The 72089-nt window shown below is 43.1% G+C and overlaps 2 protein-coding genes across 2 annotated transcripts in view; one reads left to right on the top strand and one right to left on the bottom strand.

Annotated features, from left to right (window-relative positions):
• Nucleotides 1–27721: 27721 nt before the first annotated feature.
• LOC130109080 (protein PHTF2-like) lies at nucleotides 27722–45894 on the top strand. The gene is made up of 15 exons (XM_056275807.1): nucleotides 27722–27838; nucleotides 28337–28502; nucleotides 34393–34621; nucleotides 36745–36891; nucleotides 37242–37398; nucleotides 37572–37642; nucleotides 39764–39892; nucleotides 40056–40141; nucleotides 40363–40555; nucleotides 40770–40901; nucleotides 41416–41502; nucleotides 41765–41920; nucleotides 42031–42126; nucleotides 42492–42617; nucleotides 43470–45894. Exons 2-15 carry the CDS (start codon nucleotides 28417–28419, stop codon nucleotides 43488–43490), a joined length of 1716 nt encoding a protein of 571 aa, XP_056131782.1. The 5' UTR covers nucleotides 27722–27838; nucleotides 28337–28416; the 3' UTR covers nucleotides 43491–45894.
• A 10992-nt stretch (nucleotides 45895–56886) lies between these two features.
• The window catches only part of adipor2 (adiponectin receptor 2), a 50318-nt gene continuing 35115 nt past the window's right edge, over nucleotides 56887–72089 (bottom strand). Inside the window, exons 3-8 of the mRNA XM_056275855.1 lie at nucleotides 67150–67329; nucleotides 64269–64440; nucleotides 63227–63413; nucleotides 60671–60858; nucleotides 59622–59815; nucleotides 56887–59459 (exon numbers count right to left, since the gene is read on the bottom strand). Coding sequence (XP_056131830.1) covers nucleotides 59331–59459; nucleotides 59622–59815; nucleotides 60671–60858; nucleotides 63227–63413; nucleotides 64269–64440; nucleotides 67150–67329 — 1050 coding nt within the window. The 3' untranslated portion in view covers nucleotides 56887–59330. The remainder of the gene's footprint in view (nucleotides 59460–59621; nucleotides 59816–60670; nucleotides 60859–63226; nucleotides 63414–64268; nucleotides 64441–67149; nucleotides 67330–72089) is intronic.

Raw genomic sequence — 72089 nt, 5'->3', positions numbered from 1 at the left:
GCGTGCGTGCGTGCGTGCGTGCGTGCGTGCGTGCGGGCGTGCACGCACGGGCGGGCGCCTTTGAGATGGGCCTGCCGGGGCACTCGCTCCAGTTACGACAACCAGTGAGTCATTTTTGGAAAATAACATTTTAAGCAGTTGCTCACACCTACCCACTTACTGCCTTCAGGGGTCTGTTGCCTTTTTAAAAGTCTTAGCTAGCCAAGTTAAATCCTTTTTTTTTTTTTTTTAACTGATCTGAATGGAAATGAGGCCATACATCCATTGCTAGAGATTACTTTTTTCTGCTATACTTGATGAGAGAGAGATTTTTTTTATTTTAAAACAAGTCTTTAACAAAAAACAGACTTGACATCTTTTTAACAATATAAACAAAATCACACTTTCATAATAACCTGTAAAAAAATAAACTTAATTTTCCATCAGAGAACCAATTCACATATCAATTGAGAGAGAGAGAGAGAGAGAGAGAGAGAGAGAGAGAGAGAGAGAGAGAGAGAGAGAGAGAGAGAGAGAGAGAGAAGAGAGCGAAGAGAGCGAGAGAGGAGAGTGAGAGAGCAAGAGAGAGAGAGAGAATCATTTATCACAGATTTACAAAGCAGATTGAATGTTTAGTGAGAACAAAGAGGCAAACAACTCGGGACCGATGACACTTTGGATGGAAAGACCCACGTAGGTAGGTCAATCTATCGAGTTAGGCTGTCTTGACACATGCCCGGTTAAAAATGACGGGAGAGGGGCATGTCTCCAGCGCTCTCTGTGCCCCCGCGTTAAGTAAACATACTGAGTCCTGCCAGGTAAACGAACAGTGCCGTCAGTTGTGTTTATTGCTGTCAACATGTTCAAATCCCACCAAAGCCCCGTATGTCCCCGCTGTGGACAAGGGAACTGATTTTTTTTTTTTTTGTGTGTGTGTTTGAAAGTAAAGTCATTGTAAGTCCTTGCATCTTTCTGATCAGGTTTTAACACTCATGTAGTACACTGGGAGAGAGTCCTTTTTTAATCTTTTTTTTATTTATTCGTTATGAAGTGGTCTTGGATTTGAAGCTGCAATCCTTTTGGTTACTGTTTTCTGGCCCTCTGGCGTCCTGCTGCCTCTGCTGTTTGTTTTTGTCCAGTGGTCTGTATGAGTCATGGTATATTTCTGGCTGGGCTATGTCTGGAAAGAGGCTGCAAAAAGATGCGGTATCATGTTTGTGTGGAAGCAGCCTTTTTTCTCACTGCCCTGCTATGGAAAAGCTAAAGTAATACTAAAGATGCAGATACTGGCATGTAGAAAACCAGCTTGATATTATTAAGTTATGCTAAAACTTTTCAGTATAAGTCATTTAAATAATAGTGTAGAGGCCCATGTATCAAAACCACACACACACTAAAGGCCTTTACAAGCTAAGTTTGAATTCTTCATGTGCATTTTTTCTGTTCAACAATTTTCAAAAGTCTCTGAGAGCCTATTGATTGATGCGGGGGGAAAAAACACAGAAAATTGAAGCTGTTCTGGAAACATTCATGATGGACAACTTTTTCAAGGAGCTTGGGACGTGGAGACAGATGGCTGCTTGAGAAGTAAACTCCAGCACCATTGCCTTTTTTTTTTTTTTGCCTTAATCTGTTAACATCCGGGATATTTTTTTCTTTAACCTCAAGTTACCAGACTTGATACGGGCGAGATATGTTTGTGTATGTATTATTAATTTCTCTCTTGCATTGTGTTATTTATAGTTCACCCTGTGTATTTATACAGATATCTCTGTGTTCTTCATATAGGCTATATGCGTACCAGCATGTCCGACCCGTTAGCCAAGGGCTAGTGAGTCCATGCACGTTACACTACCCCCCTCCTTCGGGAAGTGTGTCCCAACGCTACAGCATATCTGCTCCCTCACGCCTCTGGGCGCACGCACTTCCGATGGCTTCACGGTCTCACCATCCCACTTCATATGTGTTATCTCCTTTTTCAGCTATCTTATTTGTTTGACCCGATTTTTCCCAAACCCCTACTTTCTCATCATAATTTAATGCAGCTGTAGGTCTTTCGAATCTGATCTGGTGACTTACAATGATCCGATGTTTACTAGTTAGCAGAAAAATTATGATTCGATGTTTACTAGTTAGCAGATGTTGGTATTGATATCACCTTGGCTGGTGATGGTGCTGACTCTTTTAGGAAGCTAGATTTGAGTTGGTTGTCCAATGGTGGACTCATCAGGAATGTTGAGGAGTAATTATCTCTCCACTTTGCTTCAGTTTATGTTGTGAGTGTGGGTGTGTGCATGTGTGTGTGCTATTTTAGGAATCCAGGCCACCATATCCTGCGTGTTGATGTGGCCACGTTCCATATTTCTCCATTAGCTAACATATGACTGATCTCAACTTCATTTCTATCAATGCTGCGGTTCTTAATATCCCATTTAAAAGGACCACTGTTCCAGAATTTTTTTTTCATAAGAGAAATGTTGATTTTGCCATGGTCCAGGAATCACATCTACTCCGTTAGGATGGCGGTCATTTTGCAAATAAGTTTTATCACCCTACTGCTTTTTCTTCTGTCTTGATGAAAACCAAGTGTGTGCTGATAGTTTGCAAGTTTAAGCAGAAATTTGATTTCATTGGTTCATGCGTTAATACAGCTGGGCGGATGGCCATTGCTAAGACTAATTTAGATGGGAAAATATTGCATTTATTTCTGCTTATGCTCCTAACAATTTTTATGCTGGTTTCTATGACCTCATAACCAAGACTCTTCTGGATCTCTCAGGTTTTTGTCAGGTTCTAGGCACAAATTTTAATGCAGTAAGAGATAGTAACATTGATAGAATGTGCAAGCCAGAGAACAGAGACCAAAGTCTTGCTTCTGATGCATTACATCAGTGGGCAGCCTACACAGTATGAATGATATCTGGTATTTAATGAACCCTTCTTTATTTTTTTGGCCTTTTTCCCCTCTTTTTCTCCCCAATTGTACTCAGCCAATTACCCTTTTTTCCAAGCCGTCCCGGTCGCTGCTCCACCCCCTCTGCCAAGCCGGGGAGGGCTACAGACTACCACATGCCTCCTTCAGTACATGTGGAGTTGCCAGCCGCTTCGATTCACCTGACAGTGAGGAGTTTCGTCAGGGGCACGTAGCGCATGGGAGGATCACGCTATTCCCCCAGTCCCCCCTCCCCCCAAACAGACACCCTGACCGTCCAGAGGAGGCGCTAGTGCAAGAACTAGGACACATACCCACATCCGACTTCCAACCCGCAGACACAGCCAATTGTGTCTGTAGGGACGCCCAACCAAGCCGGCGGTAACACAGGGATTCCAACTGGCAATCCCCGTGTTGGTAGGCAACGGAATAGACCGCTACGCTACCCAGACGCCCCTCGTTAATGAACCCTTCTAAAAAAGATTAGTCTTTTTTCTCAGCCATAGCTCTTTTGTTATTCTTTTTTCTCAGCCAGACATAGATCCTTTAAAAAAAAAAGATTTACTCTTTGCTTCCAAAGATATATTCCAAAATGTTCAAAACGTCTTTTATATACCAGTTGCATGGTCTCATCACAACCACATTTACTGCTCTATCACCATACGGTCTGCCCCTACTAAAGGTTCCAGATGGTTTTTTAATTCCTTGTTGCTTTTCGATGAAACATACAAGGCTCAGTTTGAGATTAATTTCCATGAGTTTCTAGAGTTCAGTAGGGGATTGGATTCTGATCCAAGGATTCTGTGGGGTGCAGTGAAGGGCTTTATTAGAAGCAACACCAGTCTGTATGCATCAGCCCAAAATAAAGAACGCACAGCTAAATGGGAAGTGCTATAACTAAAGCATGCTCCTCTCGACGCTGCTGTACAATGCAGTTATAGCAACTCCGTTTCTCTCCAAAAAGAGCTTGTTAAAAAAGAAATTAATTTTCTTCTCAGGTGCTGTTCAGTATTTCTCATGCACAGAACCAGGTAGACTTATTATTTCCACTCTGCAAGGCTTAGCCATTTGCTGGCTGAGTCTCCCGACCAGCAAACATTTCTCTAATATATTTAGTGTCAAATCTAAAGATGATACTGTTCTAACCGATCCTAAGAATGTGAACTTAACCTTCACCTCTTTTTACGAGGAATTGTATAGTTAAGAGATTAGCTTTGATAAACCTGTATGTAAAAAGTTTTTTGAATAATATTGATATGAAGCATCTATCTGAGAGTGACTCTAAAAACCTGAATGCACCTGTCACACTATATGAAATTGCGGTGGCTGCAAAGGAAATGCGCAAGGGCAAATCGCAGGGTCCAGACAGAATTCCGACCAAGTTTTACCTTGCCTTTTGGCCCTTCGCTCATAGATAGGATACGGTTTTCAATTAATGTGGGCTCATTCTCAAGAGACGTTAAAACTGCTTTAATATCCTAGCTTCTTATAAAAGGAACAGACCCAACAGAGAGTGCTAGTTACAGGCCCCTTTCACTCCTAAGATTTATGCCAAAGTGTTGGCCAAGCGACTTCAGGGTCACATGATGAAGCTAGTGATCAGAAGAGCTTTATAAAATCCAGGCTGGCCTCTAAGGCTTCTTTCTGCATGTCATAGATGGTGCCCAAAACCTGATTTGTACAGCTGTAGTCCTTTCATTTGATGCAATGTATGCCTTTGACTGCCTAGAATTGCCTTTTTTTTATTGACAGTGCTTGAGGCAGTCAGCTTTGGTGCCCCTTTTATCGATATGATCGGGGTTTTATATAATAATCCAATAGCTATGGTGCTTAGGGGCAAAAATTGCCCCCCTCCCTTTGCTGTCTCAAGAACATTGAGGCAGGGCTGCCCCTTAAGTCCTTTGCTGTTTGTGCTTTCACTTGACCCATTGGCACAGACTATTCGCCAATCACCCTTATTGTCTCTTATCTCTGTTAATGGAATGCATCATCATGTCTCATTATATGCAGATGATAGGTAATTGTATGTTGACAATGCCATACAATGCATGCCACAAATACTGTTTATTTTTGATTAATGTGGTAAATTATTTGGGTTTAAAATAAATTGGCAAAACTCAGCATTGTTACCGCTGAACCAGGCAATGACTGGTGCACCTATCCTCCCATCTATTCCAGTTGTCAAAAAGTTTACATATCTGGGGGTAGAAATTGTCCCTTCGATTCAAACAAAAGCTAAACATAATTTTGGTAACTCACTCAATATAATTATTTCTGATTTAAATGAATGGTCCTCGTTGCCTAATTCACTTCACAACCGAGTATAAATAATCAAGATAAACAGTCTACCATGAGTTAATTTCTTTAGCTCAATGCTACCTCTTCCCCCACCAACCCAGTACTGGAGTAAGCTACAGACCGCTGTGACAAAATGTTTATGTGGAGGTAAGCGACCACGCATCAAGCTATCTACAATGCAGCGGGAGAGACAGGCTGGTGGTCTTGTCTTTTTCAAATTTTAAATTCTATTATTGGGCCTTTACCTATCCTGGCTTGACCTGGAGGCATTGGTGTCATGGCGTGCTCTGGCAGAGTCTCCAAGATCTTCTGTATTCTAATGTGCCCATTACTCGTTGTCGTCATTGTCAGTTCGGCCCCATTGTCTTGCAAATGCTCTCTGTATGAAGGGTAGCAGAAAAATTGTGTGGCTGCCTATCTGCATAGAACCCACGCTCTCCAATATTTAATAATACTAGACTGTTGATAGGTGGCCATCCTATTCAGCTCTCTCATTGGAGAGAAAAAGGTGTGCATATACTGGGGGATATCTATGGAGAGGAGGGTTTGCATTCCTTTCAGGATCAGTTTGATTTACCACGTTCCACTTTTTTCTTTTCTTTAGAGTTAAGATTTGCTCTAAAGGCTAGCGGCATTCCATGGCAAAGTCCTCTCGCACCGCACCTACTTCAAAAAAATTTGTACAGTACTAGAGGCACAAAAGGCCTGGTTTCCAAACGCCACTGGTTTATCTCCCAGCGATCTTACAGACCCCTGGTGGAAGATGCTTTATGGAGGACCGATATCCCAGACCTGGACCCAGCTTTTGATTAGAACAAAGTTCTGGTCCAACATAGTGCTAGCCTCCAGAAATCCTGATCACCAGCAAATACACTACAATTTTAAACATAGTGTATAGGACACCCAGGAAACGTTTAATGAAAATAATCGCTGAACCTATTTGCACTCAACTCTATAAAGGCGGCTGGTACTTACGTTTTGGGAATGTTCTCCAGTGGTCAGATTCTGGGAAATGGTTGCCTCTAACCTCTCTGATATGATTGAGATTAGAGTGCCCCCTTCACCTGTTATACTGATTCTAAATTATCTGTCCCAGCTGAGCTTGACACTGATCAAAAAGTGAGCGCTATTAGCTGGGCTTACAACAGCAAAAAAATCGATTGCTACATGCTGGAAGCCACCCCACTCCCTCATCTTTTGAGTATGGTTTCTAATGTACCTAGATGGTAGCGTATACTTAGAGCTACCGACAGCCTGTGTACATGGGGCAAAAGAATCAATGATAGCATTGTGGAATTCAGTCTCTGTGACCCTTAAAAGCCTTTATTTGTCATGAGCAGTGGCCTGGATTGGGGTGGGGGCCTTGTTCATCCCTTAAGTGGGATGTTTTTGTTTTTGTGTGTTCTTTTTTAATTTGGATACCCACTGTGTGTTTTGTTGTTATTCAATTTGAGAATGACTTTTTCCTATTGTTGCATGTCATTAAATAGATGTCAATAAAAAAAAAATCTCACAAAAAGGACGACTTTTTCTGAGTTGGTGTGTAAACTTAATGGACAAAATGTGAGGTTATTTATTATTTAACATCCAAATCATAAAAAAAAATTCACACTTGGTGTGCAAAGGCCTTTAGTGTGTAACATAGTTTGTTCTTTATGTGTGTGAGGCTTTTAGATGTTCATTATTTGCATGATAACTCTTAACATATGATGTTTTGTGTCAGTTACAGAGGTTATATTATATGGAACAAGAAAGTGATGGTGTACATGTTGGTAAATCAATGATATGCTTTAGAAAACTGCAGAAATGTCTCTATAAACTGGCCGTCACTTTACACACCCCATTGACCTATTGATACCCAGTGTCTTTTCACTGAGATTGTTAAATCTTGGCCAGAATGGGCTATAATTGAATTGACCTGTCCTGAGTGGTGAGAGATAAGACAGATCTATACTCAATGGGGTCAGTGCAATCTTTTAACTTCAAATGTTATCCAAGGTGATTTAAAATAAATTTCACTTCCCCGTTCATCAGCATTACAATTGACTAGTAGTAAAGAGTGCAAGGGTCAGATTGCCCTGACAATGCTACTGTTATGCCGTGATGATAATGTAAAAGAATTGCCGGCAAATGGAGAGGCAAAACAACAAAAAGGTCTATTATAGAAAATAAGGCAGTTGTCCAAGAAGTAATTAAACCAGGCTAACATTATGTAATTTGTCAGATGCCCTAGAGTAATTTTCTGCAACAGAGGTCATGAAAAAGTGGACCTTTATGATTTTGTAGTTTATCAAGCAGTTTTTCTGTGAGTGATGTCTACAAGTGCTAGAAACTGCTGGGCAACGGAGTCAAATTCCTGATGTGCATGCACACTTGGCCAATAAAGTTGATTTTGAAGACTTAGGCCAACATGACTGATGGGCCTCCCTTTGTGATGTGACCATTGCACATGTGTATATTGTGATGTCGATTCTGAAACGATATATCGTTCAGCCCTATGCTGTGTTATTTTTTCAGATACAGTGGAAAGAAACAGGAGAGGGGTTGATGGGCGAAAGCATTTGGACCGATGACTCTTTGAGTGCATGGTGTGCATTTTGGCCCCTCAGGGCACCAGAATACCTTGGTTCAATTACTGGTTTTGCTCTTACAAAATATTGAATCAATCCTTTATTAATTGGCTTGTTTAGCTCGGCGGGTACAAAATGGCATTGACAGTGTTATTGTAGGGATGGGGATTTAATTCCCTGTTTAGCCTAGTGGGTCAAGTATGGGTTAGAGTATTCTTACTGGGGCAGTTCATAACATGAATCTATACATTCACCTTTCTGTTCTCTCTCTAAGGAACATTGTCTACTGACCGTCTTTTCTAATTAGTTCAGAGACTTATGTGAGTCTCGGGTGGCAGGTCGCTGGTGTGACAGTTTTCCATCGGTCATACACACCTGTGTGAAGTCTCGGTTGCTGTCGTCACTCCTGTTAATCAGCCTGTCACAACCAGCTGCTTGTTCACACAGTTAATCCAGTTATTCACTTCAGTATTCTTGATTTATTGTATATTTTGTTTATTCACTCGGTCTTTTTGGTCTTTTTTAGTCTTTTCATTCACTCTCAGAAATGTTTTGTTTCCTCTGTTGCCTACCAACACGGGGATCGCCAGTTCGAATCCCTGTGTTACCTCTGGCTTGGTCGGGCATCCCTACAGACACAATTGGCCGTGTCTGCAGGTGGGAAGCCGGATGTGGGTATGTGTCCTAGTTGCTGCACTAGCGCCTCCTCTGGTCGGTCAGGGCTCCTGTTGGGGGGGGCGGGACTGGGGGGAATAGCATGATCCTCCCACATGCTACGTCCCCCAGGTGAAACTGCTCACTGTCAGGTGAAAAGAAGTAGCTGGCGACTCCACATGTATCGGGAGGAGAAATGTGGTAGTGTTCAGCCCTCCCTGTATCGGCAGAGGGGGTGGAGCAGCGACTGGGATGGCTCGGAAGAGTTGGGTAATTGGCTGGATACAATTTGGGAGAAAATGAGATTTTAACCATGTGATGCCACCTCTGGCTAAATAACTAGCAGCATGAAAATAAAGATGTTTTGGAAACGGACAGTGTTGTGTTTCCCAATGGTCAGTAGCTGGTTGGCTCTGTGATAAACTGATGAGGTTTTCATTAGGTACCCCGCTACTGCACACAGCTGACTTTCATTTTCCCAACTACCAGTCATTTTCTTAAACAAAGCTAACTTGAGCTAACTTGAAATGCCACGTTGGGGCCAGGGTTTAGTAGTCACCCGATTGTAGTTTTTGTCAGCGCTGCCAAGAGCTTTACACTCTCATAAGAAACTCAACCTGTTTGTGAAGTTGCAGGTGCAATGTGTCACTGCAATGCATCACTGTATTTTGAGAATACGCTTCCTGTAGTTAACATTGCTATATCCTTGTTTATGAAAATGAAAAGTAGCAGGTTTGCACGCCGTCCTAGTACAACACAGCATCCAAGAATGAATAAATAACAGTCTATTCACTTGGGCAGGGGTAATTTTTAAGTGAGAGAACTGCCTTAACACCATCATCATACAGGAAACTGATAAAATCATCCGTATTTTGGATATATTGACGGATGAATTTCAAATAACAGAATTTTTCCGCTATGTTTTTTTTTTTTGGTGTTTGTTATTTGAACACGTCCATTCATTCACTTATTTGCTCATTGACTAATGAAATATTTCCATCCTCGCCACACACCTTGGCAAACTTAGAATAGACGCATTTTGTGCACACTAGCAATGCCTCGGTCTGTTTTCTTAGTGACTGCCTGGCACGGTAAGTCAGTGTCAACACAAACCACACCTACACACAGGAGCTGGAAGGTATTCCCACAAATGGACGAGGGATTTTCCACCACAACCAGTGTAGTAGTACTCGGCAGTACAGCAATGCTTTGTGAAAACTTTTTGTTTTTTGTCTGATGGATAGAAATGGCTACATGAGACGTTTTTCCTTTGAACGAAAGGTGATTTTTCAGGGGAATATGTACGGCTTTCCAACTAATTTTCTCCTTTTTGTTTGCATAGTTGCCCATTTAGTCATATGTGCAAAGTATTTGACCTATCTCACTCTACATGAGGTACTTTCCTGGGTAATATAGAAGCATGTTGGCAAAGTGTTTCCCTAAAATACTTTATGGAACCAGTTTCAGTGGTGACTAAGTAGTTTCGTCACCTTACCATCTTCCTCATGCTCGCTTATTCTCTCCCTGCCCATCTATCTGCTTCTCTCATTACAGTTACTCTGTCTGTTTGTCTCTCACTCACACTTACACGTGTTTGATCCTTGACCCAAATCTGGGGACACACAAACGCATACAAACACACACACACACACACATGCACCTACACACACCGGAGTGAGGTGTTAAGATGTATTAAGAGCAGCAGCAGGGACTTCACTAAGAGGATGATGACATAACGGCAGTAGTTAGGACAAACACTCCAGCACTATGTCTGTCTGTCTGTCTGTCTGTCTGTCTGTCTGTCTGTCTGTCTGTCTGTCTCTGTCGTGTGTGTTTGGGGTATGAGGGAATTATGGAGAGAAATAAGAGAGGCTGAAGGAGTAAAGAGAGAAAGGTGTAGGCATGTGCCTGTAGAGAGAGATATCAAGAATGAAGACCAAAATTGTAATTGCTGTGTGTGTGTGTGTGTGTGTGTGTGTGTGTGTGTGTGTGTGTGTGTGTGTGTGTGTGTGTGTGTGTGTGTGTGTGTGTGTGTGTGTGTGTGTGTGTGTGTGTGTGTGTGTGTGTGTGTGTGTGTGTGTGTGTGTGTGTGTGTGTGTGTGTGTGTGTGTGAGAGGGGGGTGAAGGGGGCGAAGGGACAAGGAATAAGGAATTAATGTAGATGAAGTGATGGAGGTGAAAAGAGCAATGACAGGAAACTGAGGCAGCAAGTGGTAGACAAGAAATACAGTGTGGGTGTAACTCCCTTGACTCATTGCAAGAACACGTCTATTGTGTGTGTGTGCGCGCACACGCATGCATGCATGCGTGCACGTCTGAGAAATAGAGTGTGTGTGTCTTGGAGCTTGGCATGGGCCTTCCAGTCTCTCATCTCTGGTATCATAATGAACATCTGCATGGCATGGGTGGGTCTGTCATCTCTGCAAGTGTGTTTGAATCTGCACATATAAGAGAGAGGCAGAGAGAAGGACTGACAAATTGTGCCGCAACTTCGCACACTACTTGTGCGTGCCTGCGTGTCAAATGCCCACCTGTTATTTTTTTCTGTATGTGGACATTGTAAGTTCTAAGAGGATACATTAAATGATAAATGTGTATTTCAATAGCACACACACACACAGATGGACAGACACATGCATCGCTTTTTTGAACCTCTCTTTTTCTGCATACGTCTTGCCCCCCTCCCAATACCATCCCATGCGGCGGCAGTTGTTACATAACTCTGTTGCTGCGACGACGTAATTCCACTCCTCTCCACGCATCATCCCTCTATCTGTCGCCATGGTGACCCTGGCACTGCAGCACCTGCTCACTCGGTCTCGTAGTCGCCCTGCACAACTCGCTCTCATCACCTCATTCATCGATCAGCTCGTTCGCCAATTCAGTCGTCCTGTCGGTGAAATTAAGGATCTGTTTTGTCTGTTCATCGAGAACAGCTTAGACCCAGTAAATATTCTTGCATACATAGGGATTCAGCCCCGGTAGTCACATGCAATATGTATTTGATTTGTTGATTAATCGATTGATCGGCTAAATTGAAACAGGACTATATCAATAAAGGACTAGTTTGTCAAAGAAATTGGAGAAAAAGAGGAACAGTTAGGCTGGTGGCCATTCTCTTTCATCAGTCTTCCTCTCTTTTACTGAGAGAGGAGAGGGAGAGGGAGGTAGAATGCCACTCATACTCTTACATCACTGTCTAAGAGGATTAAGAGTGATGATAATTTCACCCAGCTGGATTTTGTTTACTGCACCACTCAGCAACACGACAAGGTGTGTTTGTGTTAAGGTGTGTTTTTACTGTCCCGCCCCAGTTCACTTTGCTCTCAATACTCACCTTGTTCTAAATCCTGGTTCTCCTCTTCTCCACGTTTGTCAGGTCATGTTTGCCCTCTCTCTCAACCGTTATATGTGGTCTGAGGTCTGTGTATTTAGTGCGTGAGAGAGAGAGAGAGAGAGTGGGTGTGTGGGTGCCTGTGCCTGTGAGGGCATTTGGTCAAGAAAATTGATCATCAGCTCAACTGTAAGTCAGCTAGAAGGTTAAGATTAATCGGCCAATCAGGTAACTAGTCAATCAAACAGTCAGGAAGCTTGTCAGACACAGCCTGTCACACTGACAGTCATTCAGTCATCAGTGTGTCTATTGAGGCCAACAGCTCATGAGGTTTTAATGCTGGGCGGGTGGATATCTCTAACGGGCCAAGGCGAAGCTCCACTGTCGGGGAAGAAACGATGGAGAAAGAGATTAAGTAAGGCGGTCTCTCATTAGTGTGCGTTGTAGAAGGTCAGAGCTATAGTGTTGAGGAGCAAGCTCTTCAGTAAAACTAGCTGTGCTCCGGTTATGTGACGCTATCCTGCATGCACCTCCTTGGACTGCTGACTGATGACCATACACACCTGCACACAATCACACACATGCATGCACACACACACACTGACATAAGACTGAAGTAGACTCAATCACATATACAGGTTGATGTCAGGTTAATACACTATCATAACATTTCCATTATTTTATTTTCCTCTATCTCATCTCACACTTTGTCTTGTTATTTTTTGGTTCATTTTGCTTTCTCTTTCCATCATCTTTCTCTTTCCTTCTTTCTTTCTAAGCCCACTTCCCTCTTTCTCCACCCCCCCTCACTCCTGCTGTCTCTCTTTTTCTCTCTCCCTCCTTATTCATGTTTAATGAAGGTACATGAAAGATGCAGAGTTTCCACTGGCGAAAGATCATCGAGTGGGGTGACCCAGACTCAGCAGGGCACACACACACATGCATATATACACTGACATACACATATATACATACATGCACACACACCTCACAGAGATTCATAGGTAAAGTGATGACATGGTTATTTCATACCTGTGTATGTGTATGTCACAGTTCCCAACGCATCCTAGAAAACCTGGAAACGCTGGAAATTAAGAGGCTATTTTTCCAGTCACAGAAAACGGGGGGAAAATGATGAAATGTCCTGTAAATATTACTGAGATCATAGAAATTTGTGGTTATAAAATCATTTTTTTCCACTTGGTGAGAAATGTGATGTTACAGATGGAGGTATTAGACTCAATGAACAAATGAAAATTGTTCGAGGAATGGTTTGCACGTGTGTTTCAGTCTGTTTATCCATCTGTAAAAAGAGGGGAGGCATGTGTGCGTGTGGGTGTCTTTTCATGGTGAGTGTACATGCAGGTGCACACATTAACTGGCCTTTGTACGTATCAACCATTATTGCCGTGATAAAAGACTAATACTGCAGCAAGGAGCACTTGCATCACACCAGGCCTGCTCACCGTGGTGCTTTCATCTGTTGTGTTGCTTCTTTGCTTCGGTTCTGAGAAATAAAGCCTCGGTATCGTTTGCAGATGGGAGTTTGGTTGAAGGTATGCCAGGAAGACAGACTGGCAACCAAGGCACCATGAAGTGGCTGTGGTACATTATCGCTGTAATTGTGTGTGCTTGTGAGCAGTATGTGTCTTTTTCGATCTTTCTGTCAATCTGTGGTGTTTAGAATTAAGACTTTTCTTTTTTTTTTCTTTGTGCTTTCTCTCTCCCTCTGTTTCTCATGCTGCAGTTTGTGTTCTCTTTCTTCCTGTTTCTTTGTTGATCTTAGCTAATGGACACAGTGGTGAAACACGGAAGAAGAGCGATTAGAAACCCCCCCCCCCCACAGATGCTTAAAACGGCTCGCCTCAGAACAAACAACAAAACAGAAGGAGACAAAGCTGAGACAGAGGCACAGTGGATAATATAATCCACATGAACACACATGAACCATGCCGTGCTCATACATAATAGAGACACACTCTCTCTAGAGTGCACACATCACACATGCGCACACACACACTGCAAGGCTATCAGCCCTAGCAATCTTTTAGGCTGGTTGGCTCTGTCTAACTACTGGTGTCGAGGACAATTTACCAGAGCAAATATGTGTATGTGTGTGTGTGTGTGTGTGTGTGCGCGCATGCGCATATGGACAGTCATGCTCGTGTGTGTGACACTGATCAATGTTGGCTATGGTGCATTGTGCATTGTCGGATGCTTGTCTTTAGCTGGGCCATACTTGAACCTGCAGATGAGGACCACTTCCACAGATTCTCCTTAGCCGAGCTCTTTGCTCCGAAAGAGAAAGATGCTGAGTAATGGATGGATAGAGATGATTAGAGAAGGACCATGAAAGACATACTGTAAGCGAGTGGTTATGACGAGTCATTCTTTAAGTGTTGCTTCCTCACTGAGCTGTTACCATCTATCAGGTTCATCTTTTTTCCTTTTTTGCATCCTGAATGCCTCCTTTTGTCTGTTCCAGATTGGCGCCTATGACCAGCAGATATGGGAGAAGTCAGTAGAGCAACGAGAAATCAAGGTATTGTTTCATTTTGTAAATGCCGCTGCCTCTGTTTGTCTCCATTGGCATTTCATTGTTTTTCCATTCCTCAATTTCCTGTTTCGTTGGGGGGTGGGGGGGTCTTTTTGTGCTCCTGTTCCTTCCTTGATCTGTTGTGTCCTTCACTAAAGTCCATCTTTTCCTGGACTTAATCTCGTTTGTTCATCATTATTTTGTTGCTTCTTCTTCTTCTCTCTCTCTCTCTCTCTCTCTCTCTCTCTCTCTCTCTCTCTCTCTCTCTCTCTCTCTCTCTCTCTCTCTCTCTCTCCCTCCCTTTCTCTCTCTCTCTCTCATACACCATGTTACCAGTGTTTTCTTTAAACCCTTTTCCTTTCTGCCCCTGCGGCTGGGTGTCACCTGTCCACCTCTCCTCTCCTCCTCTCAATCCCTCTCTCCTTCCCCCCTCTCTTCTCCTTTCAACAGTTTATGAGACTGGTGAGTATACGGCAGAGGGAGGTCCCTCCCCTCCCATATCCCACAGTGCACCTCTGCTCACCCATGCTGTAGGCTAGACTCTTGTGATTTGATGATTTGGTTAAGTTGGGTTGCTATGCCATGTCCTGGTTGTTGTTTTTTTATAACCTTCCTGTGTACACACCACTAGCTACCACATCACTGTGATACGGACCGGTGATGCTGGAGCCATAAACCAGACAAATGACAAAGCTGGTACATGACTGACTGCAGCCAGTTATTTTGTGTTGAAAAAACCAGTAAACAAAGGTCATCAAAGGTTGACCATTGTCTGATTTTGGTGAACTAAATGTACCTCGAGCAATGTCTGAGGTTGCTGGTGGTGTGAACTTCTGATTAGAGTAGCATGAGTCACGTGATCAGGGGGGATAACAAAATGCTAAATAGTGGTGCAGAGTGGCTGTGGATGTAAACTTTGTCTACTCCCCCAACAAGTTCAGCGAGTATGCATTAAATCATAGGTCCCATCCTGCATGTGATAGAAAAATGATGACACATTTGCAGACACATTGACATACTGATTTATTAAAACCTTTCATTTAACCAGCCAAGATAGCCAGAAGGAGACTTGTGTGTATACAGAAAAAGCCCTCGGGAACTATTTGTAGGACTGGGAGGGTTACACATATTTACCCCCACACCCAAGAGCTGCTCAGCACATCAGCTTTCACTTGCCGACTGCAGAGCAGCTCTACTGGAGGAGTTATGGGTTAACTGCCTTGCTCAGGAGCACCTTGATAGTGCGATGGAGTTGTAGTATGCAGCTATTTGACATTGTGTTGTTCCACTTTTTTAGTTAGTACCGTACCACCTCTGCCGTGCGTCTGTGTAACTGATGTAATATTACATAGGCTTTGGCTATCTCAGAGTTTGAGTCAGAGATAGATGTGAGTTTTGAGTATGTGTGCGTGCATACATGCATGTATGTTTTTATGTGTGTGTGTGTGTGTGTGCGTGCGTGCGTGCGTGTGTGCTTGCATGCGTGTATGTGTGTGGGTAAATGGAGCTTCCTCACCTGTCTGTTTAGACTTAGAATGTGGCCCCTGACCTCGTTCCACAAAATAGGACCCCCCCCCCCCCCCCCCGTGGCATTACTGAGATTAGGTTGGATCTCTGGTTCCAAGATTAGGGGTCTTAATGATCCCTACAGGTCCCTCAGATGGTTTGAGGCAATCCCAAACAAAATATAGAATACTTTAATTTGAGTATTATTTCGTTTATAGGACGTTCGTACGGTCATAAAAAAAGGTTTAAGAACTTAATGATACAGATAGTGTATGTAGTATACTGGGTTTCTGCCTTTACAGTTCTGGTTGTGTTTCTGTTTTCCCTCGCCTTCCTCCAAATACATTCCCTCCCCCCATCTTTACCACCCCTCCCTCCCTCTCCTCTCGCTCATCCTACTTCCCTCTCTCCTGTGTCCTTTTTCCTTCTGCCCCGTAAACAGAGGTTGGAGCTACTCTCTTTAATGAGCTCAAGTTCAACACTCTCTCTCTGTCACACACAATCATACATGAACGCATGTAGGAACATGCACATACGCAAATGCACATGCTGCTGTGACCTTGACTCCCCAGCTGTCATGTTAATGGTTTCCCGGGGTTTCTCCAAACAGCAGATAGGCTTTATTTCGCCTAGCGTGGCATGGCTGCAATATGCGCTCCCTTCTCACCCCTACTAAGTGTTAATTGTGCTGTTTACAGGCTTATAAAATGCTAACCTAACCAGTTGTTGGCGTAAAGATTAAGGGTCTTGTTAAGGGGCTCGTCCGAGGCATACAAGATATGCAATTTTTTTTTACCAATGACAGGTACTAGGTACTTTTTCAAATGCTAGGCTTGTAGCAAAAGTGCAAAAAGATTGACATCTTAGTTTAAGTGACATTTCAACAGGGCAGCCATCCAAACAGCAGACCAAGCCTTAATAGAGCTTGTCTAAACAAAACAAGCAGATATAGTCTTGCCTTGAAATTGTGTTTGTTCATCTCGTGAAAATAAACCTTGCTAGTTTCATTCCAAAATGAGGAAGTCATTCTCAAAACTAACTGTTCATACAAACCACACGCAGCAAGTTTGTGTACACCAGCTTGTCAGTGGGTTTGCTCAGCTCACAACTCCATAGAACACAATACGAGCCCATTCGACGCCACCTGCTGGTGATAACAGAGAACTACAGCACATTGCTGCTCATTTCATTCCTTTTTAGTGACATTAATTTTTTTCATATTTGAAATTCCAAACGTATAGCAGACACACCTCTGAACAATTTATAAATCATACAAAGGGGGAACAAGAATAGGCAGATAAAGACCAAATGCACATACTCCCAACATGTTGCACAGTAAATAGTTAAGTATTTCAATTTGACTCAATTTATTTATTTCAATTTGATTAACTGTAACCCTTCAAATTGTTATTCGAAGGCTTGAACGGAGATTCACTCTGCATACTTTACAGGTCATGCCTCGAGGAAATGTTGGCCTGTAGGTATTTTTAAAGATAAGAGATTGTATATAGGCGCAGAGATAAAACAGTTGCGATAGGTTAGGCCAATTTGTGTGAAGCACTGTTTTAGTGAGGCGTTGTTGGACCAGGTTTGTAAAGGAGCTTACTGCTGTGATAAATCCACTGCACTGCCAAGAGGTGGTTATTGATCTGTTCCTTCAGTCTTATTTGGAGACACACGCAACACAGACACACAAATGTAGACAGGCATAAATTCTCTCGCTGTCTGAGTCAGCGAGAGACCCGCACTCACTCTCACTCTCACTCTCACTCTCAGACTCTCTCTCTCTCTCTCTCTCTCTCTCTCTCTCTCTCTCTCTCTCTCTCTCTCTCTCTCTCTCTCTCTCTCTCTCTCACACACATATACACATACATAACCCTTGTTCTGGATTGATTCATTGTACATAATGACCCATGCACATGCACACACACACACACACACACATACATGGATGCACACACAGTATCTCACTCTCTCTGTCCTCTTCTTTCTCCCTGTTACTTCCCTTTTCCTGGCTTTTGCACACCTAGATATACTCGTGCACACACACACACACACTGACACTGTATTGGCTCCTTCAGTTTACCATTAAAAGATAAAGGCTTCAATAACGCTTCTACATCGCACCGTTGACTGCTAAACTCTACTCCACTGCGGCCAAAATGCAAATATTAGCATGAGACAAACAGATTCAAATTGACAGATAAGCTTGTATATGACCTCACTCTGGTTATACTTAAATTATATTTCCACAATACACACAACCTTTCAAAACCTCACCAACAAAACGCCTTGGATCTCTGTATTGAGCATGCTTAAAGGAATATCTTGGGGGGGGGCTTCTCTGTTTTATGCTTTTTTCAGTATTTTGTCAACTGATGCGTTCATGATGGCTATATTCTAGCTTATACTTTTCATCAAAAAGCAAAAAATAGACAGAGCAGTGCAATTCGCAGGACAGAATACACCTGTTTGAATGGTAATCTGAATTCACAGAGGATTGGGGAATAGTTGCAATCACAGCATTGTAAAATGGTGACAAAGGTACTCTTAGCCCCCCCCCCCTCCCCTGCTTCTCAGGGATGGTCGTTTCACTCTTCACATAGAATACAATGCTGTGATTGCAACTATTTCCCAATCCTCTGAATAGTACACATGGCCATTGTCACGCTAGTTAATGGTCACGGTAATTTGCATATGAAACTGATCGTTGGTTTCGGTTGTTATGCCACTGTATTGTTTATAAGGGTGGGGATACCTGCAGTCAGTTGAGACTGAAGAGGTCACTTAGATGAATGATGAAATGTATCTGTCAATAACATTGTGTCCAGGTGAACTGATTCACCTTTATGTGATTTTGCCTGGATTACTGAGCATGCATAAAGACACTTTGCTGGTGTGTTTGTTTCAGCATCCTGTATGTATCTGAAAAGCAAGAAGCTTGTGGTGAGAGCAGATTTATCCACAATTTGCTAACATGAAACCACAATTAAGCCAGGCTATCTGTCATCTGACCTTAGCTCTGGGTTTAGTAAAGACTACAACATTGAAACCTAGACATTGTTGTCCTTAAGCACAGAAAACACACAGACCTGTGGGCATTTTGAGTATTCACGCACGCACGCACGCACGCACACACACGCACACACACACACACACACACACACAAACAGTCATTTAGAAATCAGCTCTAATTCATCTAGGGCTTCTTATCGGCCCTTATTAGCATAGCTGGTACTTCTACTGCAAAAACACATGGGCAACACCCATTTGAAATACATGCGGACAAAAACACACGGAGAGCGATAACTGCATTAGTAGATGCACACTGACTTTCACACACATCTATATATACATGCTGTGCCACTTTCATAATTCCTAGTTAATCGTTAAACGTCAAGTTCAACTCTTTATCAAAGTCAATATGGCCTTCATGTGTTTCTCTTGGCATTCTTCCTTCAACTAGTACCGCCACACACATACCCATATAATCCTTACACACACACGTACATGTACATATACAGATATAAAGTTTACTTGTCAAAGCAGGAAGTGACATAGTGTCATGGAAAGATAGGGTGCCACGGGAGTTGGTGTTCCCACGGTCATACATGTGCTGCACTTATAGAACTAGACTAAACAGAAGGGACACTGTTTGGTCATTTAAGTTCAATAAAAGATCAGCTCTGAGTGATACTGTCAGAAAACTTAATTTTCTTTATTTGAAAGCTGTGTTCATTTGCAAGCTCTCTCCTGTTTTGGAAATCTATCTCACACCGATGGGACTTTTACGTGTTGTGCTGTTTTATGTAGTGTATTTGTGATTCTGTGGTTGTTTTGTGTCTACCTGCCCAGGGACAAATTAGCTGCTAGCTAACTCTGGTGCAATTGCTTTTTTAATTGTGCGCTGTCCCTACAAAAATAAACAATAACATAAAAGTCAATAATAATAAATACTTTTTTCCCCTCTAAGGATATTTGCTTAACACACTGGTATGCACAGGAGCCATGGGTTTGAGTCCAGGGAGGGGACCAGACCCAACAAGACGTTGTAGAATTTTCTAAGACAAATTAGTTTTACTAACTTGACGACACAACCCGGTACACTAGTGCTCCTATTGCACCAATTGAGCCCACTCGATAACGCGTGGGAAATACGATAACATGGTGGACAACTGAAAAACACAATATCACAGTATCACTGGAGATATGCTTTCACCCCTTTTAGCTGTAAGGGTATAGCGTTGGATGGCTAGTCTCGGCTGCTTAAAAAAAAAAAAAGCAAAAAAAAAACAGGGCTTTTAAAGTGACTGTAGACAACTTTCCACCCCACCTCCCCCTAGCGTTTCAGAGTACTTTCCATTTATTATCAGCCTGGCTACTGTTAAAAGCAAGAAACAAGAAGAACAAGAATCCCAATTTGAACTAGAAACCCCGATCTCAGTGCTATGATAAAGGCAGAGTAAAACATCTGGTAGTATTAATAAGTAGGCAGGTTGTGCTACTTACTGATCCAGTAGAAAGAAGCCAACTGAATGTCTGTTTGGAACCCTCTCAAGTCCCGGGTGTTGCATCTGTAGGGCAGTAGCCTGGGTGGGCCACCGGAGGTCAATATTTCGCTGTCTATTCCCCTGATAGTTCCCTTACGGGCCAGGCCTTACCTTACAGGCAGCCAGTGGCCTGTCAAGGGTGTCCCCTGCCTGCCGCCCGATGACTGCTGGGATAGGCTTCAGCATCCCCGCGACCCTGAGAGCAGGATAAACGGTTTGGATAATGGATGGATGGATGTCCCTTACAGGACACTGTATACTGATGTGTTCCGTGTGGGATGCCATTTTTCCTTTTTTGTTTAATTGACTACCTCGTAAGGTAAGCATGGTGGCCCACAGCATCCCTAAAATATTTAGAGTAAAAATACCCATCCAGTCCATCTGTTCAGCTGGTTTGTTAATTTAGATGTTGAACTACATTTGGTGTGATTTTGAGAAGTGGGCACTTGTGATTTCTATGTAAATATTGGCAGTAGTGTTTGCTAGCTTCCTGTGATGGCTTGGTGGCCTGTCCAGGGTGTCTCCCCGCCTGCCGCCCAATGACTGCTGGAATAGGCTCCAGCATCCCTGCGACCCTGAGAACAGGATAAGCGGTTCAGCTATTGGATGGATGGATGTTTGCTAGCTTTCAATGTACCTGTGTAGCGCCCACAGTGGAAATGGTGCAGAGTTAGCTTTTCAGTTGTCTGTTATGTATCTTATGTCATTTAATTTATTTTCACCCTAGATCATATGTTATGAATGTCTTATTTGATTTAAACGTGCAGTGATTTGTTGTTTTCAGTATTGGATTATTATTTTGCACCATGTACTTTTGCAGTGGAACATGTTTTCTAAACTCTTAGTTTGTTTGACTACCTCGAAAGGTTATGGACCAGCAACTGTTGTGAGCAAATAAAAGTGTCACCCGGTCTCAACCACAGTTCAGAACCCCCATATCCGGTGCTTTCTTCTCTCCGCACAATACCCCACTACACACAAAGAAACACGCAGAGTCCCAGGGTGTGCAGAGGCTCCAGCACCGGTGGGTTCTTTTTCCCCCTGTCGAGATACAACACCGGGACACTTGATTAACCTCAATTCAACCAAATCTTATGCTGCGTTCCAAAAGTCGGAGGTCGGAATTTCCCAGTTGAAATTTCCGATGTCCGAACCCCAAGGGTTCCAGGTGCACGACACCAAACGTAAACAAAAAACATGGCTGACTGTGACAAACTGGTGTTTTTGTGGCAGGTGTATAGACAATTGATCGCACATTCTTCCCTGACCCAATGACAGAAATATACACTACCGTTCAAAAGTTTGGGATCACCCAAACAATTTTGTGTTTTCCATGAAAAGTCACACTTATTCACCACCATATGTTGTGAAATGAATAGAAAATAGAGTCAAGACATTGACAAGGTTAGAAATAATGATTTGTATTTGAAATAAGATTTTTTTTACATCAAACTTTGCTTTCGTCAAAGAATCCTCCATTTGCAGCAATTACAGCATTGCAGACCTTTGGCATTCTAGCTGTTAATTTGTTGAGGTAATCTGGAGAAATTGCACCCCACGCTTCCAGAAGCAGCTCCCACAAGTTGGATTGGTTGGATGGGCACTTCTTGCGTACCATACGGTCAAGCTGCTCCCACAACAGCTCAATGGGGTTCAGATCTGGTGACTGCGCTGGCCACTCCATTACCGATAGAATACCAGCTGCCTGCTTCTGCTCTAAATAGTTCTTGCACAATTTGGAGGTGTGTTTAGGGTCATTGTCCTGTTGTAGGATGAAATTGGCTCCAATCAAGCGCTGTCCACTGGGTATGGCATGGCGTTGCAAAATGGAGTGATAGCCTTCCTTATTCAGAATCCCTTTTACCCTGTACAAATCTCCCACCTTACCAGCACCAAAGCAACCCCAGACCATCACATTACCTCCACCATGCTTAACAGATGGCGTCAGGCATTCTTCCAGCATCTTTTCATTTGTTCTGCGTCTCACAAACGTTCTTCTTTGTGATCCAAACACCTCAAACTTGGATTCATCCGTCCACAACACTTTTTTCCAGTCTTCCTCTGTCCAATGTCTGTGTTCTTTTGCCCATCTTAATCTTTTTCTTTTATTGGTCAGTCTCAGATATGGCTTTTTCTTTGCCACTCTGCCCTGAAGCCCAGAATCCCGCAGCCGCCTCTTCACTGTAGATGTTGACACTGGTGTTTTGCGGGTACTATTTAATGAAGATGCCAGTTGGGGACCTGTGAGGCGTCTGTTTCTCAAACTAGAGACTCTAATGTACTTATCTTCTTGCTCAGTTGTGCAACGCGGCCTCCCACTTCTTTTTCTACTCTGGTTAGAGCCTGTTTGTGCTGTCCTCTGAAGGGAGTAGTACACACCGGTGTAGGAAATCTTCAATTTCTTAGCAATTTCTCGCATGGAATAGCCTTCATTTCTAAGAACAAGAATAGACTGTCGAGTTTCAGATGAAAGTTCTCTTTTTCTGGCCATTTTGAGCGTTTAATTGACCCCACAAATGTGATGCTCCAGAAACTCAGTCTGCTCAAAGGAAGGTCAGTTTTGTAGCTTCTGTAACGAGCTAAACTGTTTTCAGATGTGTGAACATGATTGCACAAGGGTTTTCTAATCATCAATTAGCCTTCTGAGCCAATGAGCAAACACATTGTACCATTAGAACACTGGAGTGATAGTTGCTTGAAATGGGCCTCTATACACCTATGTAGATATTGCACCAAAAACCAGACATTTGCAGCTAGAATAGTCATTTACCACATTAGCAATGTATAGAGTGTATTTCTTTAAAGTTAAGACTAGTTTAAAGTTATCTTCATTGAAAAGTACAGTGCTTTTCCTTCAAAAATATGGACATTTCAATGTGATCCCAAACTTTTGAACGGTAGTGTACGTTACTCGTTAACTTTGTTTCCGCTTAGCTATATGGGTAGATAATCTGCAAAAGTCAGTAAATGTTATATTTCCTAATGTTTACACTTTGCTTCTTTTTAAAAAAAATATTTTTAGTTTTTCCAAATAACTTCTGTGCAGAGAAGATAACTTTCAGACTATTTACCAGCTACCTAATAACATTGGCGACATATTTTGACATCAATTTACACGCAGAGCAGGTTTTACTATATGATAGTATGTATCATTTTAATTAAATGCAGGCAAATATACTTTACAATGCCTTTTAGTTGATGGTTTACACTGTTCGCCTCCATGGGTGAGGCCATTGTTGTGCGACATCAGACAACTGCTTCTCCGCGAAGGCGGGGTAGATGAATTTGCCCCAAGTCTTCGGTGGCATTCCATTCTACTTATTCTAGTAGGAGGTTGGCAAATCTCGACTTCCAAGTTGTCTGGAATGCAACATTAACCTAACTTCAACCCAACCCTAAACTTAACGCTTACCTTAACCTAATCGTAACTGATAGATAACCTGTTCCCATTTATTATTTTTTTCCCCATTTTTATTTTTATTGTTTTGTGAAATACTGAAAAATTTTTTTAATAGCTCAGTCTGAGTTGTACTATTTGCTAATTTTTTATTGTGTTTGTATAATAAAGGTATTAAAATAAATTAACATCAACTCAACCTAATCTTAACCTAACGTTTACCTTAACCTAATCATAACTGATAGCTAACCTGTTTCCATGCGAAGACTTTCATCTGGCTAGCGGGAAACAGATCTTGACGGGGAAACAATTCTATACAACACCGGAGCTCACTCCGTCAAGTGAATGCCCACCTGTGGTTCACTCTTGTTTTACCCCTTTCTGTCACTTTCCCTCTTTGCCTTCTTTGCCTCCTCTGTCAACAGGGCTCCCTTTCTCTTTCCCCTGTTACTTCGGTTGTCCCACAGTCCACCATTTCCGCTACCGGGGAAAACAAAAGTGCTATCCTCTTTCTATTTTTGTGGCGCAATGGTTGACGCATTTCCTTTCTACCGTAAATCGAGCATTCATTCTCCTGTGAGATCGTACCCGGTGGCAGACAGAATTGCATAGTGAAAGTGAGGCTTATAGGGAACCGATCTAAACGCCGATGGTGTCATTATTCTATAGCCATTGCACTGCATTCAACATTTACTTCATAATGATAATAGCAAAAAAAGTTGTCTACTTCTGCTTTAAGGAATCAAGTAAAAGGATGTTTATCTTCTCAATAACACCCACGTCACCTGTAGTTATCCAATAAGGGTTTTAACTCATTTTAAAGGCTTTGCATTTCTTTTAATTGTCCGCGAATCCAGAATTGCAAAAAAGGTTGCAAGTTGATAGATCAAAGAATAAAGCAAATCTTATACTTTTATTTTTTTATTGTGCTCCTTTGGTGTGAGTTTTTTTTCTAAGCGCAGATATTAACTCATTCAAAAGTGCTTGTGGCTTCTCTGGGATTGAGTGCACTAAGTGCTGCCTGGCTCAGTTTGTAGAAATATGCATTCTAGATTGGACATCTATGCAGAGATTGGTCGCCTAGATTCATTTGAATATAATGAAATGTATGAATGGAGCTACTAGCTGTGTGTGTTGTAGCCTGAATGCACGGTGTGCTTTCCCGACCACTGTGTGTGTGTGTGTGTGTGTGTGTGTGTGTGTGTGTGTGAGTGAGAGTGTATTTGGGCATAACATGCACGAGGAGCCCTCTGCTATGCAGTTAGCCTAGATGTGTGTAAACCAGTATCTATCTATCTATCTATCTATCTATCTATCTATCTATCTATCTATCTATCTATCTATCTATCTATCTATATCTCTCTCTTTTGGTCTGTTTTTCTCTTTCTTTCTTGTTCTCTTGTGTCTAACATGCTCTCTCCCTTTGCAGGGTTTGAGAAACAAGCCAAAGAAGACAGGCCATGTCAAACCAGACCTCATTGATGTGGACCTGGTTAGAGGTGAGTGTGTGTGTGTGTGTGTGCGCACAGGCATGTACATGCATGTGTTTTTGTTCAGAACCTGTCTGTGACCACTTTCTCCATTTTACTCCACCTCTCCTCACTGAGCAAACACAACATCGTTTTGTGTAACACCACACAAGCACACTAATGGCAGTATGAAAAGGCAATTTACAGTCATGAAAGATGATGCTGATCTCTTAAACTCATGCTGAGTTAGAAGGAACTAGCCCAAAGTGGATTGCAGGTACTGTGGCTATTAATCAGCTAGCAACAGCCTAAGGAGAAATGTCTAGCTCCAGGAAGTGTAGCGGTGGCCAGAGTGCGTACTGACAAACTGTTGTGTTCTTGCCCTTAATATGCAACAACACACATCATATAGATGTGCGCGTGCCCACCTATCTTTACAGAAAGATTGTCAACAGTATTGTCAACAGTTTCTTCATTCAGACGGAAAATTAATCTTAGCACACAATTATTAAGTGTGTTAATTTTAAGCATTTAGCTTGTTCCTTCTATTATCATACCAGCCTGGACTCTCACAAGTAGCCAATTTCATAGGTATTTTGTGGCACAGAGAATACAATTTTAAATGAAAACAGATGACAACAGTAAAGCCCTAATCGTAATTTTCGACCTAATGAGAGGTTGCCTGTGGAAATAAAGTATTACTGAGAAGGTGGTGTGTGATTTGATGCTCCGGTAACATTTTTTTTTTTAGATGTAAAGAGCAAGAACAGAACATGAGCCAGGGTGGCTGGTATCCTTAATGATGTTTTGGGCTTCCCTTTTGCAGCGAGTGGTGTAAATATTATGAAGTTGCGGTAGTTCCATGCCACTGATTTTGCTGCTGTCTTTATGGTCCTTTGAAGCAGTCTGTAGTCCGGAGCTGTCAGGTTGCCAAACCTCACTCTGATACAGCCTGTCAAAACACTATCGATTTTTGTTATCCTGTTTTTTTTTTTAACATGGCGATGCTGGTCGCGTGGCTTGGGTCCTGGGCTGTTCCAGTGGCGTCTGGACACTGCTTAGTATCCTGCGCGTCATATTCTTCATAAATTTTAGAATTCTGTTATCCTCTTTCAGTGTTGTATTGTGTAAATTGTGTAAACACAACATCCGTTGCGCGTTGTCCGTCTTGGGAGAGAGATTCCTCCTCTGTTGCTCTCCCTGAGGTTTCGTCCTATTTTTTCTCCATTAGTGTTTTTTTTTTTTTTTTTTAAGGGAGTTGTTCCTTAACCAATGTGAGGGTCTAAGGACAGGATGTTGTGTTGCTATAAAGTACCTTGAGGCAAATTTGTACTTGTGATATTGGGCTATACAAATAAAATTGACTTGACTATCGATGGTACTGCATAAAAATTCCCCATAACTCTTGAGAAAATACAGTCTCTGCTGTGTCTTCTCCAGGATGCAATTGGTGTTGAGAGACCATGTGATGTATAAACCAAAACATGATGTGTAAATATTTGTAAACATGTCTGATGTGTAAACCGAGAAATCTAAAACTGTCCACAATTTCAACAGGTGGAAACAGGATTGGGATTTCCTCTGATCTCTCTAAAGTCAACAATGATTTCTTTTGTCTTATTGACATTTAGAGAGAAATTCGTATCATGGCACCATATGGTTAAATCGTCTAATCTTATGTCCAGTAAAGTATGGCGATCATTGGTAATTGTGGAAGATGTGTTTTGTGCAACAAAAGCGACGTATAACATGAAAACAAACGACAAAGCGAGAGTAGTTTGTAGCAAGTTGCTATAGTCTTGCGTCATCTTCGGTCTCTCTAGGCTTTCAATTATTCATCCTATCAGTCAAATCTATCCCGGGTGTTATTTTATACCACAGAGTGATAGCGGGATCGAAGACAGTGAGGGATTGAGGAAGGAAAGCAAGTGAGACAGAAGAAACTGATGACAACATAGATACGGATAGAAATGGATAGGCAGAGAGAGAAATAACATTTGAGAAAGATTTGACAATGGATAAGAGCAGGTTTCAGGACACACATACAGCAGTGACTGAATAAGCCATGCTTTTCACCTCACTACAAAAGCATTTGGCTAATTAGTTGTCCTTATTATGCTAAGTGGGTTTGCCCACGTGCATGTGTGCATGCTCGTGTGTGTGTGCGCGCACATTAGGTATCGTGTATTTCCTGCAACATGTGCACATATCCTTTTTCTCTCGTTTGTTTTGCTTTTGCTCTAGCACTGTGCACACACCACATATTTAAGTTCCTTGGATTGTGGTTGTTTGTCCCTGAAATACATCCCTGTCTGAAGTGCTCCTCTTACCCTCTACTTGTTTGCCTGCTCAACCTGAAATTCTATCGAAAGAAATGGATCCCATGTATTCAGTCAGAGACTTAACTCTTTGTGCATGTGTGTGTGGGGGGCTTCTCTTTCTGTTGTCTCGCAGGCTCGGCGTTTGCCAAGGCCAAACCAGAGAGTCCCTGGACATCACTAACCAGGAAAGGAATTGTCAGAGTGGTATTTTTCCCATTCTTCTATCGATGGTGGATTCAGGTCACCTCCAGAGCTATATTCCTGTTACTGCTGGCTCTCTACCTGCTACAAGGTATGTGAGTGAGTGACCACCCAGAATATTCAGTTGCTGTGAAAAAACAAACAAAAGCACATACACACACATACCAAGTGACTCATTCACTTTGGGACAGAATGTTCGTTTTTAAGTAGTGCAACAGTTATAGTCCTGGAAATGCCTTAAGAACTGTGCAAACACACACACACACAATGTTGAGGCTTGTGCACTCCACCCTATACACAGACTTGTTTTCTCACACATAACGTCATGTTGAATTTTTTCAAGGCTGAAAAAAACCCCACACATTTGTTCATTCTACTCAGATTACTCTCTTTTTTTTACTGTCTCTCCCCCGCCACCCATCTCACCACCGTCTCACACTACTCCTCCCTTCTGCCTCGGTTCTCCACAGTGTCACATATATAATCACCGTAGGTTTAAACAACAAATATATGCAAGGAAACAATGGAATTTCTTTCTCTCTCTCTCTCTCTCTCTCTCTCTCTCTCTCTCTCTCTCTCTCTCTCTCAGTGGCGGCAGCAGTCCTGTACGTGTCCATCTCTCAGCCTCATGGGATACCGGCCACCGAGGTGTTTGGAGCCATCTGGCTCATGCTGCTCCTGGGAACCGTCCACTGTCAGATTGTCTCCACCCGAACACCCAAACCAGCCTCCAGCACTGGGGGGAAGAGACGGAGGTAATGACGGATGAATGGGGGGGGGGGGGGACACTGAACTGAAAGAAAGAAGAGAGGAGGGAGGAAAAAGTGAGGAAGGTAGTTTAGGACGGAAGAGAGGGGCATTTGTCTTTTAGATGCTGGAAAAGTGAGAGAGTGAGTGAAGAAAGGAGGCGGAGATGGGGTTTGAAAACCAGGAAGAGAAGAACAAAGACGAGAGGAAGTAAAAAAAAAAAGGCAAGAGAGGAAAACGGCATGATGTCAAGGATGAGGGCAGAAGTTGTGTAGAGAAAGGAAGGACTTTTTTATCGTGTGATTTGATATTTTCTTTTTCTTCTTCTTCGACCACATTAAAACTGCTCTGCAGAAGTGTGTTTAATGTGGGAAGATAATTCCAGAATCCTTTGCTGTGTGTCTCCCAGTCACATAGTTATCAGGTGATAAACCCCTACCTCCAAAAATGCTAATTTTATTGTCATGTCCTGGCACCAAGGTACCGTAAACTTACATTTTATGATAAAACATTCAAATGTTTTTAGGGATCCTTTAAAGATATGTTATAACCCAGTTTTTGTTGTACATCAAGATAAATGTTTTATCACCATAGAACCCATTAAAACCTATTGTTTTATCTGAAAATTACACGAGATTTAGGAAATAGACCTTAAATGTTGACTTCTTGGAGATCGGGGCTTTCATTTGATGCAAAACTCCATGAATAAGATTCTTTGTGCTGTGGATTTCTGTAAATCTGCCCCCGGTTAACTAGTTTTTTCTAACAAGTCATCTTGACTTGAAGCGATATTTGGTGTCCCTCACCCCCTTATCATATGAGGAGTGAACCCCCTCAGGTCCTGTGTGAGGTAGCTCTTAGACTGCTGAGGTTTGCAGGCTTGTGATTTCCTCTGTAGATTAGATGCCTGTTGATTATTAACCCTGTCAGCGTGTGGCTGCTACATCTACTGTGTTGCTGGTTTGGAGTATTGAAATGACAATTTTCAGACCCTTGCGAAGAAAATTGGACCATGCCAAAATTTTGGAATGGGATTCACAGTGTTTCCCGGGGGGTTGGGGGTGCTGGATTCTTTTCGTCATCATTGAATCAAACTTTCCCTTGGTTCCTTTTTCACATGTAGGACAGAAAAATCCTGATAAGAGCGGAGTTATTTTCCACCATGGTGACTCCATTCCTCCCGATGTGTCTTTCTTGCTTCCCCCGTATCTGTCTGTCGGTCACGGTCTCTCCCCTTGCAACCTTAAACAATGCTTTAAAATGTCTTTAAAAAAAAAAGAAAAGAAGAAAGAAATCTCCCATGATGTAAAGTATAGAATAAGTCAACAAGCCTACGTCTAGTTGTAGATGTCATCCTTAGGGAAGGTTTGTGTGTTTCCAAAATTAACCTGGCACTTTTCCTGCTTAATCTCTCTGAATTATTTCTATAAAATGTAACAATATCTCCAAACAGTGGTTGGTTACAAGGCAAACTGCTGATACTGTGGGTAAACCTGCCAGCCACAAATTAAATGTAATAGAATCTAACACCCTGGTGTTATGAGAAACAAAATGTCAGCATGTCCCTGGATCCCAGCAGGGGAAGACTGTAGTTTTCAGCTGGGACTTGAATGTACTGGCACAATCAGGTTTTAAATTTTTGGTGCTGGTGATATTTGAGAAAACTATCTTAATGAACAATTGTGTTTTGCATCCTTATTTTTTACATTTGAAACTCGGGAGAGACACGCTTTAGACAAATCAAACTTACTTAACCCCTTAGTCTACCTGTCTCCCCTTTCTTTTTCATGTCCAAGGAAATAAACAGGAATAATTTAGAAGGCCATCTCTAGGTTGTGACTCCACAGTCGTTGACATTTTCCTAAAACGTCCGACATTGTTGAATTACATGGCGTGAGATGGTTGTGAGGGAATTTCATGGGCAGCCGTGTCGCCTAATGTCACTTCCAACAGAAAATCCCAATTTAAAACCGGGGCTCATGTTTTTCTGTTGTTTGGCTTCTGTTTGTATTTCGCTCAGTTTTGCTGTCTCGTGTTCCTCATAGAAGTTTTGACTTGTTTGTAGATATCTTAGTTGAGTTCAAAAATGTAGCTGTCCATGAACTTTTCTCAAAAAATCTCTCACGATTGGCAACTTAAACTTTTAAACAACGGGGGAACTTTGGGAAAATGTATTCCCATACGTGTAATAACAACCCTACAGTTCATTTAGGTGGAGTTTCCCAGTCGGTGTCTTTGACTCCGTGTCCACTGGGTCCTGTTGTTTTAACCAACAGGACTAAACGGATGCCTTAAGGCCACGGTAGTCCATCTATTATTCTCAAATGTCACTACTGAACATCTGTTTGAAGAAAACTGCAGCTAAGCTACGAGTTGAGATCTTTTTAATGGAGACGATCTGGCCTTTGAATACCAAAAACAAGCTAAACTCTCATGTAGCATCTTAACTCAATTGAGTAAGATGGGCAAAAAAAGTTGCAGCATTGTCAAGGATAGTTTCCAGCGGACATGCCACCTTATTCCACACACAGTTTCTAAATCCTCCTTAAGTTTCTGAGTGTCTGCTCTAAGTCTCTCTCTTCACCCTCTATTCTTTCCCAACTGAAGGAAGTTGAGGAAGGCATCTCAGATGGAGGTGCATAGGGAAGGCGACGGGTCTAGCACTACCGATAAGGAGGGGGCGCCACACTCCCACTCAGCCAGCAGCTCATACAACCTGGGCACTCTCTTCCAAGATTTCTGGCATGATTTCTGTAAAGCTGGGTGTGTATTTGCATTTCCCCCTATTCCAGAAATAGGTGATTTACAGTACCAGGGTTGGGGTTTAATTCAGCTTTCAAAACAAGACAGCATTGGCACAATGCTGGTAAATGGCAGTTGTCTGGATGAACAAACAACGTACAATTGATATGATTCCCATCAAAATGGAAAATCTTGGCCTGCAACGTAATGATTAGCCTGAAAAATTAAAGGATTACCAATTTGACCTTTGTTTTGAGTGAAAGTTGAACTAAATCCCAATGCTGACGCAAATCTAATCCAAGCATTGTAGGCTGCAACATCCCATCCTGCTCCATGACCCAACTAACTCATTCTGTGGAAGGTAAATTTGGGTAAAAAAATAAAATATATAATCATAGTTAAATTAATCTTACAGTGTTGAACATAATGGCTTTTTCCACACAGGGTTCATATGGTTCCTACAATATATCTTATCTTTTGCTTGAGTATGGCGCAGCAGTGGGATTTTGCAGCTGATGTTTTGATGAAAAAAACGTAACCGTACAATATATCTTATCTTTTGCCTGAGTATGGCGGAGCAGTGAGATTTTGCAGCTGATGTTTTGATGAAAAAAACTTAACCAACCATAACCGGCTTTCAAAAGGCATGGGGCATAGTTTATTTTTTGCATGATAAAAAACAACATCAACCGTTAAGTCACACTGTTTTTGGTGTCAAGGAAATTGTATGATTATGACCCACAGGTATTTGATATTACTCTGTAGTGTAAATTCATTAAAATCTAGTTGGCCATCTCACTGAGTGAACTTGGAGTTGATCTCAACAATATTCCCTGTCCTCCGTCCTCCTGCTAGCTTACAGCTATTGATAATTTCAGTGCATAAATTATATGGGATTGATTGACTGACATATACACTATATGTACAAAAGTATTGGGACACACCTCTTAATCACTGAATTCAGGTGTTTCATTCACACCCATTGCCACAGGTATATAAAATCAAGCAGCTAGCCATGCAGTCTGCATTTACAAACATTTGTGAAACAATGGGTCGTTCTGAAGAGCTCAGTGAATTCAAGCGTGGTACTGTCATAGCATGGCACATTTGCAATAAGTCAGTTCGTGAAATTTCTTCCCTGCTAGATATTCCACGGTCAACTGTAAGTGGTATTATTGAAAAGTGGAAGCGTTTAGGAACAACAGCAACTCAGCCACGAAGTAGCAAACCATGTAAAGTCACTCAGCGGGGTCAACGAGTGCTGAGGTGCATAGTGCGTAAAAGTCGCCAGCGCTCTGTTGACTCAATAACTGCAGAGTTCCAAACTTCCTCTGGCATTAACATAAGCACAAAAACTGTGCACCAGGAGCTTCATGGAATGGGTTTTCATGGCAGAGCATCTGCATGCAAGCCTTATATCACCAAGCACAATGCCAAGCGTCGGATGGAGTGGTGTAAAGCACGCTGCCACTGGACTCTGGAGCAGTGGAAATGTGTTCTGTGGAGTGACGAATCATGCTTCTCTGTCTGGCAGTCTAATGGATGAGTCTGAGTTTGGCAGATGCCAGGAGAACGTTACCTGCCTAACTGCATTGTGCCAACTGTAAAGTTTGGTGGAGGAGGGATAATGGTATGGGGTTGTTTTTCAGGGGTTGGGTTAGGCCCCTTAGTTCCGTTGAAGGGAAATCTTAATGCTTCAGCATACCAAGACATTTTGGACAATTCTATGCTTCCATCTTTGTGGGAACAGTTTGGGGAGGGCCCTTTTCTGTTCCAGCATGACTGTTCCCCAGCGCACAAAGGAAGGTCCATTAAGACATGGTTGGGCGAGTTTGGTGTGGAAGAACTTGACTGGCCTGCACAGAGTCCTGACCTCAACCCCATCGGACACCTTTGGGACGAACTAGAACGGAGATTGCAAGCCAGGTCTTCTCATCCAACATCAGTGCCTGACCTCACAAATGCTCTTCTGGATGAATGGGAAAAATTTCCACAGACACACACCAAAATCTTGTGGAAAGCCTTCCCAGAAGAGTGGAAGCTGTTATAGCTGCAAAGGGGGGGGGCAACTCCATATTAATGCTTATAGATTTAGAATGGGATGTCATAAAAGCTCCTGTAGGTGTATTGGCCAGGTGTTCCAATACTTTTGTACATATAGTATATATAGATACACTACTTCTTCCACATTAAAGCTACAATCCTGAAGATCTACATGCAAACAAATAACCTTTTTATCACTGACCTATTTCAGACAGTAGCTAGTCGGCAAATATTCAAATCACGGCGGTTTCGTGGTCGCTGTTTTTCATGGTTCTTGTCAATAAGGACTTTCTTGGAAAATGTGACTCTGCGCACTTTTACATCTTCAGCTGCAGAAGGAGAAGTGAGGTAGCAGTGAATTTGAAGAGGAAGCAAAGTTGTGGTTATCAAGCAGATATGGCAGAACAAGCTCATGGAAAACAGAAGAAAAAACAGATTTTTTTTTTGTTGCTTTGCAGTGAGGAAAATGCTGACAACAGCACTGGTGACTGTTTCATTTCAAAGGGATCGCTGATTTGGAAACACAGATACAATTAATCAGTGTCACGATGGGTGCAGAAAAGTTAAAACAAACTGATCTTCAGGATTGTAGCTTTCAACCACTGTTCTTGATTAAGCATTTCAGTGTTGTAGAAAATCCATCGATCAATTTGTTCACTCATCTTTATATAATTGGTAATATTATTTGGTATATTTGACAAGTCAAAATTCTGATTATTTCATAAATTCATCTGTTCATTTATTCATCTTCATATTCAGTCATATTTTATTTACAGTAATGGTACATAAGATTTCTCTAGAAAATGGGATGCTTCATGTAACACGATGTCCAATGTTAAACCAGAGCTCTGCGTGATAATTCCACAGTGCTGGTCTGTGTTGAGCTGTGGTTCGCTTAACTCCGCATGCTGCACGCCAGCCTCTTACTCAAAGCTTCCACATAGAAATGTCTTCATAATTTCAACAGCTCAACTTCTACTGTATCCCCCTTTTCTCGTCTCATCCATCCTCACTCTTCCCTTTTTTTATCATTCAACCTCCACCTTAACCCCCTCTCCACCTCTTCATCTTCCCCTACTCATTCTCCTTGTCTTATCTGCCTGCTTGCTTCAGGTCTAAGAAGTCCAAGCTGTCCATTGACAAGTCAACAGAGACAGACAATGGCTATGTATCACTCGACGGTCGGGTGACCAATCGCAGCAGTGAGGAGGGGCTTCAACTCCACGAGCAGCGATGTGATTTGCTGCCAAGGGCCGATGAGATGTGCTGGAATGTGCATGCCCCGCCCACAAACACTCACACAACCCGCAGCACTGGAATGATGCTGGTTAACGGCAATAAGGTAATAGTAATTCATTAATGATGGATGAAAGCATGGGTGCGCACACACACAGGTACGTCCTTTCACAGCCTGCAGCACACATTAAGTCGTAGCCACAACATAAATGTCTCATTCCCATGCATTGCCAAGTTTCTCGTGGCATTACTAACATGAGGTGTCACCAGAAGGACTCCATACAATCCCATTATTGCATTTGAATTTTCAAATTTGAAATGAACATTTAAAATGAAACATCAAAGATCTATTCCATTAACATATTACTATCGTCAGTGAATGTATATTGTGAACATAAATTCAAATGCAATTTGGATTACCACAATTAATTGCCAATTATAAAAAGCCAATAATATAGCCAATTATAATTTTTCTCCACAAATAATGCCTGCATAAATTGAATAATGCAATAATAGGACTGCATTTTTATTTGAATATAGTCCATTTTAAACTTCCATTTGAAACCCGTCCCCTCTTTGATAAATCGCAATCCTTTTTGTCGTCAACGGTGAGAACACTAGTATCAACAAGATGAACGCGTCAACAGTGCAGCTTGGAAATAGTTCACTGAGATAAGCTGCTGCATGTACCATCTGTCCTTGGCTCTGTCAGTGAAGCTTTTATCCTGAATAGATGGCAGCTGTTATTGTTGTGGTGTAGATAGCCATTTTGAAATTTCATGAACTGGGTAAAGACAATGGCACTCTAACAAAGCACATACACATGCAGCATCCAGTACTGGAATTTATAGTGCCTCCCATAGGAGTTATGTCATCAGAAGAAGTTCTTGCATGGAGATTGTTTTGTCTCCTCACGTCGTATGTCAGGTGGGAGCTATTGGCATAACACACATGTCCCCATAAATACAGGCGACACAATCTTTCATCACCAGTTGACATGTCAATAAAATTTCAGTCAGCTGTTCCTTAACCCTGACTTCACACCTGTCTGGAGGATCAGAACAGTCTTCTCATCCACTACTTTTAGAATTTTTTTTATTGATCCAGGTATTAATGCCGGAGAGGGAAATTGAACCTTAATGTCCATACTGATTGAGAGCAAAGGCATTCATCCCGCTCCAAGCTGCCTGCAACCATGAGGCTGGGAGCTTTTCAATATTTTCTTTTGGTGTGCTTTTAGGCAGGACATCAGAGGTTGGACTAGAACCCATAAATGTGTCAGCATCCCAGAGGAACACTAACCATTGCACCACTGAGGCCTTTTGCTTCCTCTACCACCAGTGAAGATTTCAATATTTCCTTTTGACATTAGTTTTCCAAATGGGTAAAGAAAGTAAAGAAGTTTAGTACTCCATAGCAGGAGTTATTTTCCTGGATAATGTTTATAACAGCTGATGCTTCTGTTTGGAAGTGAATCTAAAATCAATGAAACTTGTTGTCACCACGTAGCCCATTGAGCCAAGGAATGAATTGACATTCTTAAGAGGTTTTCAGTAATATCTTGGGAGCTTAAAAGGCCAATTTCCGTATCAGACATACTACGCATGTGTAAATTTGCCCCTTGGACCACTGATATGAACCATTTTAGTTTTGATCTGAATTGTATTGCCTTAAGGAAATGCGTCATACACAATTTGCTGTCCACAATCAAACTACAATCTTAAATGTCAAAAGTCTGCAGTCACGTTTTCATATTAATCTCACAAATATGCACTGGAGGCAATTAAAGCATTGTGTAGCTTATGGTTTCTGAATACAGTATATGCTCAATTTACATGTGCCCTCGTTAACTAAATTAGTTAATAACAAGGAGTATCCCTTAATTTTCCCAATCTGCCTGATTAGACTGTAGACTGTTTGTAAACCAGGTCAGTTGATTGAATGAAGTACTTAATGGCTTTCGCCTGACGAACCTGTTAAAGAGTTGGATTGGAGTAAAAGTTTTGTCTTATTTAAAAAATACAGTGAATTAAATGTTGCCAAGCTACACACTCGAGTACAAATATGCCCAAAACAAACTTGTGAAGTACTTTTACTTGGTCACTTTACACCATTGGGAGTTGTGTGTAGGAACATGCACACACACACACGAGGTTGTGAATCTGCATGTGCAGATAAATAGCATTTGGCTCAGTTTGTGTGTGTCTGTGCTTGTTTTCTGTCTTACAGGAGCCGGCATCAGATGAAGCATCCAGCGAGGAGGACCCTGAGGCGTCCTATAGCGCTCTCCGCAGGGGGGTGGAGAGAATCAACAGCGACTGTACGCTCCGCAACCGAAAGAACGGACATCATTACAAGAAACACTATGCTGTGGAGGTACACACACACAAAACCATACATAAAAACTACACAGACATCTTGTCATGGAAGTTCACACATACTTCTCTGCAGTTCAGCCAACCTAGGGTTGAGAGTACTTTAAAATTAAAACTAGATAGCCTCTATTAATCCAGCTTTTTTCCCATTACTGAGTCCAGTATCATAAAAAATTAATATATCATGCCCTGGCCGTGTAAAAGCACGTTAAAATGAAGCATTTTTATATCTTTACCTCTCTCCATTTTGATTTTTCTTTATATCCTACTCCTTCGCTATCTGTTTGCTCCTCTCATTCTCTTTTATCCTCCATCCTTCTCTGTCGGTCTCTCTCTCTTCCTTCTCTCCAGGAGGTTCCTAAGTCTGGTACCAGTTGTAGTTCACGGTGTTCAAGTCTGAGGACTCAGGACTCAGAGAGCACTCGTCATGAGTCAGAGACAGAGGACCTGCTCTGGGAGGACTTCCTGCACTGTGCAGAGTGCCGATCCTCCTGCACCTCAGAGACAGGTAGACAATAGAATCAAACTTTTACTTAGTATGGCTACAATAGCACAGCGCAGAATAAAGTCTATTCAACGACAGATAGATAGACGGACCGGCAGTGATTGCTATTCATAGTCTAGGTTAATGCCGACTGCATTTAAATTATTAATTTTCAATTGACATACTCAACTCCACAGAGGGGGAAGGGGGCGGGACACCTGTCTGCCCACCTGCCAAGAAGGAGTACAGAGATGACCCCTTCCATCAGGTCTGTAAAACACACCCATTCAAGGTTCAAAGGTTTATTTGTCACTTCATGTACAAGAATAATAAGCAGTGAAGTGATTTATTTTTTGGCAACCACAAAACTGCAACAAGAGAAATTAACAATAATAATAAAAGGAGAATAAGATGGGAAAAAAAAGCAATACAATTAAAAAAAAAAACAGTATACAGAAGGTATATCCTGACAAACATGGTCACTTTACACCATTGGTAGTTTCTTGTGCATAGTGTTTCTTGTAATGATGTGATGTAGGCTGAAAGGTTCAGGCTATCGATTCCTGCATGCATGACAAATCCTGGATAGGCCCCTCCTCGCGGTATTGACCGGACTTCACTTGTGGAGTTGGTGTAACCTGGGCAGCACTCAGCTGGCTAAAGCCTAAAGGGACTGCGGACTGGCGGTTATAAAAATTCCACACATCCCTGGCTCGTAAGTGCCTAACAAGTGGGCAGTCCGAACTCCCAAATCCGACCATCACTTGAGTGCAACCTGTGGCGGATCCCATCGTCTTCACTCTTGTGTTGCCATGGAACTAGATCCTCCCAGGCCAAGCAGTGTGGACCAGCGTCGCAACCTGATCACCACTTTAATCAAGGCTTAGTGAATGGCTCCAAGAGTTTTTTCCCCCCTTATCTCTTGGAATGGATCCTCGGACACGAGAGATGCCAACGACGATGACGATCCTGACAAACACATGTATACAATGTGCAGTTGCTATATACAAGTGTGCAAATAGACTGAATGAGTAGAGTGGCAGTAGTATTACAAACATAATTGTCATTGTTATGTTAAGTTTAGTGTCCTTATGGCCTGGGGGAAGAAACTCCTCCCGAGCCTCTCTGTGTTGGTCTTGTGGCTGCAGAGGTGTCTACGTGATCGCAGCGGCTAAAACAGTCCATTATTAGGGTGATTGAAAGCCATAATCTTTTTAGCCTTGGTCCTGCACCACCTGGTGTATAGTAAGTCCTGTAGAGGGATGAGTGTGGTCAAGGTGGTACGTTTAGCCGACCGTACCACTCTGCCTTGCCTTTTTCACAAAGGTGTCTGTGTGACATGTCCATGTTAGGTCCTCAGTGATGTGAACACTGAGGTACCTGAAGCTGCTCACCCTCTCTACTGCGACCCTGTTGATAGAGAGAGGTCCTCCACTGTTTCTTTATGAAGTCCACAACAAGCTCCTTTGTTTTACTGATGTTCAAGGAGAGGATGCTGGCCTGGCACCACTGGCAGATCCTCCATCGTAGGCCCTCTCATCGTTGCAGGAGCTCAGGCTCACCACTACTGTGTCATCAGCACACTTAATAATGGTGTTGGAGCTGTTCATGGCCACAGTCATATGTGGACAGAGAGTAGAGCAGGGGACTTCGTACAGAACCTGTGTCGAGGGTGAGAGAGGTGGAGGTGTAGCTAACCACCTGGGGTCTGCCGGTCAGAAAGTCAAGGACCCAGTTGAACAGGGGGGTGTTAGGCCAAGTTCCCTGTGCTTGATGCCCCCCAACGCTTCATGACCACAAAAGTGAGAGCTACAGAATGGGTAGTTGTTGAGGTCGATTGGATTGGTTGTCTTTGGTACAGGTACAATAGTGGATCTCTTGAAATATGGGTACCACAAACTGGGCCATGGAGCGATTGGAAACTGTGTTGAATACAGGGACTAGCAGATAGACACAGGACATAAAAAAAGTGATGAAGTTTCATCCAATCACTGTGACTGGATGAAGACACTGTGGTTACCGTCTTCTTTTTAACAGTACTACATTAAGGAAACTACTAATGACAACTACACCAGTAACTGTTGCATAAAGTCCATAATACTGTGTTAGACATAGACTGTTATTTTGTGTGATAATGGATACAACAGTGACAACAGTATTGATTGCTTACACTTCATACCAGGGTACATGCCCCTTGTACCCATACTGACAACAAAAGGACACGCTTTAATGGCTCCATCATATCCACATAAAACACAGTACAAGGTGCAGGGAGAGAATCATAACCAAGAATAGGGAATCTATAAGACAAGCTTACATAGCCAATAGCAACGCATCCTGAGTGAGTGGATTATTGAGTTAACATGGTGTGTGTGTTGTTCTGCCACAGGGTCATGTTCCATGGCTACACAGCTCCAACCCTGGCTTGGAGCGAGTGAGTGCCATAGTGTGGGAGGGAAATGAGTGTAAAAAGGCGGACATGTCTGTCTTGGAGATCAGCGGCATGATCATGAACAGAGTGAGTGATGGTGGAGGGAGGAATGTATTGAGAGGGAGGGGAGAACTACAGGAAGACTTCAAACAAGATGACTGCTATTCTTAAAAAGTTGTCAAAATAAGACAAACAGGATGAATAACTAGTGTTTCTTTATCACTCTCTCTTTGAATGTCTATCTTTCCAGGTAAATCTCTATACTCCCAGTATAGGCTATCAGGTCTTTGGGAACCTGGTTTCTGTGACACTTGGCCTCACCCCCTTTGCTTACAGGTAAGCGTATGAAAACATCATTGCAATGAGGAGTTTGAGATATCCAATGTTGGAACATCCAACATGACATTTGATACCAAGCACCATAAAGGTGAAAAGGAAGTTAGGATTGGTAATGGGACAACATCTAGGTTACAAATTAAAAAACAAATGCAAAAGTTTAGAATTAGAGATTTAGAAATTCTGCTGGATAAATGTGATTTCTTGTCCCTCATCTATAGGCTGGCTCAGTACCGTGACTTGGATCAGCTGACCACTCTCTCAGCCAGCGAGCTGCTGTCTGTGGCACTGGGGGGTGGTTCTGGCTCAGATGTCATGGTCATCACCATGGTAACACTGAGTTTCCTAGTGCGCATTTGCCTTATATGGCTCTTCTTCTTCCTCCTCAGTGTGGCAGAGAGGACCTACAAACAGGTGAGAGGAAGGGGCTAGGGAGTGTGTGTGGCCATGCGCACACTTAGAACAGACAGGCAATCACACTTTCCTTTGGGCACCCTAGATGTAAAGTAAATCTCTAGGCTGCCATTGCACTGACTGATTAGAGATGTAGATTCTTATTTCATAGACTAGACCAACGAGTGCCTGGTGATGTATTTAAATTATCCAATTGGCTGTATGCATTTTTCAGAGGCTACTATTTGCCAAGCTGTTTGGTCATCTGACATCAGCCCGGAGAGCCAGGAAGTCTGAAGTTCCCCATTTTAGACTGAAGAAGGTTCAAAACATCAAGATGTGGCTTTCACTGCGCTCTTACCTCAAGGTACACTCATCCACACCATTCACAAATAAACTAGCACTAGTGATATCTCGTGGCCATTTAGGACCTCTGAGTCACAAGGTGTTAGAGGCTTGACAAGCACAACCTGGGAAAATAAAACAATGCTAAACCAGGCCTCATGGGAGAAGTTTACAAAGAGGCTCATAAAGAGGAATGTACTATGACTTTGCAACATTGTGAAGCAAGCGTGTTTAAAATCTCTGGTCCAGACAATGGCTCACCTGACACTTTAGATATGGAGCGACACTTCAAGCACTGAACTCTTAACACCAGATGGAGCAAAGTCAGACCCAAATTTTAATACTGATATCTACTAGGAATTGTTTTGTAGTCAACCTATCTGAGATGACCCCTTCACACAAGATGGCAATCTGCTGGCTTTTCATGAGTTTGCTAGTTATCTATACGACAGTAGCAATATACAAAAAAAAGGCTATGCACACTATGTGAAAATAAAATGTTAATATTACTGATTTTATATTGTTGTGTGTTGCAGAGGCGCGGTCCCCAGCGATCAGTGGATGTTATTGTGTCGTCTGCCTTCCTACTCACTTTGTCTGTTGTCTTCATTTGCTGTGCTCAGGTAACTATTTGTGTTTTGGAGAATACATGAATCAGAGCTTGGCTCCGTTACACTGCTGAAGATCAGTTTTTAATTATTAAAACAAGCAGCAACACTGGTGATAGATGTGGATTAGCCTGTATGTAAATCTTCAGAACTGTGAAATTAAATCTGAATACTCAAACCATGCTTTGGCTGTAATTGGGGGGGTTGATTTTTTCCTTTACGTCTTACAGTTCATTTGACTCTCCGGGCAACTGGTTTGAATATTCTCTCTCTCTAGTTGCTTCACATCCATGAGACCTTCCTAGAGTGTCATTATAACTGGGAACTGGTGATCTGGTGTTCCAGTCTGTCTCTGTTCCTACTGAGGTTTGTCACCTTGGGCTCTGAGACCAGCAAGAAGTACAGCAACACCTCCATACTGCTTACTGAACAGGTACACACACACACACACACACACACACGGCTTGTTTTTAGTGTGGCTGTGTCTATGTCTTGTAAATATGTATGTGTGTGTGTGTGTGTGTGTACACGTACATTCCACAGATCAACCTGTACCTGAAGATGGAGAAGAAGCCAAACAAGAAGGAGGAGCTGACCCTGGTCAATAATGTCTTAAAGCTGGCTACAAAACTACTAAAGGTGCTCAACCATCTGTCTTTTGGCCGTATTCGTAGGCGGCACTAGGGCATTGAAATACTTATAATAATGTCCCTGCCTCTGTCTTACGTCTTTCCCTGATACGAGTTAGGCAAGTGAGTTTTAATGTTCGGGAGTAGTCACTACCCCCCCCCCCCAAAAAAATCACGATTTTTGTTGAAGGTTACATTTTTTTGTGTGATAATTTTGGAAAAGCTAAACTTCCCATAGCCTCTTAATAGCGCCGCCTACGGTCATAGTATCCGTCTGTTCTCTGTCTTAGTATGAACTGTCTCCCGGCCCCTTTCAGCTTTCATACTCTTTTAGCGATCTTATGGCTCTAATAACAAATTTCTCTTTCCTTCTAGGAGTTAGATGCCCCTTTTAGGTTGTATGGTTTGACTATGAACCCCCTACTGTACAACATCACTCAGGTGGTCATTCTGTCTGCAGTGTCTGGAGTTATCTCTGACCTCCTAGGATTTAACTTGAAGGTAAGTATCTGCCTGTGTGTTTGGTGGCGTTCAACACCTCACTATTAGCCACTTCTGTTGCTCGGGGCTAATATGGCTGGGAACATGATGAGCGACAGAAGCTGAGCTCACCGCCAGGGGTCTCACTTACGATCCATCACTGTGACGGACGGGGTTGTAAAAACTCGGTCATAGTCCAACTTTACCTGTGATATTTGCTTTCATGTATACCAGTAGTATATTTTGCGTTGCATTAGTGCATGTGTGGATTATAATGCTTAATGCCTATGCAGCAATAGGCCTTAACAGGCTGTGCTTGACAAAAATATTAAGTTAAAGAAAGATAAAAGAAAAAGCAATTTATTCATACTGGGACTTCACATGCTGGTATCAATAATATTAAATGCACTTTTTAAATGCTAAAAGCCTACTTTATAAAGACAGCAATCTATAACTGTCCAAAGGAATTGAATCGAGTGCAATTTCACGGATATATACCAAGCCCAGTTGCACTCGATTAAATTCCTTTGGATAACCATGACCTGGATGAATGAGAACATTCACAGACAAATCTATAACTGTCTTCTGTGTAGGGTCCATTTTGATGCTTTTGCACAGATGGTAACTTGTACACCCTTTTTAAATTGTCAATATATGAATGTGGAGGAAAAAAGCCAACAAGGCTGATTCCTCATATTGATTTTGTCAAAATGACAAATGGAATTATTTGTCAATGCTTTTAAAATGTGGTAAATGGTGGAAATGTTTGGTTAATGCAACCCCTGCTCAGCACACGTTATCAAACTACTACTACAAAAAGTCGTTTTTGTCCCGTCTCTAAAGTCTATCTTTGTCTTTGGTTCTGGTCCACAGCTCTGGAAGATTAAATCGTGACAATGAGGCGAGGGTGTCATGGAGAGAGCCGCTATCCATCCTTCACCAAAACCTGAAAGGGGGGGGGGGGGCTTGTCTCACTCCGGACGCTGGCTGGATGAGTGACTGACATGACCAGCTTACTGGATGAAAGGATAACTGACGGACGGATGGACTGGTAGTCTGACTGGCTGCATTGTCGGTCCTGACATATCAGAATGCTCTGACTTTCAATGTTCTCACTTTGTGCAATTCACAAACTATTTATTTACCCGTTCAGTGTTTTTAACTAGGGTTTATCTCATTTAAGTCCATTTCATATTTTATTTTGGGATTCAAATTTATACTGTTTTACCTGTGTTCACAAAAGTATTATGTTTTCATTAATTATTGATCATTACTATTACATGTTTTAGGTTCACGGCAAGGGTGGGTCAATTCAGTTTTCATACACACACATGTACACTGTAAGATTGCAGGCAGATATAAATCCCCATGCATATCCCAGTAGCTCTTATCCGTCACTCTGTCCTGTCATTACTACAGCAGCAGGAAAATATTTCCCAAGTATTCCTTTTCAGGATGCAACAGCAGTGAAACATGTAAAATGTGGCTTATATTATAGTCACATCTGTAGCTATGTTTGCATAAACACTCCCATATAAAACTCCGTTTCACCTTTCCCTCGTTTGTGTGACTTGCCGTGGGCCTATGCGTATATTCAGTTTCACAAGTTTTACTTAAAATGGACGGGTGGTATTTTCAGGATTACGTGGAAGTGGCAGCGTTTACTCTCACGACGGCTCTCTAGTCAAGCAAATTTGTGAAAAAAGAACGAATGGGGTTTAATTAAGCATGACTGACTGCTTTTCCATGTTGGTTAAGTCTTGGACAGGAGTATTTCTTTGGTGGAGATTTCTGTTGGGAATACAGCCTAATTCCTGTCTATAAGGCCATTTCATTATCTGGTAAGCAATAGATCTGTTTTTATGTCCGTATCATGATATCAGAAATGCCACAGAGTTATTGTTATTGTGTTAATCTGGCACGCCGCTGTTCAAACGAGAACACACTTCTGAATTTAGAAATGCTAATGATTAGTTTTCCTGAGACCTCGTATTCATTGTTTCCATTTTGAGCCATAAAACTCGAGGATATTTTAAAATGGGACTCTAACATTACCTACCAGTCATTTGGCTATTGATCTGAAGCAAATTGACAAGTTTAAAGTGGCTCCTGACCCGCTTCTCACCAGCCACAGGTGAGATTGCTTTAGTTTGGTCTGAGTGCAAGATGGGCGGGCTTTGCACATTTTTGAGACAGTCTAATTGGTCTTTTTTTTTAACAAGGGGCAATAAATATACTCCAGTTAGAAATAATTTTTAGCGTGATAATTGGACCTTTCTCCATTGCTATATTGTCTCAATGCCGCATTGAATTCACTCACTTCAGGTTGAGTTTACCAATATTTAAGTTTAAAGGGGATCTATTTCAAAAGGAGGCTCAATGCATGAATAAATAACTCAAAAATGAACGAATTCTTGGGCGTGACCGACAAATTACTTCGGTGTACCTTTTAAATGGACTTTAGTGAAAATAGATTGACCCCTGCCTGGTCATTTCTCACATGCAACAGTTAAACACGTCTGAACGTGAACAAATTTATGCACTTTAAACACAGACAGAAGAAGAGGAAATTTTTACATTGCGTTACAATGTCAAAACGTCTCTGTTGCTGTCGGCAGACATTTTTTTTTGTTGTTTTTGTACTTCACTTGCTTGACAGTCTTGAGTGCGTGTGTGTGCTGTCAAATGCTAGCTCCAACCACACACTATTGTCGATAGTTTGCATCACTTTTTAGTTAAAACCAACACGACGTATAAGGTAAGGAATTAAATGTCAAGTTACATAAAAACTTTATTCAAAAGCCAATGCAAATTGTTGCTTGGCATCCTGCTACTTTAAACTGCCAACTGAAAAACATCAAAAAGCTAGCATAATCTCTTTTTAGTGTGTTTGAAAAAGACCAAAGTGCTTTCTTTCTTTTTGTTTTTTGGTTTGTTCCTGCCAGAAAGAATGTATTCGCAACATATGCTTTAAAATATAAGATTATTGGTGTTGTTTTTTCTTTTTGGAAATGCTTTAAGACTGTGTTCATGTTGTTTATTGCTTATTTTCATGTGTTTTTTTGTTTCTCTTTGGCATCATGCTTTACTTTAATTCATGTGTAAAGATGGTGCCCTCATGCTCAGTTAAAAGGAGACAACGTTTTGCTGTGTTTCTGAAGTACAGGAAGGGGTCCGAAATGTCTGTATGAAAATTTATCACGGTAAAGGACTCCACATTGTGATCCCGTTTTCAAAACAAGTCTGAATATTTAGTTCCTTGGGATTTTGTAAGAAAAATAAAAAACGGATGTTGACATCTTGTCTCTCGTGTTTCCTTGCAGCATCTCTCTCTCGTTCTCACACTGTTGTAGGCTATTGACAAGTCTTAATTTGAAAATCGGAAGTCATTCAAAAGCTCCAAATTAGCTTAATTTTTTTTCTGCTTCTCAAAATAAGTTTCTGTTTTGGATTTGATAAGCTGGCAGCAGGGGACCTTGGGCCCCAATAACATTTGATAGTGTCTCAAACACCAATATCAATAGAGACTAAACATAGTTAGGGGCCTTGCAACAATCAGACTACCCCGTCTTTGAAAATAACAGTCTAATGATATACTTTTCAAGACTTAGAATAGAGGTCGTCAGATGTTAGTATAGTGAAGCTGGTTAATGTTGGCTTTCATTTCCAAATTGGGGGGCAAGTTTATTAGGTGGGCACCTGCTTCTTTCTGAGTTGCAAAGTGTGGCACCCCCCCCAAATCATATATCGTGATGAGTCAAGAAATGAATAAATATTTGTTGCATGGATGTAATTATTTTGCAAGAAAAAAATTTACTTATTACAATGGCATAAATAAAGACACTGCAGGTAATGCGGTTGCACCGTGGGGTGGGAGGCCAGAGTGTTGCGTTGGGTGGAGAGATTCTGATTGCCATCTCAGAATTACACCTGTGTTCAAAGAAGAACTCAAGTTAATATGGTGCCATTTGCTAAATATGCCCTTGAAAAGGCAAAGCCATCTCAGTCATCATTTAAAATTTTTTTGTACACAACTCTGTCTATAACAACTGTACGCGGATTCTACATAAACTATAAAAACGTCACTTAAATGAATAATTTCTTATTTTCTTTGTCTATATGCAATGATGACTGCTAGGTAATATGCATGTTGTTCAATGTCAAGTCTCTATTTGCTCACGAGACGATACGATATAGCTAGTTTAGGTGCAAAATCTGAACATCAAGACTGACAAGCAGAGCACATCTGCAAGCCGAGCGAGCAGTCATGCCTTTCAAACATAAGAGAAAAGAACGGGGAGAAGGTAGCAAAGCTCCCTAAATTCTATTCATTTGGCTTTTTTACAAGTAGTCGCCAACCCACGATTGAGCCCCCTCCTAGCACTAATGCAGCAGTTCGGCATCAGCTTTGCTGCCCTCAGTAGTGTGTCAACAACCACGCTAACGTTAGGATAGCAATGTCTTCATGCATGCTGAATAATCCAGGTAAGAAAATCACAGAAAGTTGAATCAGTTCATCTGAACACGTTTATCAAGAAAACGTTTCATCACTCATCTAAGTGACCTCCACCAGTCTCAACTGACTGCAGGTATCCCCACCCGTATAAACAATACAGTGGCATAACAACCAAAAACAACGATCAGTTTTATATGCAAATTGCCGAAGCAGTGGAGGTAATCCATATGAAATTACAAAACGACCCCACCCTTAGCAATAGGACCACCCTTAACACTGACCAAGTGTGTCTGCTCCTGAAGCTGTGTCTTCAGCCCACGTACTTCACATACAGGGGGCAATCCTATAGGCAGAGGCATGGGTGTGCTATGGGTTCCCCAGATTCACCTATAGTGGCCAACTTGCATATGAAGGAAGAGGAAAAGAGCGCTCTTACAAGTGCATCTCAAAAAATTAGAATATTGTGGAAAAGTTCATTATTTTCCGTAATTCAATTCAAAAAGTGAAACTTTCATATATTCTAGATTCATTACACAAAGTGAAATATGTCAAGCCATTTCACTTGGAAATCAAGGTCCCAGAGTCTGGAGGAAGAGTGGAGAGGCACAGAATCCAAGTTGCTTGAAGTCCAGTGTGAAGTTTCCACAGTCAGTGATGATATGGGGTGCCATGTCATCTGCTGGTGTTGGTCCACTGTGTTTCATCAAGCCCAGAGTCAACACAGCTGTCTACCAGGAGATTTTAGACCACTTCATGCTTCCGTCTGCTGACAAAAGCTTTATGGAGATGCTGATTTCATTTTCCAGCAGGACTTGGCACCTGCCCACAGTGCCAAAACTACCATGGTATTACTGTGCTTGATTGGCCAGCCAACTCGCCTGACCGGAACCATTGTCAAGAGGAAGATGAGAGACACCAGACCCAACAATGCAGATGAGCTGAAGGCTGCTATCAAAGCAACCTGGGCTTCCATAACACCTCAGCAGTGCCACAGGCTGATTGCCTCCATGCCACGCCACATTGATGCAGTAATTCATGCAAAAGGAGCCCCGATCAAGTATTGAGTGCATAAATGAACATACTTTTCAGAAGGTCGACATTTCTGTATCATATCATTTTTTTGATTGGTCTTCTGTAATATTCTAATATTTTGAGATACTGGATTTTTGATTTTCATGAGTTGGAAGCTGTAATCATCAAGATTAAAACAAAAAAGGCTTGACATATTTCACTTTATGTGTAATGAATCTAGAATATATGCAAGTTGAGCTTTTTGAATTAAATTACAGAAAATAATGAACTTTTCCACGATATTCTAATTTTTTGAGATGCACCCGTATGTCCTATCCAGGGACACCACCTAGCCATTGGTTCAGATTTGTGGACGACACCTGCAATAAAATCAAATCTCAGGATGTACCACATTTCACAGACCGCATTAACTCTGTGGACAACCACATCAAATTCACAAGGGAGTAAGGGTGGGAATCTCAGAGTAACTCACGATACGATACTATTGTGACATGTTGCCCACGATAATGATAGTATCACGATACAGCAATTCTGCAACACTCGATACAGTGCAAGATAATCATTATGATACATCACGATGTATGTGTAACTTAAGAAACGATACCCCTAAAAAGGCAAAAAGCAGGAATAATGTATTCACTGTATTGTTGTGTCAGTTTCACAGGATTTGACAACTGAAATGAAACGATGTACAACAAAGTGCATACAGTCTTAGTTTAGTGCAGCATTTCTCAAAGTGTGTGGCGTGCCCCCCCTGGGGGGCACAGAGGCATGGGGGGGGGGTGTAGTGCGGAAATACTGTTTTAATGTCGGAATCTTTTTTACAGTGGAACAATCAACAAAACGTGCTTTCATGAGACAGAGAGTCTTTAGGTTCACAGAATGGAGACAGGAACGAAAAGAAAGACAGGCGATGCTTCCGAGACAAACAAGACAAAGTGCTTAGCTGACAGTAATCAACCAAAAACCAAGTTAAGAAAACATGACGAAGCCTATCTTGCTCTTGGGTTCACAGTGAATGTGATGGGAGATGAGGAGAGACCAGTGTGTATTTTATGTCTGAAAACTCAGGCAGCTGGTAGTATGAGACCAAACAAATTAAGAAAACACTTAATAGACATTACACCCCAGTCACGTCAATAAGCCACTCGAGTTCTTTCAGGGAAAACTTGGTGCATACCGTCAGCAGGAACATTACTTTTGTAAAAGTTGCATCAGTAAACAACAAAGCACTAATGGCATCATACAGTCACACACAGAATTGCCCAGTGCAAGAAACCACACACAATAGCAGAGGAGCTCATACTTCCCACAGCTTTAGATATGGTGTCAACTATATTTGATGAGACAAGCGCCGCAAAATTGAAGCTATCCCTCTGTCTAATGATACAGTTGCAAGACATATATGCAACATTTCAAATGATCTGAAGAACAACTCATTGAAAATCTGAAAGACAAACGTTTCGCCTTACAACTGGGCGAGGCTACTGACAGCAATAAGGACTGCTTGTTTATTGCTTATGTCATGTTAGAGTCACTGTGTGAGGATTTGCTGGTTTGCAAGTACATCCCAAGTAGAGCGACAGCTGATGAGCTCTTTAGGCTTCTTGACTGTTAGCTGACAGAACATGAGCTGAAATGGGAGAACTGTGTGGGCGTTTGCACGGACCATGGCAGGGAAAACAAAGGGATTGCAGGCACTAATCAAGAGGGTCTCGCCAAGTTCGCAATGGACGCACTGTGTCATACACAAGAGAAACACCAGCATCAACACAGATTAGGCCTGACCTAAACGAGGTTTTGACCGATGTTGTTAGCGTGGTCAATTTCATCAAAACAAGACCCCCCCGAGAGCGCAGCTCTTCCCTGCACTTCGTGAGGAGATGGGAGCTGAACATTCAGCTGTGTTGTTTCACAGTGAGGCTATGTGGCTCTTGCGAGGTAAAGTGGCTTTCAGCTCAGAGAGGAAATTCGAGTGTTTCTGGAGGAGGAGTGCATGCATGAAGTTGCTAGCTAGTTTAGTGATGAACAATTTCTGATAAAACTGGCCTATCTCAGCAATGTACTTGGAAAGCTGAATTAATTAATTCTTCAGCTTCAAGGCAGAGACAAGCATCTTCCTCACCTGACAGACAAGATCAGTGCATTCACTCGAAAGCTTGAGATGTGGGGCAGGCGACTTGATCAAGTAAATACTGATCAAAAATAAATTTGCTTCAACAAATTCACTCAAAATCTTTGAGAAGCTGAGTGAATTTGTTGAAACCAGTGATTCTGGAGCCACCACAGTGATTTCATGTCTTAAGGAGCACATCCCTTCCCTGAGAGGATTCTTTCAAAAATACTTCCCAAACAACAGTGCTCAGTATGACTGGGTGACAGATCCATTCAATGCAGCAGCACCTGCTCCGCTGAAGAGGACCAGTTAATCGAGATGACATCTGACTCCACCCTGAGGCTCAGCTTTACAGCTCAGACAGAGTGAATTCTGTGTCTGAGCTGTAGGACCGAGGGCTGTGGGCATTCTGCTTCCGTTCGCCACATGCTATCTGTGAGATGGGCTTTTCTGCTGTTGCCTCACTTAAAGTACAGATCTAAACTCAACATCGAGCATGACTTAAGAGTGGCCGTATCAAGCCTGCAACCCCATTTTGAAAAGATGTGCAGTGCAAAACAGGCTCACTGCAGCCACTAATGCAGTGAGAAGACTTGAGCTCTCACAATTGACTTGCTCACGTTTTTCCCAAATATCTGCATTTATTCTTCTCTTTTTTTTTTGCACAGCTTGAACTTGTTATTGTTCTAGTAAAGGGATTTTTAACTTTTATTTTATTTTTTCTGTTTTTAAAAAGGACACAGACTGATGGAGCAATCTCGTGACAGATGTCACAAAATGGGGCTTGGAAAGTTGAAGAGGAACTTGGGTTTGTTATTTGCACAACAGAAATTACTCAAAGAAAAGTGAAAGCAACGTTCATGATCTTGATGTTATTTAAATAAAGTTAAACTTGGCTCATTTTGTCACCATTTTGTTGGGGGCGGGGGGTATGAAGAATGCTCTTCCTATAAAAGGAGGCATGTGCCGTGATTGCACTGTAAAATAGCCATCAACTGGTGAAAGGCCTAACTGCCAGAGAGCAGAACAGTTCTGGGGTTAAAACGTTTAAAGGAAGGATACAACTATGCCTCAATAAAATAGTTTCAATCTGTGTAAATTAACTTCACAGAAAACTTGGAAAAAAACACATTAATGCAGAAACACAAATTTCTCTCTCAAAAAATAACGACATTAAAAACTACACACCTTTGCTCTTCTCGTGGCTGCGTACGAGGCTGGAACAGCTTCTCGGTGGAGCACTTCCGCCTCGGCAGGTCCCGTCTTGGTTCCAGCGTTTGAAGCGTTTGGCAAAACCTTAATTTTCCACTCCACTGTCCAGGCGGAGGTCCTGCACATAAACCCAGCGACAGACTTCTTACACTCGGGATGCGAGAGAAGCTCTGCTTCAAACGTCGTTAGTTACTGTAGGCTGACTTCCGGCTGTGGTCACGTTAGCCGTTTTCTGCACGAGATCAGGATGATGACGAACAAGGTGGCTACGAGGGCTCGTGGTGTTGCCCGTGTGCTTAACGTTCACGAGGCAGTTGTTGCATATCGCGTGGTCTTTATCGAGTTCGTTTGCCCCGTCGGTGTTTTAAAAGCCCAAGGCGACCCCACACTTCCGACCTGAAACGTGACGGTGCCACTACGTCCGCCATTTTCGCCCTGTGAGTTTCTTCTTCTTCTTCACAAGTTCACCCTCATTCATTTGATAAGCGCCACCACGAGGAGTCATGAAGTAGTGACTGATTTTCTTAGTGACTTACATGAAGTAAGTCAAACGGGTGGGGGAATCCGTTTAGAGCGCCCGCGTGTTCTAATAAGAAATATCGATATTTGGCGCCAGTGTATTGATAACGTATCGCAAGATGAAGTAATACAATATATTCCCGTGTCGATATTGTGGCGAATTCGGGGGGGGGGGGCAAGCACAAGAACTGCCGCGGCTGGGATGCGAACCCGTATCTCCCGCGCCGCAGGAGACGTCGCTAACCGCTCGATCAAAAACTGCGACTCGTTAGCCAAGGGCTTACGCGTCTACTTATTCATGCACGCTACACTACCCCCTCATCTATCTACTGTCTGCGAGCCGTTGCGACGCCTGTTGGACAAGGACACACCCTGGCACTGGCTGCCTAAGCACGAGGCGGCGGTTCATGAGCTTAAGGCGCTGGCGACAGCCATGCCCGTCCTGCGCTACTATGATGTAACTAAACCAATCGCAATCCAGAGCGACGCCAGCCAGAGCGGTCTCGGATATTGTCTCATGCAGGAAGGTCAGCCCATCGCATTTGCCTCGAGGGCTCTTACCCCCACCGAAAAAAACTATGCACAAATTGAGAAGGAGTGTCTCAGTATCGTCTTCGCCTGCCAGAGGTTTCACCATTACCTATATGGCCGCGACCCAATCACAGCAGAGACGGACCATAAGCCTCTGATCTCTATTTTCAGCAAGCCACTTCTCAATGCGCCCAAGAGACTCCAGAGCATGCTCATGACTCTGCAGAACTACGACCTGAGGGTAATCTACAAACCAGGCCCAGAGATGTTCATAAGCGACACGCTCAGCAGAGCTACGGCTGGATGCTCCGGCAGAGGGACTGCATATCAGCGACACGCTATCTGCTCTCTGCAACAAGAGAAGGAAGACATACAGCACGTGAACCAGGCAGAGTACCTGAATGTGACTAACCAGCGGCTGGAACAGATCAGACGACACACCGACAGAGATGAATGCTTACAGGCACTGAAGAACACTGTTCTCGTGGGCTGGCCAGATGTAAAGGAGGAAGCGCCCCTCATCGCTAGGGAGTACTGGCCCTTCAGGGATGAAATCAGTGTGCAGAACGGAGTTCTGTTCCGGGGGCAAAAAGTCATCATCCCAAAGTCACTCCGCCCAGAAATGTTGACGCGCATACATTGAAGTCACATAGGGGGTGATGCATGCTACCGACACGCTCAAGAGACATTGTACCGGCCCAACATGCAGTCAGAGATAAAGGACTTTGTAAGCAGCTGCTCGACCTGCAATGTGTACGCCCACAATCAGCAAAAGGAGACCATGCTCTCTCACGAAGTACCAACCAGGCCATGGCAGGTCTTGAGCATGGACCTATTCAGCTTCAGACAGAAAGACTATCTCCTAATAGTCGACCACTATTCCGATTTTTGGGAGATTGAGCTTCTACCCGACATGTCTGCAGAGACAGTCATCAAGCGATGTAAGGCACAGTTCGCCCGACATGGTCAGCCAGAGAAGGTTATTACAGACAACGGCCCTCAGTTCACAGCTCAGTTCATACGGTTCGCTTCTGAGTGGGAATTTGAGCACGTGACATCCTCTCCCAGACAACCGAAAGCGAATGGCAAGGCCGAGTCGGCCCTGAAGATTGTAAAAAATCTTCTGCGTAAGGCCGCGCATGATGGTGAAGACCCCTGGAAAGCCGTGCTTCACTGGAGGAATACACCTACGGAAAACATGGGCAGCAGCCCAGCACAACGCCTCATGTCCCGCCGGTTGAAGACGTCCATCCCGGCGGCAAGCAAGCTCCTGGAACCAGCTGTTGTCGTGTCACTGAAAAGCTGCGCCACAGGAAGCAACTCGCCAAATCCTTCTATGACAGATCTGCCCGTGAATTGCCGGTACTTGAAATTGGGGAAGTCGTACGGATGAAGCCCCTGCCAGGTGATAACACTGGCCGCTGGAGAGTCGGAACTTGTCTCCGCAGGGTTGCGCCGAGGTCTTATCTTGTGGACATTGATGGCTCCCTGTACCGTCGTAACAGGATCGATCTCAGAGTGGCTGAGCCAGCTGCACGAGCCGCGCACGATCCTGTTGAACCCGCTGCGGCACACACACCGGACGGGGATCCAGCTACAGAAACTGTCATTGAGACCCCTCAGGCTGTGTTCGAGCCGAGCCCCATCAGGTCCATGCCCAAGGCGCCATCTACTCCTGTTGGCGCTCCGCGTTCGGATGGACACACTCACACAAGGGTTGGACGGCTGTCTAAACCTCCACTGAAACTCACTATGTAATCTGAATAATGTTGATGGTTGCTATGTGGGAGAGAGGGGGAAAAGAGGAGAAATGTTATCATACGCTACTGTGGTTATTACACTGGTATGGGATATGAAGAGATTTACTGCTGTTGCACTGTTATTGGTTGTTCGTATATAAAAGTAATTTTATTTTGCACTAACTTCATGTGTATGTGTTTATACTTGGAAAAGGAGGATGTTACGGGTCTAGATAGATCGATGCCATCGGCTATCCACTAGTTTACCTTAGATACACATGACTCGCGCTCAGGAACATGTTACACACTTTGATTATACTTGGCTGCACTGAGCAACTCGTGTGTGTCATTCTTTATAAGATAGCCTACTGAAACACGCGCATCCCACCTCTGACACCAATGTAGTGTAACGTGCATGGATAAGTAGACACGTTGGCCCTTGGCTAACGGGTCCGACCCTTTAGTCGAGCAGTTAGCGACGTGATACTGGTTCGCGTCCCGGCTGCGGCAGTTCCTGTGGTTGCCCCCCGAATTTGCTCTGATATTTTGTCCCACTCCTAATAGGCAGAGGCATGCGTGTGTTATGGGTTCCCCAGTTTTACCTTTAGTGGCCAACTTGTATATGGAGGAAGTGGAAAAGACGGCTCTGATGTCCTATCCAGGGACACCACCACCTAGCCATTGCTTCAGATTTGTGGAGGACACCTGGGTTAAAATCAAATCTCAAGGTGTACCACGTTTCACCGACCACATAAACTCTGTGAACAACCACCTTAAGTTCATTTATTAATTCAGTCATCCTCAGCCGCTTCTCCGGGATCGGGTCGCGGTGGCAGCAAGCTAAGTAGGACCCTCCAGGCGTCCCTCTCCCCAGCAACACCCTCCAGCTCCTCCTGGGGGAATCCCAAGGCGTTCCCAGACCAGATTGGACATGTAGTCCCTCCAGCGAGTTCTGGAGGGGTCTACCTCGGGGTCTCCTCCCAGTTGAACGTGCCCGGAAAACCTCCAAAGGAAGATGCCCAGGAGGCATCCTAATCAGATGTCTGAACCACCTCGTTTGGCTCCTTTCGACGCGAAGGAGCAGCGGCTCTACTCCGAGCTCCTTCCGGATGTCCGAGCTCCTCACCCTATCTCTAAGTCTGAGCCCAGACACCCAACGGAGGAAACTCATTTCAGACGCTTGTATCCGCGATCTCCCCCTTTCGGTCACTACCCAAAGCTCATGACCATAGGTGAGGACTAGAACGAGGATTGACTGGTAAATTGAGAGCTTTGCCTTCCGTCTCGGTTCCTTCTTCACCACAACGGTCCGGTACAACGTCCGCATTACTGCTGATGCTGCACCAGTCCACCTATCAATCCCCCGCTCCATCCTACCCTCACTCGTGAACAAGACCCCGAGATACTCGAACTCCTTCACTTGAGGCAACTACTCATCCCAGCCCAGAGCTGGGGTCCGCTTTTCTTCCAATAAATCTGCCTTTCTTGCGTCGTATCATGTAAACTATCAAGTAAAAAAAAACATTTCCTTGCAGTGGAAATTTAAAAAAAAAAACAATGTGACAACAGGTTATGAGAGGTTGACTGTACACTCACATCTTTGGAGTTCCAGTCGGCCGCCATTTTGTTTATTTTACATATAGAAGGCTATCCGGCATGATGTTGTAGGCTGTTTTTAACGTATTTGACCATGTTTTTAAAGAAATAGAGACGACCCCTCTTGAAATGTTTTAAACGGACACTCAGCATTGTTGTTTTGCCCCGCGGGAGTTTCGACCACTTCTTCCGGTGCTGCGGTGATAATTTGCGCATGCGCAATAACGCTTGGTAGAACCATAGGCCAGGTAGGAAACGTTCTGACATCGCCCGTTTGCCATTTTTGCCGACATTAAACTTGTGTATTACTCTTCTGATGACAGATGCAGTTTTCTTGCTCTCAGGAAAAGCTGAGCAGTAACGGGTTTACACACATTACTACATAAAAAATCTGTGGACAATTTCACAGGACATAACATCTCAGACCCCCCCCCCTTCCCCAGATATTGTAAAACCAGTGAGAGTGGGGAGTAGCACCGACTGCATGACTTCCCAGCACATTCATCTAATTTCATCCTGCTCAGTCAACTCCAACATATGGACAACCCCACTCTGGGGCCCTGGGCCTTTTATCCCACCTGCCTGCTGGCTAATCTAGCTAATGTGTGGCACAGATAAGATGTCTGTGGGCCACATTACAACTATGTCAGTACTCTGGATCCGTACATCTATAAATGTGAAATAACAGGCTATTAATCTAAAAGCAGCATGGAAAAGGCCGAGGAAACAGCAAGGCAAAGCTTTCATATCTGATGACTTTTACGACAGTCAGACAAGAGTGGGAGCCTCACTAAGCATGCAAAAGTTGGACAATGATCTGTCAGATATAATTATTACTACATCCAAGAATGATCAAATGCTGTTGTTGCAATGAAACATATACAATATAACCATTGCTGACAGACGGGATTTTAGCAAGGGATTACCAAACTACTGCACCAATAGCTTGTTTAGTGCTTACTATGCCAACTGTGTATTCCCTTAACTGTATAGCACAATATTACAGGGTGCCATATGTATGTTTAGCTCCTGATGTTATGAATGAGGATGTAATGCAACGTACTCACCACTATTCAGAGAAAGTGACAGATTCAAAAAACCTTTTTATTAGAACAATACAGCAGATATAAAGGTCTATTGCAATCAAACACTGCCCTCAGAACACTATGTGTGCTTCAATAACAAACAATATGCACTCTTCAAGAGAAATAAATTAATGAATAATAATGACAAAAAAAGAAAAAAAAGAGGAACCAAGAAGAAAAGAACAGAGAAAGCTGAAGATGATAATGAGAAATGGCAGTTTCCCCCCCAGGTTTCTTCAAATCAGGCTGCAGTGCAAAAGGGGAGAGGCGAGACCGGCACCAATTCAAAATGCTTCACGAAGCACTCGAGTCGAATTAAAAATGACAACAAATGTATGAATATAGGAAATCTTGACAAATTAACTGTTGCCCGTGTTTAGGTGCAAGATTGAGATCGGAAAAAACTACACCACACACGGCCACATAGCAGGGGGAAACGTTTTAAAACGATTGGGTTGTGACACTGATGGTGGTGTTCGAAACACGAAGAGCTTGTGACTTTATCTTCATTTCAGAAAGACGCCTCCATCTTTAAGGGTGTTCACATGTCAGATCTCAAGTGCCCATGACGCAGACCCCCTTCTGAAACCATCTTCAGATTAGTTTAGGGGTTTTCCTGATGGTCCTTGTGCCCTAAACTTGACTCATTTCTGACGGAACCACCGAAACCCACAAGAAACAGAGGCAGAAGGAAGAAGAGAGAGAGAGAGAGAAAGAAAGAAAGAAATAAAAAAACAAGAGAAATTAAAGCTTGCAATAATAATGACCAAAAAAAAGAAAAAGAAAAAGAAAACGGATAAAATAAAACTACAATCCATACCAACCAAAAAGAAAAAAAAGTGTTGGACCATAGCAGAAGTGAGTTCAGCTGTAGTCTATCAAGGCTCACAGAGTAAGAGGTCAAGGCCCTTCATGGTGCAGCCGTCCTGCATCGGCACTGCAGGCCGTTTAAAAAGGACGTCCGCTCGGGCCTCATTTGGAAAAATAAAACTAATCTTAGACTCGAGTTATCCTACACCCTCACCCTAAGCAAAGTTTAAAAAAAAACACAATGAAAATTATATTTATAACATTTATGCCTTGAGTAATGACGGGAACGGGTTTATGGGTTTACAACTATTATAATCTGGGAAAAATTGGGGCACCCCAAAATTTTCCGACTTTTTTTTTGTGTAGTACATTGCAACTTTGGTTTATGGATGTGGTTGCAAGCACAAATATGCAAATGAGCCACTTTAACATTTGTGTTCTTACTCTGTGATGCTTGATAAATCAGGCCTGCGGGCAAGGACAGGTCTGAGACAAACGGACATTTGCTGACCCACATGGAGGACAGCTTTGCTACGGAAGCCTTAACCCGGGCGAGGAAGGGTCTCCTGACGCACAAGTTTCAAACAAAGTCCTCTTGTTTAAACTTCAAAAAGATTTTTAAAAAAAAACAAAAAAACAAAACTTCCAACCTACGAGTTATCACAAAAACGCACCGCCACCTCACACCTGCAGCTGACGACAAATGTAGTGAGAGGCTCTTCGCCGCGAGCCTGAGAGCGTCGCGGGCCTCATGGGAGACTTGCACTTCACGGGACACCCTAACATTCAGTCCTCTCCTCTCTCAGCCTCCTTCTGCCCTCACGTGGACGAGCTGGAGGCAGTGGTTTTTGTTTAGGAGGGCCTTCCGTCTTGAAATGGACTGCATTTTAGTCAGACTTGCTTGCTCACCCCTTCTCTCTCTCTCACCCCCCCCCCGCTGCAGCTCACAGCTAGACCAACTACTCGAGGCATCCGTTTTGTTTTGTCTCCGCATTTTCCTCTCACGTCCCCTTCTCATCTTTAATTAATCGCTCGTCTATCGTAGTTATTTACGTATGCATTCATTATCTCACCATCATTTTAAAACATTACCTTTTTTTGGTCTTTTTGTATTGATATTTCATACAAATCTATATAACCCAAAATTTAGAAATCTTATTTACATGGAAAAAAAGTATTTTTTATCTTCTAAAAGTGTCTATAACCCCGACCTCACTGACCCTCATTCTCACCTCTCCACGATTTAACCCCAGTTGGCAAAAAACATTTCCCACCAATGATTCCTTTCATTCTTTTTTTGTTTGTTTTTTGCTTTCTGAATGCGTTTTAGTATTATTGGGAAACTAGAAACAACCCCAAGCTTTTCTTTTCTTGAATCACCAAAGATAGACCTCTTTGCCAGATCAAACCTTAAATCCTTTTAATTTTATGAAACCCAAAATGAAAAAGAAAAAAAAGTCAAGCCTATTAAAGTCAGAGTTTTGAACCCCCCTCCCCAAGAAATCCCTTCTTCGGGAAAGAGAAGACAAGAAAACAAAAAAAGATTCAAAAATGCACAGGTAGGAAGTCAGATGATGCATCCGAATCGGCATCTCCCCCTGTAGCGCGTGTTGTGTTGACATGAACACGGTTGTGCGTTCAGAGCGTGCCGTCTTCCGCGCAGCCCGCCCCGGCCGTGTAGCGGAACTCCTGAAGGTTGGACACGCCGTGGAAATGGACAAAGGCCCCTGCAACCACCAGGATGTGGAACAACTGGTGGGAATGGAACTGGGAGAGAGAGACAGACACAAAAAGAGAGAGACACACACACACACACACACAAAGAGAGACAGAGTAACTCAGCTGTGTGTCTCAAAGAGATGGTGAATGAGAGAGAATACATAGAAGTGCATGTGTGTGTGTGTGTGTGTGTGTGTGTGCAACACTTACCCAGATGTCACACTTGCCAGGAAAGAACCTCTCCGGTATGCGCGCGGCATACAGACACGCCCCTGTGATGTAGAGCGTTGCCATTAGCAACAGCCAGCCCATCTGGCCCATGGTGGTGGCTTTGATCAAACCCTCACTGATGACAAAGTGAAGGGTGGGCACCACACCGCTGAGACCCAGACCCACAAACACACCTGGAAAGAGAGACGCTAATTACTGTGAGTAACGCTAAATGGGAAGGAGAGACAAAAGGTGGAGACAGAGAGAGGGAGAGGTGGAGAGGAAAATCAGACAGACAGAGAACGAGACAGAAGGAAGGAGAGAGCTAGCCAACAAATGAATGTTTAAGAAAATAGTTGTACACTTGAGACAATCAACGACAAACGCAATCATGCACGTACATACATGTGTGTAAGTGGGTCCCTAACACACACCCACATACCCACACATGTAAACAGCACACAAACGATGTACACACAAACATGAAGGACACTCGGATATTAAAGTATCTTTATTATAACGATAGTATCTTTACCAACGACTATGTTGGCTGATATATCTTTTGCCAATTTGACTGAATTGCTTTCAAACACACACACACACACACACACACACACACACACACACACACACACACACACACACACACACACACACACACACACACCACCTTTTTTCTTATTTTCCCCCAATTGTATCCAGCCAATTACCCCACTCTTGCGAGCGGTCCCGGTCGCTGCTCCACCCCCTCTGCTGATCCGGGGAGGGCTGCAGACTACCACATGCCTCCTCCCATACATGTGGAGTCACCAGCTGCTTCTTTTCACCTGACAGTGAGGAGTTTCACCATGGGAACGTAGCACCAGAGGAGGCACTAGTGCAGCGACCAGGACAAAGAACCACAGCCGGCTCCCCACCCGCAGACACGGCCAATTGTCTGTAGGGACGCCAGTCCAAGCCGGATGTAACACGGGGATTTGAACCCGAGATCCCCATGCTGGTAGGCAACAGAATAGACCGCTATACTACCCGGACCTCCTTTCACCTACCTGCTCTGACTCCTCTGTACTGCGGCGTGGCAAAAAAGTCGCACTGGGACACAGTTATTGCAGCCAGTCCAAGAACACACACCACTATCAGGTAGATAAAGCAGGGCTGAGGAGAGCAGTAGAAGGAATAGTAGAGCCAGGGGACAAAGGAGCCCATTATCAGGAAGGCTATCCCACTGTAGTCCAACCTAACGGGGGGACAGACGCATAAGAGAGAATTGGAGTTGGAGGCTGTGAGTTGTCAACCTACGGTTCAACCATCACCATTCAGCCGCCACTGCTGACATTTACTAGTCATACTATGCTCGAGGAAAGCAATTATATTACATATTACTCCTTGAACAGGGACTCATAAATAAACAGATGTTACACAAAATACATTAAAAATTATGTTTCAGAAATATACCTTATGTACACTACCGTTCAAAAGTTTGGGATCACCCAAACAATTTTGTGTTTTCCATGAAAAGTCACACTTATTCACCACCATATGTTGTGAAATGAATAGAAAATAGAGTCAAGACATTGACAAGGTTAGAAATAATGATTTGTATTTGAAATAAGATTTTTTTTACATCAAACTTTGCTTTCGTCAAAGAATCCTCCATTTGCAGCAATTACAGCATTGCAGACCTTTGGCATTCTAGCTGCTAATTTGTTGAGGTAATCTGGAGAAATTGCACCCCACGCTTCCAGAAGCAGCTCCCACAAGTTGGATTGGTTGGATGGGCACTTCTTTGAGCAGATTGAGTTTCTGGAGCATCACATTTGTGGGGTCAATTAAACGCTCAAAATGGCCAGAAAAAGAGAACTTTCATCTGAAACTCGACAGTCTATTCTTGTTCTTAGAAATGAAGGCTATTCCATGCGAGAAATTGCTAAGAAATTGAAGATTTCCTACACCGGTGTGTACTACTCCCTTCAGAGGACAGCACAAACAGGCTCTAACCAGAGTAGAAAAAGAAGTGGGAGGCCGCGTTGCACAACTGAGCAAGAAGATAAGTACATTAGAGTCTCTAGTTTGAGAAACAGACGCCTCACAGGTCCCCAACTGGCATCTTCATTAAATAGTACCTGTTAGAGCCTGTTTGTGCTGTCCTCTGAAGGGAGTAGTACACACCGGTGTAGGAAATCTTCAATTTCTTAGCAATTTCTCGCATGGAATAGCCTTCATTTCTAAGAACAAGAATAGACTGTCGAGTTTCAGATGAAAGTTCTCTTTTTCTGGCCATTTTGAGCGTTTAATTGACCCCACAAATGTGATGCTCCAGAAACTCAATCTGCTCAAAGAAGTGCCCATCCAACCAATCCAACTTGTGGGAGCTGCTTCTGGAAGCGTGGGGTGCAATTTCTCCAGATTACCTCAACAAATTAACAGCTAGAATGCCAAAGGTCTGCAATGCTGTAATTGCTGCAAATGGAGGATTCTTTGACGAAAGCAAAGTTTGATGTAAAAAAAATCTTATTTCAAATACAAATCATTATTTCTAACCTTGTCAATGTCTTGACTCTATTTTCTATTCATTTCACAACATATGGTGGTAAATAAGTGTGACTTTTCATGGAAAACACGAAATTGTTTGGGTGATCCCAAACTTTTGAACGGTAGTGTAGTTAACTTAATTTGATTCTTTGCTTACATTGTTCTCTTCTTTTCTGCCGACAAAAAAAAAAGACTGGACTGAATCAAAATAGACACATAAGATGACTGTATAAGGGTTGAACTTCCTATATAACCCAACAACACAAAATAGGGCAGCCTGCACCATTACTACCTCATTTAATGTTTTGGGTGACCGTTAGGTTTATATTTGGTTTCTGATAAGATTGGATGAATACCCTCTTCTATCTTTAAACTGCTGGAACAATGTTCCACTGCTTAAAAGAGGTTGGTAAACCTGTGTAACTACAGAATCTGTGTGTGTGTGTGTGTGTGTGTGTGTGTGTGTGTATTTTATTTTTATTTAGCCTTTATTTAAACAGGAAACTCATTGAGATTGAAAATCTCTTTTACAAGAGCGTCCTGGCCAAGACAGGCAGCAGCAACATTAAGAGTTGCAGACATACAAACATGTAACGATTTATGATAAAAAATAAATTATAGAGTCATAAAATATCAAAAATATTCATACAAGTCATTAACCTCACAGGGATCATACAGGGGCAATGTAAATCAGTCAAAACATCTGCAGCCAGATGTGCCTGCCTCCACATCATTAAGACGTACTCTAAATGCATCCAATGAGACGGGCACCTGAAGATTCAGGGCGTTTTGCAACTGATCCCAGGAGGGAGCAGCATACTCAAACACCCTTTCCTCAGTTCAGTATGGGCTTTAGGGACAGATAATAAGAATAAGTTCGGGGAGTGGAGACCGTATCGCCCCGTGATTTTCCGAAGGCTGTAGATCCGTAAGTAAGATGGACGCAAACCAAGAATAGCCTTAGAAATAAAAATATGCCAATGGTTAAGTCTATGGGTAAACAAGGCAGACCATCCACGTGTGTGTGTGTGTGTGTGTGTGTATGGTTGTATGTGTGTGTGCACATGTCCTACTTTGAAAAGACCCTGGACACGCCCTCCGAGTGGCAGTAGACAGTGTGGAAGAGCCAGGAGAAGGAGAGGCAGAGAATGGCACCCAGGAAAAACATCCCGATCACCACCTTCTCCTGAACCGGAGCTACGAACGACATGTTGGGCCGGAACATGTACATCAGACCCAGACACAGGAAGAACAGACAACCTGCAGAGAGAGAGAGAGAGACCGACAGACAGACAGACACACAGACAGACACACAGACAGAGAGGGTGAATAACGGCAGAGGGAGAAGATGAAATGGTTGAAAAATGAAGAACAGTGTAAATAGCATTCGCATATTACAAACCACACTTTAGTCACAAGGAGTTGCAGTTTCCCTTTCCACCACTAGGTGGAAGCAGAGTAAATGGAGATTGTCTTCACGAGGGCCTAGCCAAACCATTAGAAGCTAAGGTGGCATATGAACATTATTAGAAGAGTAAACCAATGTTGGCTTGCTAACTGAGTAGCGCAAGAGAAGCCGTTTCAAACTGAAAGACACATTGCAGGACAGATCCAGCAAATTCCAAGACATTTACTCAAAGAAAGTGGCCTGGAATGTGCAGGATTACATATGAAGGAGCTCTTTGTCTCCTTACATAACGGAGGCTCAGCTGTGATACATATGTGGCTATAAAAGATAATCGGCCTTGTGCCACCCTCTACCAGGCTGTCATTTTACATAAGGGGCAGTTAAATGACTTGTCCTGTTTAGAATGAAGGCTAACAAAAGGGTAAATTAAGGACAGCAGCAATGAACTGATGAGGACACAACTCTAATCGAGTTTAGCGTCAAAATGTCTTTTCTAAAAATCCCAGCCCTGGCTGAAGACTCTCTCAGGTCAGGTAGGTGTATAAGTGTGTGTGTGTATGTACCTTGTGGGCTTGTCAAGCGTATGCATGTATGAATGTGCATCTGTATAAGGCTGGTTGCACTGCGTGTGCAGTTTAATGTCCAAATGTTGCCGGGCTCCCTGCGAAGCCTTAGTATTTGTTGAAGGGATGCAGATGTGTGCATACCTAGCAGGTGCGTCCAGATGTTTCCCGTCTCTGTGTGGATTCTGAAGATGCTCTTGAAGCAGGCGCGGAACGACGGCATTGGTGGCCTGTGGCCGTGAAGCAGGAAGTCGTTGTCCTTCAGCCAGTCAGGAAGGACATCATGGGGGATCACGCGCCACCGGCCCTCCCACATCTGATTGGTTGGAAAATACACAATGAGACAGGAGATATTTCCGCAAATCTTATTGAAATCTACACAGAAAGGGCATTCTCAAAAACCCCATGTACCCTTGACTCTATAATAAAAAAGTTAGGATGACTCATAACTTGTGTAAGTGACACAATTTATATTTCAATGCCAAAAGTCACACAATGTGAAATGTCATTAAAATGGCAGATATCTACATATTTTGGCCATATTAGTCTACACTCAAATGTCCAAAATTTCTTCCATTTTCAACAAATATTCTAGCAGTCGAAGCACACAGAGAGTAATACAAAGTGTGTCTATGTACACAGTATTTCGCACATTATTTCACATAAGTCCATGTCTTAATCAGGAATGACACTTGTCCGACACGGACATTCACGTGTACATGAGTAGAAAAGAAGGTCTGAATATAAACATGGGAACTGAACTAACAACTTACGTAACTTAAAAGCCACCAGTTTAAACTACTGAGGTGTTGACATGTTGGGTAATGCTGACAAATCTCAGCTTTCATATTCAGGCTTTTTTTTTTTTGCAAGCCAGATAAGAATTAATCCAGGTTGTTAACAGGATAAGGTGTTTTACCCACAAACACATTATGCCAAAATCCCAAAATACATTTCAAGTTTAAAATATTATCCTACTAAAATATATCCTACTACAGATAAAATATTTAACTTGAAATGTATTTTGGGTGCAACACCTCAACATCTCAAGGTGCAACATCTCAAGGGGCTTATTAAGCCCCTTGAGATGTTGCACTGTGGTCCTGTGGTATACAAGCATAAGATATGTGGCATATTCATTGCATGGACGTGTTGTTGTTAGAGTATTTACTCGGTGGGTAAATAGTTTGATCCTGGCAGGAGTCAGCGTGAGCCTAAACTGTACAGTCTCCTACAGCAAGACAATGAACTACGAGCACACCTACTGTATAACCTCACATCTGGGTAGGTCTGCCAGGTAAATACTTGTATATGTTATCATACTTAATATTAATTAAAACAAAAAGATAACTAACAAGGTACATTTACACTCAGCTCTTCTACGTGAGTGCATATCTGAACATCTTTCCAAACTTTGGCCGCACTAAATTTCCTTCGGCTTGTCCCTTTGCCTAGTTTCACAGTCAAGAAAAACGACTTCATGTGTAACTCAGGGCAACAGCACGGCCATGGTGGTGTCTGGTGATGTGAGATCGAGGGTATCTATGAGATAAAATGAGATATGGGAGATTGTACACCTGTCAGATCCCTCACGCTGACCTACTGACCCAGCGTCCCGGGGAACTTTGGTGTGAGCGTGCATGCAAGTGAGACAAGTCCATGCAGGCGATATGTGTGTGTGTGTGTGTGTGTGTGTGTGTCAAACCGACACTATTGGGGTCAAATGGTGTAAATAAATAAAGCAGAGTTGACACATATGCTTAATGGAGTGGGGGAGATACTGAGAAGCTGAAACAGAGAAGAGAGAAACAGATAGAGGGGAGAGGGTGAGAGAGGGGGAGAGTGCCAGAGCGAGAGAGAGAGAAGAAGACAGCCACATTCAAGTGATTAATTTCTCTCATTTGAAACCTGCTGGTTGCAATTTCAGCATACTATGTGTGTGTGTGTGTGTGCATGCACGTGTCTGTCTGAATACTATTCCAGGCTGTCTTATGCCAAGTTTAAACCAGTTCATATTGCAATGGTGCCATCTTCGAATAAGGCATTACAAACAACAGCTCCTGCTCACATCTCCATTTTCACTTGTTAACGTCAGCAGAAGGCTGATGAACCAGTGTACACTCAAAGCCCTCTTCACTATGTAGTGTAATAAATAAAAAAATCAAAGATCTGATTATTAACCTTGTTTCATAATGACTACATGTTATCTTTGTGTTTTTGTTTTCTAGAAACACAAGCTAATGGAGCGCACTTTGTGAAATCCTGATTCACACGGGGTCCTACACCCGGGACACATGTATAAAATATATCCACACTCGTCTCTTAAAATGCCCTGTACTGAGAGCAGGGCTGGATCCAGTTACCAGCAAAACGCCATCACACCACATCTTAACTGATCAACCAAGGACTGAGAGAGGGAATCTTCATGAGGAAACGAGTTTCCTGAACATTTTCCATCTGCTGGAATGACATTTTAACTGCATGTGACCAGATTTCCAATTGATGAGAGTAAAACAGACAATGGCTTGAAAAGAGGGAAAGGAAATCAGAGAGAAGGGAAGTATGGTGAGAGGGAAGTATATGAAAGGGAAGTGAGGAGTACAGAGAAGAAAGAAGGCATTTGGATGAGGTTCCTGGTGTGAGGGGAACTTGGCAGGTAGAGCTGTTAAAGTTATACCCACGGTCACCAGCTTTTGTCTAAAAAGGTCTCCATGGCTGAGGATATTTAGAATATGTGAAAAAATCTGCTTTGTGTAACATCATGGACTGGCTGAATCTTCCCCACTGAGGTTGAAAGTGTTTGTTTGGCACGTTACTGTTAAGTACTGATCCTCAGTCATGATATTTCCCTACACACGGGGCGCTATGTCTGCTTTTGATTATGACAAAAGAGCAAAATTAACCCCCTGGGTAGATGAGACTGACTATCCTGTTTGTATTGCGTTGATTGTGTGCGTGTGTGTGTGTGTGTGTGTGTGTGTGTGTGTGTGTGTGTGTGTGTGTGTGTGTGTGTGTGTGTTCCCACCTTGTGCACAAACTCCTCCATCCTCTCCATGGCGTGGTGTGCCTGCAGCAGCGGTGTCATTCCCATGAATCCTTCATCACTGCTTCTCTCCTCCTCTTCCTCCTCCTCCTCATCGCCACCTCCCTCTCGTCCTCCTCGGTCCTCCTCATTTCGTCTTTTCCTCCTTTCCTCTGAGATGCTCTGCAAAAGGACAAGTACAGGGAGAGGGTCATCAGTCTTTGACACCAGGGATGTTTTCTTAGATATGGGGGGTGGCACACACATTTCGCCGCAGTTAAATTGAAATCGGTGTTTTCTATTGCAGCTCCACACACACAATGAAGTCAGAGTACAAGATCACCTACTAGTAGTACTATGAGAACTGACATGGATTTCATGCCTTGCTCAAGGACACTTCTTTAATGCACACACGCGTGCTGTCAAGTGGGTCTGAACTGTGCCAACCTGCTGACGTTTGCCCGCTGAGCCGAGCCACCAAATTACATTGAATGTGGAACTAACGTCAAGCGAGGAGGTGTCACAATCGCCCGCGCTGTGACTAGCGTATTCTTTTCCCTCTCCGGTGACATTAAACAGACTCTGTAATGTAGTGAATTACTGACACACAACGCATTCTGAAACTGCAGGGCGCCTCGATGAGATGACCCTTCAACCATAAAGACTCAGATTACAATCCCCTGAATCAGCAGGCAGCCACCCTTTCCAAGCGTGCTCTCGCAAGATACCCAATCCCCGAGCAGCTCCAAGGGTACTGTGCCTTAGGACGCCTTGCACTATGACCTCCTTGGGGGCGGGGGGTGGGGGGGCTTGCTAAATCAAGTCTCGTTATTTTGAGAGGAAATCAAGAGAAATGCATTGCATCCTTGTGAATCATGTCCCCGTGGCTCAGTGGACTGGAATTTGTGGGTTTTGTGGCTTGACGGGGTCGTATCTGACTCTTCTACCCTTTACCCACCTCACTTTTTCCATGGTGTGTTTAGCAAACACTGAAGAGATGAATAAGTGCAGCTTCTACGCCGCCCAACACCGTGGATATGGATGTGAGAGTAACACTGGTATAGTAGAGCATTTCACACCACGCAAATGTGGAAAAACTACATGCTGTGACTGGACCTTCAGGCTAGGAAGGAAGAGTTTCAGGGCCTACCTTACTGATAGGGACGTATAGATAGGGTCAGAGTGGCCACACACACACACACACACACACACACTAGTAGCTTAATTAATACAATATTGATTAGGTTGGCCACATTATAACTGGTCTACAAATTTATACATAAAAATTATTACTTTGAATTGATAAATCAGTATTTACAATTATCAGAATATATATACGTATATACATATATATATATATATATATACACACACACACACACACACACACACACACGTTGATCGACACTTAGATGTTCTACATCCTCTACAGTGTGTGTGTGTGTGTGTGTGTGTGTGTGTGTGTGTGTATATGACTGATCTATGCCCACATAAAGCTGTGCTGTCACAGCTGTGGGTGGCAGAGGGGAACAGAGCTCATACACCCACTTACTGGTAAACACATTCATTCATCATTAGCCACACACACACACACACACACACACACACACACACACACACACACACACACACACACACACACACTATAAGCAATGACCTTGGAGGGATTCATGGGTAACTAAAAGCACATGTGCGTGACAACATGAAGATACAGACATGCGCACACACACGCACGCACGCACGCACGCACGCACGCACACACACGCACGCACGCACGCACGCACGCACGCACGCACGCACGCACGCACGCACACACACACACACACACACACACAGAATAAAAAGATGGACAGCAGCATAACGTCATTATTCTTTCTTACTGGCGGCGTCTTAGACACATGACAAACGAACACTTGCAAAGCCTTCCAAAGATAAAACCTCTGCTCTTTAAACACAAAAACACATGCAGGAAGAACACACACAGATACACATGACTTGTTCTGTTTGATGAGGAAAGCAGCAGCAAAGATGAGCCTTCTGTTCACTTTACTACACCACAGGAGAGAGCGAGGGAGAGAGAGATGGGGAGAGAGACAGAGAGGGGGGTACAGGGGGGAGTGTGAGTGAGGGGGGGGTGAGGGGGAGAGAGAGCGAGAGTGAGAGTGGGGGGAGATAGAGTGAGAGAGAAAGAGGGGGAGAGAGCGAGAGGGGGAGCGAGGGGGAGAGTGAGAGAATGAGGGTGAGCGAGGGGGGGAGAGGTGGAGCAGGGGAAATGAGGGAGATTGAGGAGGGACAGAGACTTGATTGAACAAAACCAGACAGAATGATAGATGAAGGAAAGGGAGGAACAGGAGGACAGGGAGGAAGAGAGACAAAAAAGTGAGAGAGAAGTCATGTTGTATATATAATGCATGACTAACCCATTTCCAAGTCCCGCCAGCAAAATACGCTTGAACAACATGCCTTGTGCGCGCGCGCGTGTGTGTGTGTGTGTGTGTGTGTGTGTGTGTGTGTGTGTGTGTGTGTGTGTGTGTGTGTGTGTGTGTGTGTGTGTGTGTGTGGTGTAAGTTTTTATGGTGTGCGTTTTCTGCAGACATTACCGAACCCCACACACCCAAACACTATTCACAGCCCACACTTTCAAGTTCTTACAGCTTCACCAAACTGGTGTTCCTGAATACTTTTGTATGACTTGTGTGACGTGTGCAGTGTGTGTGTGTGTGTGTGTGTGTGTGTGTGTGTGTGTGTGTGTGTGTGTGTGTGTGTGTGTGTCTGGTGCAGACACTGCTGCACCCCACACAGTGTCTGTCTGTGAATGCTGGGGTGTGTGAGACCGCCTGCTTGTGAGTGTACCTGTACACACACACACGTGCTGCAAACACTCATTCATGCATTTGTGAGTCTGTGTGAGTCTCTAGAGAGCAGGACAAATATACACACAACGCACAAATGCACACTTAAACTGCAAGGAACAAAACTGCACTCTGTTGTAATGCACAAATAAAAGGCTACAGCCAGTTAATACGTGTGTGTGTGTGTGTGTGTGTGTGTGTGTGTGTGTGTGTGTGTGTGTGTGTGTGTGTGTGTGTGTGTGTGTGTGTGTGTGTGTGTGTGCGATTATGTTATGCAGTAAGAGGTAGTTGGGTGGTTGCCAAGTCATCACATGGGCCCTGCGGTTGGATACATTTGGTCAGGAATAGCCCATCATGCATTTATGTGTGTGTATGTGTGATGTGTGTGTGTATGTGTGCGTGCACGTGGGCAGGTGTCTGGGTGTCCTCTAAGCATGCTCAATACTCCATCACCAAATCAGGGCCTCCCGGGAAACCATATAAAGAAGCCAACCCACACACACACGAAAACAAGCCTAAAAGAAATGTGTACACACACACACACACTAAACACTGATGCACACACACACGCCTGAGTGCACTGCCAGTTCTCACTCACAGAGCAGGACAAAACCTATTTTTACATGCCACGCTTGCAGGACAAAAAATAAAGGGATATTTGTGTGCATGTGTGCGAGTGCACGTGTGTGAGTGTGCACTTATAATAGCAGTAGAACGGCTGTATGAATTAACAAAAGGGCAGACGTTGCCATGGGATGTGTTACATATCCAAACACACACAGAACTTGACCAGCTCCATATAACACATGATCTGAGTGTTGTGAAAGAAAGGGGGGGGGGGGGTCGAGTCCTCGGAGAACTAAAAAAGCGTACGTTTCGTGGTTAGACGAGAAAAAGAGAGAGACATACACGGGTCATACCTGCGACGCTGCTGTCACATGACCTGGCCATGTGACAGCATCATCCCACCCGCTGCAGCCAGACTCACAGCAGGGAACATATACACTACTGAACCGTGGCCGATGGTAACTACTTGATGATTATCAAATTTCGGGTGCTGTGTAAAGGATATTTCATACCCCGTGTCTCTTTTTCACCGGGTTTTCACCACGCTTCCAGTTTTCACCACGCTTCCAAGCAACTTGCACTAAACAAGTAAAACAGCAGCGCCAACGATAGCTGCAACCATCTGTGTAGGGGTCATAAGGTCAAGGTAATAAACCCCAGATAAAGAAAACGTTCCGTGGCCCTTTTTGGATGGTAACCACCACACTTTAGAGGTGCCCTTCCTTTGCAAAATACTGATAGTAAAATCCCATTAAGCAGGTAAAATAGAAAATGTGGCAGTTTTGATTTGGGACTCCTCCACAACCTCCTTTTTAAAACATTTGTTTTCTGGCCCTATGCCTAGATTATTTATATATGATATAGGTAGTGTGTGTGTGTGCGTGTGCATGTGCGTGTGTGTATGTGCTAGTTGGGAAACTGGTCAAGACACAATGGCTGTGTCTGGGTAGCAAAGCGGTCTATTCCACTGCCTACCAACACAGGGATTGCTGGTTCGAATCCCCGTGTTACCTCCGGATTTGGTCGGGCGTCCAAACAGACATAATTTGCCATGTCTGTGGGTGGGAAGCCAGATGTGGGTATGTGTCCTGGTCGCTGCACTAGCGCCTCCACTGGTCGGTTGGTCGGGGCCCTGTTTGGGGGGGGGGCTGGAGGAGAATAGCGTGATCCTCCCACGTGCTACGTCCCCCTGGTGAAAGTCCTCACTGCCAGGTGAAAAGAAGCAGCTGGTGACTCCACATGTATCGGAGGAGACATGTGGTAGTCTGCAGCCCTCCCCGGATCGGCAGAGGGGGTGGAGCAGCGACCGGGACGGCTCGGAAGAGTGGGGTAATTGGCCGGACACAATTGGGGAGGAAAAAAAAATCCAAAAAATAAATAAACAAACACTTCTACAGACAATGAAGTACACACACACAAACACATGTTGATCGAAATAATCCAAAAACATACAGCATACATACACACACAAACTTCATAACGCACAACTTGGACAGACGAAATGTCCCTCTTACACATGCGTTA

Source organism: Lampris incognitus, chromosome 3 (genome assembly GCF_029633865.1).
Source record: "Lampris incognitus isolate fLamInc1 chromosome 3, fLamInc1.hap2, whole genome shotgun sequence".
Taxonomy (NCBI): domain Eukaryota; kingdom Metazoa; phylum Chordata; class Actinopteri; order Lampriformes; family Lampridae; genus Lampris; species Lampris incognitus.
The sequence above is the reverse complement of the archived record's forward strand: the minus strand, read 5'-3'. Positions and strand labels throughout refer to the sequence as shown.

Bases quoted from the DNA above. Each gene is read 5' to 3' on its own strand.
- LOC130109080 (XM_056275807.1), top strand. From the start codon at position 28,417: ATGCTGCTCCTGGGAACCGTCCACTGTCAGATTGTCTCCACCCGAACA. The intron at 40,902-41,415 runs GTACACTCATCC...TGTGTGTTGCAG, and splicing joins CACTGCGCTCTTACCTCAAG to AGGCGCGGTCCCCAGCGATC. The intron at 42,618-43,469 runs GTAAGTATCTGC...TCTGGTCCACAG, and splicing joins TCCTAGGATTTAACTTGAAG to CTCTGGAAGATTAAATCGTG.